Source organism: Oncorhynchus keta, chromosome 9, assembly GCF_023373465.1.
Source record: "Oncorhynchus keta strain PuntledgeMale-10-30-2019 chromosome 9, Oket_V2, whole genome shotgun sequence".
Classification (NCBI taxonomy): domain Eukaryota; kingdom Metazoa; phylum Chordata; class Actinopteri; order Salmoniformes; family Salmonidae; genus Oncorhynchus; species Oncorhynchus keta.
In genome coordinates, this window is record NC_068429.1 from 31586315 (window position 1) to 31654893 (window position 68579).

A 68579-nucleotide genomic window follows, 5' to 3' on the forward strand; every position below is an offset into this window, starting at 1 on the left:
CCTCAGTAGATTAGTGGGGTTCCGTGTGGTAGAGGGGATTAGTCCAAATCACACAACAACAACAAAAAAGTTGATGGTATAGAGTACAGTATATACATATGAGATGAGTAATGTAGGGTATGTCAACATTATATAAAGTGGCATTGTTTAAAGTGGCTAGTGATACATTTATTACATAACTTTTTCCATTATTAAAGTGGGTAGAGTTGAGTCAGTATGTTGTCAGCAGCCACTCAATGTTAGTGATGGCTGTTTAACAGTCTGATGGCCTTGAGATAAAAGCTATTTATCAGACTCTCGGTCCCCACTTTGATGCACCTGTACTGACCTCACCTTCTGGATGATAGCAGGGTGAACAGGCAGTGGCTCGGGTGGTTGTTGTCCTTGATGATCTTTTTGGCCTTCCTGGGACATCGGGTGGTGTTGGTGTCCTGGAGGGCAGGTATTTTGCCCCCTGATACAGCCCGACAGGATGCTCTCGATTGTGCATCTGTAAAAATTTGTGAGTGTTTTTGGTGACAAGCCAAATTTCTTCAGCCTCCTGAGGTTGAAGAGGCGCCTTCTTCATCACGCTGTCTGTGTGGGTGGACCATTTATGTTTGTCCATGATGTGTACGTCGCCGAGGAACTTAAAACTTTCCACCCTCTCAACTACTGTCCGTCGATGTGGATAGGGGGCTGCTCCCTCTGCTGTTTCCTAAAGTCATCGGTCATCTCCTTTGTTTTGTTGACATTGAGTGTGAGGTTATTTTCCTGACACCACACTCCGAGGGCCCTCACCTCCTCCCTGTAGGCCGTCTCGCCGTTGTTGGTAATCAAGCTTACCGCTGTAGTGTCGTCTGCAAATTTGGGTGAACAGGGAGTACAGGAGAGGGCTGAGAATGCACCCTTGTGGGGCCCCAGTGTTGAGGATCAGTGGGGTGGTGATGTTGTTACCTACCCTCACCACCTGAGGGCGGCCCGTCAGGAAGTCCAGGGCCCAGTTGCACAGGGCGGGGTCGAGACCTTGATTAGATTAGCCTTGTTAAAATCCCCAGCTTCAATAAATGCAGTCTCGGGATATGTGGTTTCCAGTTTACATAGAGTCGAATGAAGTTCTTTCTGGGCCGTCGATATGTCTGCTTGGGGGGGAATATACACGACTGTGATTATGATCGAAGAGAATCCTCTTGGTAGATAATGCGGTAGGCATTTGATTGTGAGGAATTCTAAGTCAGGTGAACAAAAGGACTTGAGTTACTGTATGTTGTTATGATCACATCACATCTCGTTAATCATAAGGCATAACCCCCGCCCTTCTTCTTACCAGAGAGATGCTTGTTTCTGCGTGAAGAAACCTGGTAGCTGTACCGACTCCGATAGCGTGTCTCGAGTGAGCCATGTTTCTGTGAAACAAAGAACGCTAGTCTCTGATGTCTCTCTGGAAGGCAACCCTTGCTCGGATTTCGTCTACCTTGTTGTCAAGAGACTGGACATTGCCGAATAGTATACTCGGGAGTCTACTGAGCCTGACCAGAAGACCGCTCTGTCTGCCCCTTCTGCGGCGCCGTTGTTTTGGGTCGCCGGCTGGGATCCGATCCATTGTCCTTGGGTGGTGGGCCAAACAGAGAATCCGCTTCGGGAAAGTCGTATTCCTGATCGTAATGTTGGTGAGTTGACGTTGCTCTTTTATCCAATAGTTCCTCCCGACTGTATGTAATAAATCCTACGATTTCCTGGGGTAACAAATAAATAACACATGAAAAATAGGAACGAGAAGCGAGGCGGCCATCTCTGTCGGCGCCGGAAGTATTCCTCTTATCTAGGTAGGTCAGGGCAGCGTGGAGTGCAATTGAGATTGCGTCGTCTATGGATCTGTTGGGGTGGTATGCAAATTGGAGTAGGTCTAGGGTTTCTAGGATCATCTCCTCTAGAAAACAGAGAAAAGCAAACCAACATGTTTGGTCAGCCCACTGTGCCTTGCCCAACCAAGGGCAAGTCAATGACACTCTCCATCTTTTTTTTATGGCCGTGTTTTCAGTTGCTGTTATAAGGAGTCATTCTTATCAGGGCGAGGAGACTGTGAATATATTGTAAAATGTTCCATATCTGATATCTAAAGAATGTCCATGTCTTTGGACTGGGGGGAAATTGAATCACGCACTGCACATAATGTTGGGCCATAAGAATAGTTTATTAAAATACTGTAGAATGGGGTGTAATAAAAAAAGGCCGTCTCAACACCACCTACGAACAATGTGTTTAAGTTTAAGCATAGCCCCTAATTTGAAAGCAGACATTCTTATGGTAATCTTTAAAACAACACTGTTGATGACTACAGAGGCACGCGAAACATTTGAATCAACATTTTATTAAAAGCAGAGGGGACATCTTCATGTCCTCAAATGGAACATAAATACAAAAAATATGTACATATGGCAGTGACAAATAGAAGCGTAGCGGATAGGTATGGACCAAGTTTATCCTCATAAGGTATGAGAAAATAGAGGAAATCAACTATTTTTGGAGAACAGTGGGGACCTTGTTACCCTCTTACTAAAGAGATGGAGATTAATCATTTGGACCACGACCCATCCTGGGTTAGGTTCACGACCCTTGAGGTACAAAGAAGAGCTACACGCTAATACTAATACGTTTACAAATGGAGTCCCAAAGAAGAAGAGCAACTAAAATGTCCATTGTGGAACATCAGTTAGGCAACATATATGTACAGTACGTTAAATCTTACTATAAGCCGTTTTTGTTTAGTTTCCTCAGTTTGCACCCGTCTTTGGTCTGCTGGGTCTGTAACAGAATAACTCTGATATCTACAACTGAATAAAATACACACAAGGCACTACATTTTTGTTGCAAATACACTAACCTTTAAAAAATGATCAGCAAAAAATAGGCAATGTACATACTGTACAGTTTAAGTATAGCTTGTCACTCAAATAATAAAAAGTGCTTAAAATCAATATACTTGCGCAGAAGATTACATCCTCAACCTTCCGCAGGAATTACAAATCATTTCCAATGGGGTACACAGGACAGTTGTAGTATACAAGTTTCACCACAATGGGGCAGTAAACCAGCAGAATATGAGACATCTGTTGAAGATGATTGGAAATTGAAGACCAACAGCTGTGGCATTTTAGCAGGAGTTCCCTGCAAAACAGGATTCTGTGTGCATAGGCTGTGCATCTACTCCCTTCCTGTCCTAAAAAGTCCCCTGATCCATCTACTCAAATTCTCCCTTGAATTTCTCCCTAAAATGTGCTTTTCTTGATTTTGTATACTATTATCCATAAAATGTATTTTCACTGTATCTTTTACTATTTTGATAAATTGATATATTGTTTTAAAACCTGTTTGGTTGTGCTCCAGATGACATTAACTCAATAATGAAGAGACCTTAACTAACCATGTTGTTGCCACCGAAAACTGTAGCCAATACTGTTTGCTACACCAATAATACCAGCAGCATTCATCGTCATCCTTCAAACCGAATATTATTGTATCATGCACTTTGAACCCACAGACCCCTGACACTTGGGAATACAATCTGAGTCAGAGAAAAACTGATTAAGGCAGTAAATGGGGTAAATATGAATATCTGTTATTTCTTGTTGGCGTCTCAATCCCTAGCGAACCACCCCAAACCATAATTCACATAAATGTATCATATATACATTCCATTTCATCATTATCGGATTTACACACATTTCAAACCTAAACAGATTCACAACAGCTGAAAGGGGGTCACATATTGCACATAGGGTTCGGATCTTGCATCACACATCAACCTAATTTACTTTCACCCCTTCACAGATCTCCTCAGGTGGTGGCCCATTTCTCCTCTTTCTCTCCACCTTCTATGAGGCAGACTCCCCGAGGGATGTGTGCTTGGGTCCCTAGCTGGAGTCTCCGGAGGGTGGTTCTTGGTCGGAGTCGGGCCCATCCTGTTCATCTGACGGGAGGTGGACCCGCTGCTCGTCCATGCGCTTGGCCTGTACCCTCTGGATCAGACTAAAGAAGTCCTCGTCAGGCACCGTGGGGGCCCGGGGCCCCCCTTCTGGTGGGGAACACCGTTGGTCATCGATCCTGGAGGACTGGAAGCAGACACAGAGAGTGAGAGAGAGGGAGAGACAGACATCTAAAATAGCAAGTCCTGCAGTTATGAATCATGCACAGCCTGAGATACAGTATGCACAAACATTTGAGTATTTGACCTAAATCATGCATTGATTGATGGTACCAGAGACTGACTCAACACAAACATTTGAGTTATTTGCGCAGATCTTAGGTTAAGATTCAACCCATAGAGATGCTGAGGCAGTGAGACATGGCCCTACCTGGCACTTCATGAGCATGTTGAAGAAGTCATCGCTTGGCTCCTGGGGGTCTGCATCGACACACAGGTGGCCCAGGTTGTTATGGGTGATCCTGAGGCCGGGTAAGTTGCTGACGCTGACCCGCTGGTCGTCCAGGCGACGGCTCTGGGAACTGACGATCAGGTCAAATAGCTCCTCTGTCTGGGGTGACGTGATGAGTGTAGGGTCTGAGAAGCACAAGAGGAAGAGAACTATATTGTACAGTCATTGACAGAAGATATTCTGGGGTTACGTGATGAGTGTAGGGTCTGAGAAGCACAAGAGGGGGATGACTATATTGTACTGTCATTGACAGAAGATATTCCAAGCCACACATTCCTGACTAGAGACCATTGCTTTGAGTGAATCATGCATTGACGTCAAATCAAGTCGCTGGAAGTAATGACGGTCCCAAGTAGTATTAGTGATGCTCTAGCTTTAGACGGCCATCACAGTCATTAACCTACCTAGCATTTCATTGAGAGAGACGGCCCCTCCGTTCTCACCATTTTCTCCATTCTCTTCATTCAGGTCGTCTAGGTGGCAGCGCTGATCATCCATGCGGCTGCTCTGGAACTTGCTGAGAAGGTCGAAGAAGCAGTCCTCATCGGAGGGGTCACGACCCAGCTTCTAACACAGAGGGACATTGTTGCTAAGTGATGTAACAGGCGCGCGCATACAGTGCATTTGGGAAAGTATTCAGACCTCTTGGCGTTTTCCCCATTTTGTTACGTTAGATGGATGCCAAGAGTGTGCAAAGCTGTCATCAAGGCCAAGGGTGGCTACTTTGAAGAATCTCAAATATAAAATATATTTAGATTTGTTTAACACTTTATTGGTTTCTATATGATTCCATACGTGTTATTTCATAGTTCTGATGTCTTCACTATTATTCTACAATGTTGGAAATAGTAAAAATAAATAAAATCCCTTGAAAGAGTAGGTGTGTCCAAACTTTTGACTGGTACTGTATATACATTTGCAAAAATTTCAGAAAACCTGTTTTTGCTTTGTCATTATGGGGTATTGTGTGCAAATCGATAAGGACCAAAATGAATGTAATCGATTATAGAATTAGGCTGTAACGTAACAAAATGTGGAAACCGGGAAGGGGTCTGAATACTTTCTGAATACACTGTATTTCCACATACACTGACCCACTTGTCTCTTGTATCCTGTTTATGTGGTTTCTGTTTGGCTTGTTTAACAGGATGCCTGGTTTGGGGCAGTTGGTGTTCCAGATAGAGGAGAACATTTGCTTTGCATATCAAGTACTATTGAACTGCTGATGTAATGACCATGCAGTATGTCCTGGTATTAGAGTGTCTAATGAGTCACATGGCCAAATAGATACACAGTCTGTCTGTTTGTCTCCATTGACTATTGGCTATTAGATTCTCCAATTGTTGCCCAATGCAATCAGTGGCAGTACAATTATTGGCTGTCTGCCATTATGGTGACCTGTACCATTATATATTGAGTTGCTGTTGTTTGCGTTGTTCTCAACCTTTTCATAGCACTTTGGACAAAAAATGGCTTCGATACTAACTGGAATAGCACATAACAGTGTTCTCACTATCTGACCAACTAGGATACCTTCAAAAATTGCTGTTTGGTCATCAAACATAGCACAACCTCTCAATATAGTATTGAGTTTGGGGCAACAGGTAGCCTAGTGGTTAGAGCATTGGACTTGTTACAAGATCAAATCCCCGAGCTGACAAGGTAAAAATCTGTTGTTCTGCCCCTGAACAAGGCCCACTGTTTCTAGGCTGTCATTGAAAAGAAGAATTTGTTCTTAACTGACTTGCCAAGTTAAATAAAGGTATAAAATATAGTACACATATAAAGCCTCCTCTGAGTATCAACATCCAGTACTGTGGCCATCTACAATATCAACATGATTCTCTGTATTGGTCAGTGTGTGATCCTGCCTCCATGTTGATGATAAATCCCTGGGCAGGTTAATGGCAGGCATCAAAGGCAGTGAGCCACAGGACATATCATGGATCAATAATGGCTGATGGTGTCCTTATCCTCCTCACCCTTTCCCCATCAAGCCCCCCAGGCACAAACACCATAATGTCCCAATCAACACCAAACATCATCTCCACAAAAATAGGACTGGATACACGTACTGTACAAGGCAATTTTGTCTGGAAGCAAATTGTATATATTTTTTAATTTACGTTGATAATTAAGAACCTTTAAGTCTCAACTCGGTACAGTGTGATTTGTACAAAGGCAGTGAATCAGTGAATAAGCTCACCAGAATCTGGTCAGAGGCTACAATGTTCAATAGTACGATACAACAGTGCTGTTGCTGTAGGCGGTCACATTTTCAGCAGAGACTTTTCTTGTGAAAACTTTGGACCAAAATTAGGCTACACTTCAAACGTTTGCTTTACTGGGCATCGTAAAATAATTCATTGCCACAAAATGTGTCTGCCTCTCTGGCAGAGCAAGGAACAGACATTTAGGCTAACAAAGTCAAACAATTAGAGAGACTAGTTCAAGCAACACCATCATCCATCAAATGATCATACAGATAAAGTGTACAGTGAAGTGTCTTACCACACAAGCACCTCTTTCCCTTTCTTCACTCTTTCTCTCTCCGAGCGCTCTCCTCTTTCCCTCACTCTCCATACGCCGGACTCACACTCCCCTGTCTTCCCCCCTTCCCTCACCACTCTCCTCCTTTCCACCCTTCCCTCTCGGTGCTCTCTTTCCCCCATCTGTCCCCACTGACGCCTGTCCTCCTCATTACGCCCTCCCCTCTTCCCCTTCTCCCATCTCTCATCGCTCCCCCCTCTCTCATTGATCCCCCCTCTCTCATCGTTCCCCTCTCTCATCACCCCCCCTCATCTATCCCTCTCTCCTAAATCCACCTCTCTCATCGCTCCCCCATCTCTCCCCTCTCATCGCTCCCCCTCTCTCCTCTTCCCCCTCTCTCCTATATCCCCCTCATTCATCGCTCCCCCTCTCTCTTCCTCTCATCGCTCCCCCTCTCTCATCGCTACACCCTTTTTCCTATATCCCCCTCTCTCCTATATCCCCCTCTCTCATTGCTCCACCCTATTTCCTATATCCCTCTCTCTCCAATATCCCCTCTCTCATCGCTCCCCCTCTCTTTCCTATATCCTCCTCTCTCCTATATCCCCCTCTCTCATCAGTCCCCCCTCTCTCATCGCTCCCCCTCTCTCCCATCTCCCCCTCTCTCTTTCTCTCTCTACCACTCATTCATTCCTTCATTCATTCATATAATTATATATCCATCTTCCCCCTCCCTCTTTCTCTTCTGCAGGACATCTTTGTCCCAGCTGCAGCTCTCTATCCCACTGTGGGAAAATAACTCATTATGAGGAGAGGGGGGTCCTCTGATGAAGGTTACATTGTCAGCCGAGGCAGGGGGATGGGCAGCGAGTGCCCACTAACAAATCACGGGAACAACAAACTCTGAGCACTGCCAAGAGACAGTTCCGGCAAGCACAATGGAACATCTCATTGGGTTCAATCAAGCCATCTATTTAATAATTGTATCTATAGCAGCAATAAATTAATATGGATCTCTCGTGAATACTATAAGTTCATTAAAATGCTATTCTGTGATCAATTCCCAAATTGACCAGCAAAAGAAGAAACATTCTGTGCGTCTTCCTGTGCCTCAGCTGAGCTCCATGTGATTGTAATTTTCTCCCCCTCCGAGCATAATGAGCTGTGACTTCCTGGATTATGTCTGTTCTCCTCTTGCCTCTCTGTCTGGATCTTTCCTCTGCCTATGTATTGTTCAATTACTCAATTATGGTGAAGGGGAGTGAGAGAGTAAGGTGGAAGGAGAGAGTGTGTGAGTTGGGAGAGAGAGAAAGGTGGAAGTGAGAGGGGAAAGGACTCTCCCTAAATTAAATCAGTGTTGCTAAGGAAACCAGAACTCAAAGTTGCACCGCTATCCTTAATAGACACACACACACAGGCACACAATGGTAACCATTGACATTTCACCACTTCCCAATGGCCGACCCCTTCCCCTCGCATTTTATGATCAGAGTGACTTATGACCTAGTGTGAACAAGTACCCTTTTTATTGTCAGTTCAATATATTATTGAGTGTAGTTCTCGAATACAGAGAGAGATAAGTAACAGAGGAAGTGCACCTTGTCTCCATACCATCCCACAATGGTACAACAGCTATTTTAGTCAGCCAATAAATAACAGGCATCGTTCACACAAGGGCTTCCTCGTTCTTTTCAACGGCAGTCCACTGATTACAACAATTAACAGCATCACAGAACCGAGATGCATGGTTGGCCGAGTCAGGCCCTGAATTACACAACCCCATTGGCTGAAGCTGGCCGATGACGTTCTAGGGATAAGGACAGCACAAAGGTGTATTGTTATGAACAATCTAGGGCAGTCAGAAAGGCCAGCAAGTTTACTTGGTGTTATTCCTGGAAGCGCCATCAGACATAGCACTCCTCTCTACCAGGAAGTAACCTGGAGACCTAGTCTGGCCATTAACCCTCATTAAATCACATCATGTTTCACCTACAGCACTTTCCCTTGCCACTATCATCATATGACGTAAATCTGGATGCAAGGACCCTACAGACTTCAGAAGCCTCTTCCTGACCAACAGCATTGGCTCGCTAACCACATTTATGCCGTTTTAGCTGTCAGGTTAGCTTTCATTGATTGCTTAAAAGGCTGCCGATCCTTAAATGCAGAGGGGAAACTGAAGCTGGAGTCAGTAGATAATGCCTTTCAGTAGAACACTTTCATATGAGGTGGAAAGTGTGAGATTTAATTAGGGCTTTAAGGAGAAACAAGATACTCAGAGGAGCAATCGCTACTGTTAGCTAAAGCTAACACAGTTCAAAGTCATTGTGTCTATTATAGTGCTACTCTACACATTGAAAACAATAATCTTTGTAATTGATGCCTTTTAGTGGAGCTGATGAGACAGGGATGAATTTGACTGATCTAAATCAACTTGACTAGTAAACACCAGGTGCATGTTATTGTTAAGCTGAGAGATACTCAGAAAGTGAAGTTATATGCCATCGAGAGGGCTGGTAGGCAATTTAAAAATAACGTTGTTTTTTTTAATCGACTCAAATTAAAATCAGTTGAGTGGATGGAAAATCATCTTTCATGGTTAACTGAGCTTTTCAGAGCATTAGTTGAAATTGAAAATTAAGACTCACTGGAGGCGGGACTTGGACAGTTATGTCATCGGTGTCCACAGGGGATTCCAACCATTGCCTGTCATTTGAGGACAGGCTGTCGGGGTAGCCCTTCCCTCTGCCTGGCTGAGACTGCTGACTCTTGGTTCTCCGGGATATACTGTCCACATCCTGGCTGTCTCCAATCTGCAGGGAAAGTAACGTATACCAATGGATTCTCATTTATTTTACATTTGTGTGCTGTCATTTTATAGAAACTTGAAATGTACCATGTAAGTTGTGTTACAGAAAACTGTCAGAGAAATGGTGTGAGAAAACGAAAATGGAATAAACAAAATGACTTTGTTTTACCTTATCTGACGAGTACTTCCACAGTTCGACACTGTCCATGCTGTTTCTCTTGGTGTATTTTGGTCTGGCTCCTAGAACAGAGAAGAGAGCAAAAGAGGACATTAAAGCAGATACCCTTTGTAAAGTTGTCAATGGAAGATTAAGTGTGCCCTTTAGTAATGTAATGAATGGAGGGCCATTATTGCCCTGAGTGGGGCTTTAAAGACAAACATCCTATCCACAATCCCACATCAGAGACACAGTAACTCATCAAGGCTAGGATTGTTACAGTGAATACAAATATTTGATCAATAATTATCAGTTCATGATTGAATCTGTGCAATCATCATAAACTATAAAAAAGCTGAAATACATGATCCCAGAAATGTTCCATACACACAAAAAGTTTATTTCTCTCAAATGTTGTGCACAAATTTGTTTACATCCCGGTTAGTGAGTATTTCTCCTTTGCCATGATAATCCATCCACCTGACAGGTGTGGCATATCAAAAAGCTGATTGAACAGCCTGATCAATGGCCTTTTATTATTGTCCTGTGGACAATTCTAAAATGTGATTCTAAAATGTGCAGTTTTGTCACACAACACAAAGCCCCAGAAGTTTTGATGGAGTGTGCAATTGGCATGCTGACTGCAGAATGTCCATCAAAGCTGTTGCCAGATAATTTAATGTTAATTGTTCTTCCACATGTCGCCTCCAACGTCATTTTGAATTTGGCAGTACGTCCAACCGGCCTTACAAAAGCAGACCACGTGTAACCACGCCAAACCAGGACCTCCCAGGGGGGCTGCTGAGGACAATTACTGTCTGTAATAAAGCCCTTTTGTGGGGAAAAACCAATTCTGATTGGCTGGGCCCTGGCTCCCCAGCAGGTTGGCCTATGCCCTCCCAGGCCCATCCATGGCTGCGCCCCTGCCCAGTCATGTAAAATCCATAGATTAGGGCCTAAAGAATTTATTTATATTGACTTACTTCCTTATATGAACTGTAACTCAATAAAATCATTGAAATTGTTGCATGTTGCGTTTATATTTTTGTTCAGTGTATCAACAGTTTACAAACCCCTTATAGATAGAGAGTTGAGTAACGTTCTGTTTTACTAATGACTCTAACATTGATGTATTACAGAAAGTTCTGTATGTTGACCATTCAAAACAATCAACACGGAGTGCATGGTTTCCCATGTGTGTGCTGTGGTCTTATGATGTGCAGTGAGGACGAGGTTCAGTCAGACAGCCAGGCAAACAAACTATGAATAAGGGGCCCTTTACGAGTCATGCGCCCATAGCAAATGTTGGGCCAGTGTGTGACCTGGGGGACCTTCACAGAGACCCAGAACAGCTCTGTGAGGGATGGGACTGCATGTCCATTTCTGCAGTCCACTTCTAAATGTAAATGTACTATCTGTGTAGATCTACATATGTAGGATCTTAATGTGATCACTCTTGTTGCAGAGAATTTTCCTACACTGCAGGAAATGCAGGTATGCTTAATAATTTACATAAATTCACTGATAACCTGCAGAAACACACCGTTATATTAACAGTATTGGACTTTTCATGCAGCCTACTTTTGTTTCAGCTAATAGCCTAACCAACGGTCAAGCAACGTTATGGACTAAACGTTCAATTCCTGTTGCTGCAGGATTATTTTGCCACTACAATACTGGTCAAAATAAGATCCTACATATGCATCTGTCAGTCATATGACACTTGAAAAGTAGAAAACGAAAACACTATGTATGTATTTGGATGTATCGTTAGCTTTAGCATTATTGGAATGAATTAACAACTACAGTTAGAAAGTTATGTTATTATTATTTGACCAATGGATTTGAACCATGTACAGTGGGGCAAAAATGTATTTAGTCAGCCACCAATTGTTCTCCCACTTAAGTTCTCCCACTTAAAAATATGAGAGAGTGGCCTGTAATTTTCATCATAGGTACACTTCAACTATGACAGACAAAATGAGGAAAAAGTTCCAGAAAATCACATTGTAGGATTTTTAATGAATTTATTTGCAAATTATGGTGGAAAATAAGTATTTGGTCAATAACAAAAGTTGATCTCAATACTTTGTTATATACCCTTTGTTGGCAATGACAGAGGTCAAACGTTTTCTGTAAGTCTTCACAAGGATTTCACACACTGTTACTGGTATTTTGGCCCATTCCTCCATGCAGATCTCCTCTAGAGCAGTGATGTTTTGGGGCTGTTGCTGGGCAACACAGACTTTCAACTTCCTCCAAAGAATTTCTATGGGGTTGAGATCTGGAGACTGGCTAGGCCACTCCAGGACCTTGAAGTGCTTCTTACGAAGCCACTTCTTCGTTGCCCGGGCGGTGTGTTTGGGATCATTGTCATGCTGAAAGACCCAGCCACGTTTCATCTTCAATACCCTTGCTGATGGAAGGAGATTTTCACTCAAAATCTCACGATACATGGACCCATTCATTCTTTCCTTTACACGGATCAGTCGTCATGGTCCCTTTGCAGAAAAACAACATTTACATTTACATTTAAGTCATTTAGCAGACGCTCTTATCCAGAGCGACTTACAAATTGGTGCATTCACCTTATGACATCCAGTGGAACAGCCACTTTACAATAGTGCATCTAAATCTTTTAAGGGGGGGGGGGGTGAGAAGGATTACTTTATCCTATCCTAGGTATTCCTTAAAGAGGTGGGGTTTCAGGTGTCTCTGGAAGGTGGTGATTGACTCCGCTGTCCTGGCGTCGTGAGGGAGTTTGTTCCACCATTGGGGGGCCAGAGCAGCGAACAGTTTTGACTGGGCTGAGCGGGAACTGTACTTCCTCAGTGGTAGGGAGGCGAGCAGGCCAGAGGTGGATGAACGCAGTGCCCTTGTTTGGGTGTAGGGCCTGATCAGAGCCTGGAGGTACTGAGGTGCCGTTCCCCTCACAGCTCCGTAGGCAAGCACCATGGTCTTGTAGCGGATGCAAGCTTCAACTGGAAGCCAGTGGAGAGAGCGGAGGAGCGGGGTGACGTGGAGAGAACTTGGGAAGGTTGAACACCAGACGGGCTGCGGCGTTCTGGATGAGTTGTAGGGGTTTAATGGCACAGGCAGGGAGCCCAGCCAACAGCGAGTTGCAGTAATCCAGACGGGAGATGACAAGTGCCTGGATTAGGACCTGCGCCGCTTCCTGTGTGAGGCAGGGTCGTACTCTACGGATGTTGTAGAGCATGAACCTACAGGAACGGGCCACCGCCTTGATGTTAGTTGAGAACGACAGGGTGTTGTCCAGGATCACGCCAAGGTTCTTAGCGCTCTGGGAGGAGGACACAATGGAGTTGTCAACCGTGATGGCGAGATCATGGAACGGGCAGTCCTTCCCCGGGAGGAAGAGCAGCTCCGTCTTGCCGAGGTTCAGCTTGAGGTGGTGATCCGTCATCCACACTGATATGTCTGCCAGACATGCAGAGATGCGATTCGCCACCTGGTCATCAGAAGGGGGAAAGGAGAAGATTAATTGTGTGTCGTCTGCATAGCAATGATAGGAGAGACCATGTGAGGTTATGACAGATCCAAGTGACTTGGTGTATAGTGAGAATAGGAGAGGGCCTAGAACAGAGCCCTGGGGGACACCAGTGGTGAGAGCGCATGGTGAGGAGACAGATTCTCGCCACGCCACCTGGTAGGAGCGACCTGTCAGGTAGGACGCAATCCAAGCGTGGGCCGCGCCGGAGATGCCCAACTCGGAGAGGGTGGAGAGGAGGATCTGATGGTTCACAGTATCGAAGGCAGCCGATAGGTCTAGAAGGATGAGAGCAGAGGAGAGAGAGTTAGCTTTAGCAGTGCGGAGCGCCTCCGTGATACAGAGAAGAGCAGTCTCAGTTGAATGACTAGTCTTGAAACCTGACTGATTTGGATCAAGAAGGTCATTCTGAGAGAGATAGCGGGAGAGCTGGCCAAGGACGGCACGTTCAAGAGTTTTGGAGAGAAAAGAAAGAAGGGATACTGGTCTGTAGTTGTTGACATCGGAGGGATCGAATGTGGGTTTTTTCAGAAGGGGTGCAACTCTCGCTCTCTTGAAGACGTAAGGGACGTAGCCAGCGGTCAGGTATGAGTTGATGAGCGAGGTGAGGTAAGGGAGAAGGTCTCCGGAAATGGTCTGGAGAAGAGAGGAGGGGATAGGGTCGAGCGGGCAGGTTGTTGGGCGGCCGGCCGTCACAAGACGCAAGATTTCATCTGGAGAGAGAGGGGAGAAAGAGGTCAGAGCACAGGGTAGGGCAGTGTGAGCAGAACCAGCGGTGTCGTTTGACTTAGCAAACGAGGATCGGATGTCGTCGACCTTCTTTTCAAAATGGTTGACTAAGTCATCTGCAGAGAGGGAGGAGGGGGGGGGGGAGGAGGATTCAGGAGGGAGGAGAAGGTGGCAAAGAGCTTCCTAGGGTTAGAGGCAGATGCTTGGAATTTAGAGTGGTAGAAAGTGGCTTTAGCAGCAGAGACAGAGGAGGAAAATGTAGAGAGGAGGGAGTGAAAGGATGCCAGGTCCGCAGGGAGGCGAGTTTTCCTCCATTTCCGCTTGCCCGGAGCCCTGTTCTGTGAGCTCGCAATGAGTCGTCGAGCCACGGAGCGGGAGGGGAGGACCGAGCCGGCCTGGAGGATAGGGGACATAGAGAGTCAAAGGATGCAGAAAGGGAGGAGAGGAGGGTTGAGGAGGCAGAATCAGGAGATAGGTTGGAGAAGGTTTGAGCAGAGGGAAGAGATGATAGGATGGAAGAGGAGAGAGTAGCGGGGAGAGAGAGCGAAGGTTGGGACGGCGCGATACCATCCGAGTAGGGGCAGTGTGGGAAGTGTTGGATGAGAGCGAGAGGGAAAAGGATACAAGGTAGTGGTCGGAGACTTGGAGGGGAGTTGCAATGAGGTTAGTGGAAGAACAGCATCTAGTAAAGATGAGGTCGAGCGTATTGCCTGCCTTGTGAGTAGGGGGAAGGTGAGAGGGTGAGGTCAAAAGAGGAGAGGAGTGGAAAGAAGGAGGCAGAGAGGAATGAGTCAAAGGTAGACGTGGGGAGGTTAAAGTCGCCCAGAACTGTGAGAGGTGAGCCGTCCTCAGGAAAGGAGCTTATCAAGGCATCAAGCTCATTGATGAACTCTCCGAGGGGACCTGGAGGGCGATAAATGATAAGGATGTTAAGCTTGAAAGGGCTGGTAACTGTGACAGCATGAAATTCAAAGGAGGCGATAGACAGATGGGTAAGGGAGAAAGAGAGAAAGACCACTTGGGAGAGATGAGGATCCCGGTGCCACCACCCCGCTGACCAGAAGCTCTCGGGGTTGCGAGAACACGTGGGCGGACGAAGAGAGAGCAGTAGGAGTAGCAGTGTTATCTGTGGTGATCCATGTTTCCGTCAGTGGCAAGAAGTCGAGGGACTGGAGGGAGGCATAGGCTGAGATGAACTCTGCCTTGTTGGCTGCAGATCGGCAGTTCCAGAGGCTACCGGAGACCTGGAACTCCACGTGGGTCGTGCGCGCTGGGACCACCAGATTAGGTGGCCGCGGCCACGCGAGCGTTTGTATGGTCTGTGCAGAGAGGAGAGAACAGGGATAGACAGACACATAGTTGACAGGCTACAGAAGAGGCTACGCTAATGCAAGGAGATTGAATGACAAGTGGACTACACGTCTCGAATGTTCAGAAAGTTAAGCTTACGTAGCAAGAATCTTATTGACTAAAATGATTAAAATGATACAGTACTGCTGAAGTAGGCTAGCTGGCAGTGGCTGCGTTGTTGACTTTGTAGGCTAGCTAGCAGTGGCTGCGTTGTTGACACTACACTAATCAAGTCATTCCGTTGAGTGTAATAGTTTCTACAGTGCTGCTATTCGGGGCTAGCTGGCTAGCTAGCAGTGTTGATTACGTTACGTTGCTTAAAGAACGACAATAGCTGGCTAGCTAACCTAGAAAATCGCTCTAGACTACACAATTATCTTTGATACACAGACGGCTATGTAGCTAGCTATGTAGCTAGCTACGATCAAACAAATCAAACCGTTGTGCTGTAATGAAATGAAATGAAAATGTACTACCTGTGGAGCGAAGCGGAATGCGACTGGGTTGTTGAGTGCGGAAGTTCTATTCAGTAGACGTTGGCTAGCTGTTGGCTAGCTAGCAGTGTCTCCTACGTTAAGGACGACAAATAGCTGGCTAGCTAACCTCGGTAAATTAAGATAATCACTCTAAGACTACACGCTCTAAACTACACAATTATCTTGGATACGAAGACAGCAAAGACAACTATGTAGCTAGCTAACAGTACACTAATCAAGTCGTTCAGTTGAGTGTAATAGTTTCTACAGTGCTGCTATTCGGTAGACGGTGGACGTTTGCTAGCTGGCTAGCTGCTGGGCAGATAGCAGTGTAGACTACGTTAGGACGACGAAATACGAAGTTGCAATAGAAGTGCTGACTGTTTCACTTTGTTGTCCTCTTTCTTTTCCTTTTTCTTCTGTCCTTCTTTTGTCCTTATTTTGTCTTCCTTTCTTCTGTTAACTAGATATGTTTTGTTGTTATTCTTTGTAAGCTAGCTAGCTTCTTCCAGGAGAGTCCCTAGCAACTGCTTAGCAACAAGTAAACAATTCTGCTAGCAATTTAGCTAGCTAAGATAACTGTACAATTTTATGAAAAATAGTTACTTTTCAAAAGCCTGTCTTTTTTGGTTTGTTCCTCCCCAAAGCATGATGTTTCCACCCCCATTCTTCACAGTAGGTATGGTGTCCTTTGGATGCAACTCAGCATTCTTTGTCCTCCGAACACGACGAGTTGAGTTTTTACCAAAAAGTTATATTTTGGTTTCATCTGACCATATGACATTTTCCCAATCTTCTTCTGGATCATCCAAATGCTCTCTAGCAAACTTCAGACGGGCCTGGACATGTACTGGCTTAAGCAAGGGGACACGTCTGGCACTGCAGGATTTGAGTCCCTGGCAGCGTAGTGTGTTACTGATGGTAGGCTTTGTTACTTTGGTCCCAGCTCTCTGCAGGTCATTCACTAGGTCCCCCCGTGTGGTTCTGGGATTTTTGCTCACCGTGATCATTTTGACCCCACGGGGTGAGATCTTGCGTGGAGCCCCAGATCGAGGGAGATTATCAGTGATCTTGTATGTCTTCCATTTCCTAATAATTGCTCCCACAGTTGATTTCTTCAAACCCCGCTGCTTACCTATTGCAGATTCAGTCTTCCCAGCCTGGTGCAGGTCTACAATTTTGTTTCTGGTGTCCTTTGACAGCTCTTTGGTCTTGGCCAAAGATAAATACTTATTTTCCACCATAATTTGCAAATAAATTCATTAAAAATCCTACAATGTGATTTTCAGGATTTTCTCATTTTGTCTGTCATAGTTGAAGTTTACCTATGATGAAGATTACAGGCCTCTCTCATCTTTTTAAGTGGGAGAACTTGCTCAATTGGTGGCTGACTAAATACTTTTTTGCCCCACTGTATCTGAGGCCTATTTTTTCAAAATGGGACGCAAATGCCTCTTTATTTACAGTGTGTTTATGTTATGTGCCTCAGAGAACCCACCTGTCTATTTATTTAGAGGGGAAAAATGTTTTTAGGTATCTACAAAGGTATGTGGGTTTCACACTGGATTTGGCCACCCCAAATCTATCTACACTCGTTCTCTTTGGCTGACACGTGTTCCAGTGTACTGACACACTGAAGAGCTGTCACAGACAGACATAAAATGAATGGACAGGACATATTTTATCATACATCACCTAACCAATAAGGCAGAATGCTACATTCCTGCATAGAGAAAAGAAAACACCAATAAATCACCAACACAATCTTAATCACCATCACCAGTCGGAGTGTCTGTTCTACTTGTTGTATTTCTATTCTGTGAGGTGGCAGTGCCAGGGCTGCCTGACCTCAGGTCCCACCTAACCACAGTCTATACAGTGTGGGCCTGCCGGTCCAAACAGACCCTCCCTGTTTTAAATAAACATCCAGCACGTCCTCTCCGTACACAGAAAAGGGCTGTGTCCACCTGACTCACCCTTTCCTCCTAAACCCGGACGCAATGGAAGATGCAATGGCCCAGAATGACCTCAAACATTGACCTGTCAAACATTGACCTGTTGATCAGTCTATCTTCATCAGACAATGTCTCACATGGCCCCTTTATCTTTCTCCTGTCATAGCCTTAGAACATTGTTGTAGGAAGACAGAGTATATTGCCTGGATATTGGTTTACAAGCTGTCACAATGACTTAAAGGGTTATTAAGATAAGGATAATACATGGAATTCCTCTTAACTCTCAGCACTGTGCATGTAGAATTGTAGAGAATGTACAACTGTACATAATTTGTACAACTGTACATGAATAATTAACACACATTGACAGATGAAGTGCATGTCTGTCTGGCAGAAACATTAAGAATACATTTTCCTTTACAAAGTACACATATCCATCGTCTGATCCCTGATTGATTGAATCCAACCTCAGAACAATAGAGCTAAAATGATGACTCTATAGAATACTTTTTACTTGTACAGAAATCCTTTTAGAGGGTCATACATAATGTATTCACTAAGACTATGGCCCTAGAGATGAATGATCAGCAGAGGAAGATTCTGTTGACAGAAGCACAGTGACACATCATCTATATCTAAGCCCGGGGCTCGGAGATATTTGCACAAGGACAAATGTATGTATTCTCTAGAGCTTATTCTGAGCTTTGCTAACATCACTCCACCTCTGACATATACTGTACATACATCTCCCTCAACCGATTGAATGGCATTTTACAAAAGCCTTTTAAAGTGTGCATTCAAACCTCTCAAGTTTTCTTTACAGATTCATGGCAACTAGAAAGTAAAGCTTCCAATTCCATGTACAGTATTTTGAAAGAATTAAAAGGCTATAATTAAGCCTCGACCTTGCTTACCTCATACTCCGGACTCAGAGAGCTATGGTACAGTTATTGTTGTCAATCCCATGAAATTTAAGTCAAATGTTGCTATAATTGTTATTAGTCTATAGTTGTATTCCATTTGCGGTGTCCAGTAAGTATCCTGGAGGAACTAATCACAGGTCGTGCCTCTCTCAACTCAAAGTTTGATGGAGAAGTGATATGTTCTCCTTCTGAACGAGTGTGAGAGCGAGTCTGTGCTCTGGGTTTTGCGTGGGGTGTGGTAAGGAGAAGAGAGAGAGAGAGAGAGAGAGAGAGAGAGAGAGAGAGAGAGAGAGAGAGAGAGAGATGGACAGTGCACGTGGACTAAGGCTGGTCAGAGACTAAACTTACTGTACAGGACTTTCCATATGTATTAATACTGTCATTACCCAGAACAAAAAGTGCAGACATGGGTCAAATTGGAAATCTACTCTTTATAAACAACAAAAGTAGATGAAATCATTTGGACTGTTAGTTCAGCATGTTATGATTTTGGCGCTCCAGGTAGAATTATCTAGAATTATAGAATCATCTTTACACTCCTCAAATCCCACACTGAACCACCAAGAGGACAAACACATCTAGACTCAAACCAGTGTCTACATGGGAAACTTCATCCCTTTCTGAAAACAACTCCAGTGGTCATAATTGATGTATTTAAGCAGAACCCTGTGGCAGAGAGGGGCACAGACCGCATGGTCGCGAGGGGCCTTGTGTGGTCCGGAGTTGGGTGCTTTGACTGTTACACCAGACTCTGGCACATGGTCATAATTTCCTTTCACACTGAAAATAAAAGTTCAAGGAAGAACCATAGAAAGAAATCTCCCTGTTACCTTGCACCTCGAACTCTGACCCACATGATGAAAGGTCACTCTCGTTGACCCCCAGAGCCTCCATCATCTGCTCCACATTCATCCTGGCAGTCAACTCGCCATTCCTGTCCCCAATCTGAGAGTAGGTTAAGCGAGAGAGAGACAGAGAGAGAGAGAGTGAGAGAGAGAGACACAGAGAGAAAGAGAGACACAGAGAGAGAGTGAAAGAGAGACACAGAGAGAGAGAGAGAGAGAGAGAGAGAGAGAGAGAGAGAGAGAGAGAGAGAGAGAGAGAGAGAGAGAGAGAGAGAGAGAGAGAGAGAGAGAGAGAGAGAGAGAGAGACATCATATGGGATTTCAGTTTTCAAAAAGCGACTACAAATATATTGGTGTTGAAAATAAACTGTCTTCACAGTAATATACCTCCTTATAAAAATTGTGTAGCTGCAGTGGTCACTAGTTACCTCTCTGGAAATGTCTAGGTATTTGCGGGCGTAGTGCAGGGCCTGGCGATGGTTCTGTAAAGACACATAGGCATTTCCCAGACTCCAGCAGGCACGGCCCTCACCAACCCTATCAACACAAGCACAGTTAGAGAAGGAACAAATCAAACACCATAATGATAAGCATTTTAAGTAAAGGTTTTAAAGTGTGTGTGCGTGTAAAGGCTCAGACACTCCAAGGATACAGACTGCTGAGAGGTACACATCTGCCCGGCAGTCAACTTTTTTTTGTTCACATAGCACAGATTCCCAACCGATCAGCCTAGTTAAAATACTCCAGACCACAGTGGCAATAGCTTAATTAAGCTACAGGTATGTTTGGCTTGTGCCTGCTGTAGATCAGAACTAGCAAGCTGCGCTAATGTTGTAGCCAGCTAGCTAGAATTTGTAGGAAGCCCTTGTCAATACTAGCCAGATGGCTACAACTGGAAAACTATCGTACCTACCAACATTATAATTACATCAGAATGCATTTAATATAATAACATATGCCATTTAGCAGATCATTTTTTCTAAAGTTACTTTTTCATATATTTTACATATATGTAGTCCCAGGAATCAAACCCAGTACCCTGGCATTAGAAGTGCCACACTCTACAAACTGAGCTACAAAGGACTTGTTTCTGAATGAAGCAGCTGCCTATTAGCTGCCGAGAGTCAGTGGAGTAGCTAGCTAGCTATGTTGTCCTAACTGTTCCGCTAACATTAGCTAGCAAGCGAGCTGTTACTGGCAGTATGGGAGAGTGGAGATTGATTTTTTTTCTTCATCATCTTGCTAGATAGCTAGCTTGATAAATCATTTAGTTTTGTGTGCATTGTGTTGCACTAACTCTCTTGCACACACACTGGACTCTACCCACACACTCACATACTTACACTGACTCCCCAACAGACACACACACTTTCACACTCACCACATATGATGCTGGCACTGTCTATTATCTATCCTGTTGCCTAGTCACTTTACCCCCACCGACAGTGCCTTCAGAAAGTATTCATACCACTTGACTCATTCCATATTTTGGTGTGTCACAGCTTAAATTCAATATTTATTAGATATATTTGTATTCTCATCCAACTACACACAACGCCCCATAATGACAAAGTGAAAAACATATTTGTATACATTTTTGAAAATATCTTGAAAATGAAATACAGAAATATCTAATTTATGTAATTCACACTCCTTTGCTATGACACTCCAAATTTCCTTTGACCATCGGTGCGATGTCACTACAACTTGATTGGATTCCACCTGTGGCCAATTCGGACATTATTTAGAAAGAAACACACCTGTCTATATAAGATCCCACAGTTAACAGTGCATGTTAGAGCAGAAACTATACCATGAAGTCAAAGGAACTGTCCTTAGATCGCCGAGATATAACTATGATGAGGCATATATCTGGGGAAAGGTATAACATGATTTCTAGAGTGTTGAACATTTCCAAGAGCACAATGGTTACCATCATTGGGAATCTGAAAAAATATGGAACTACCCAGACTCTGCCTAGGGTTGGTCATCTGGCCAAACTGAGCAACCAGGCAAGAACGACCTTGGTCTTGGAGGTGACCAAGAACCCAATGACCAGTCTGATAGAACTACAGAGTTCCTTGGCTGAGATGGGCGAACCTGCCAGAAGGACAACAGTCTCTACATCACTTCATCAATCTGGGATTTATGGGAGAGTGGCCAGACGGAAGCCACTCCTGAGAAAAAACACACATGACCGCATGCCTGAACTTTACAAAAAGGTATGTGAAAGACTCGGAGCATAAGGAAAAAGATTCTGTAGTCTGAGACAAACATTTTACTGTTTGGCCTGAATGTGAAGTGCTATGTTTGGAGAAAACCAGGCCCAGCTCATTACCTGTCTAACACCACCCCTACCGTGAAGCTTGGTGGTGGCAGCATCATGCTATAGAGGTGCTTTTCAACGGCAGGGCCTAGGACACTGGTAAGGATAGAGGGAACATGAATGTAGCTAAATACAGGAAGATCCTTGAACTTGCTTCAGAGTGCAAACAGTCTTAGACGGTGGGGTGACGATTTGCATTCCAACAGGACAATGACCTCAAGCATACAGCCAAAGCAACACTGGAATGGCTTCAGAACAAGAATGTGAAAGTCCTTGGGCTCTATTTTTAACAAACCTAACGCATTGGTAAATCTAAGCGCAGGCGGTAACACTATAGGTTCAGGGGTGTGGCAAATATTTTTGCTATTTTCACTATCACAATTATCGGCTCACTTGCTGGTGTGGGTGCGATAGTGCTGGGTTGTGATGAATAAACAAGTTGTGGGTATGTCGAGGCTTGGCCCCTTACTGGCCAATCAGAACCTGCTTCATGGAGAAATATGTGGTTGCTTCAGCTTGTATTTACGGTCTTATGTATTGCCTTGGAATCAACTCCAATTCCAATGTTAGGTCTACAATTTGTTATTTCATTTCTGTAAGCTATTTAACTATAAAAACAGACTATCTCATCTTTGCTAAATAGGTTAACTTGAATCTATTTGCAGTCCACATTGTTCTAAGTAATTGAATGACTTCAATAGCGTTCACACTGGGCTAGGCCTACTGTAAATTGCATTATGACTGAGCATGGACATGCCAAGCAATAAGGAAGATTAAATTCATTATTGATAAAGCCTAAAAAGATAATGAATAATTCTAAACAAAACTAAGCAACAACCTGTTTTAAATAGCCTATTTCACACTTACAGGCACCATCATTTCTCCCAGTGGGCATATTAAACAACGCAGACTAGAGAGGGTTTTACGCAAATCTAAAAACGGAACATGCATGGCTAAAATAATGTGGGCCTGCCTACAATGCATTGATAAAGGTGAGTGTCAGCTCACTGTTTCACTCCTCTCAAACTTGATACTTTAGTAAAGCTTTGTTGATTTTAAGATTTATTTCCAAGCGGTCTCAGGTGCCTAACCCTTTATCGACAGTCTTCATTCATTTAGAGGGGAGGCTATGCTGGATTTTAATCAAATAAAACTAAATTGGGGGGGTGAAGAGACATTTAATTTGTTTCTAAATACGAAGTATACAGGCACCAAAAGCATATTAGGCTACTCTTGTTCTATGGGCAGTGTGTGTCACAGCTGGATAGGCTGAGTTTCTGCTGTCAAAATTAATGCCATAACCAACCGATAAAACCAGTTTTTGGTTGGTCTTAAATGGCTCTATCAGCCATGCCTGAAATTAGCACTTTGGACATGACAAGGACACACCTCCAATTTTTCCACCCCGCCCATCTGAGCGCAAGGAGCTGATATAAAACAGATACATTTCCAAACCGGGCGTTAGGGCTGGAAAATGACAGTTAACCAGTTTTATTTTATTACGGAATTGCAAACTAACTGTGCATTTTGAAACTAGGGCGGCCTTAACGCCAGTCAAAAATAGAGCCTCTTGAGTGGCCCAGCCAAAGCCCGGACTTGAATCGCATTGAAAATCTGTGGAAAGACTGGAAGATTGCCCCCCAAAAAATATGGCAGAAATCCAGATGTGCAAAACAAATGCAGACATACCCAAGATGACTCAAAGCTGTTATCGCCACAAAAGGTGCTTCTCTACAAAGTATTCACTCAGGGGTGTGAATACTTATGTAAATTAAAGTTGTCTGTGTTTCCTTTCTAACACATTTTCAAAAAATGAGTCATTGGTCTTTTTTGTAGAGTCTACTTAATCCATTTTGAATACAGGCTGTAATAAAACAATGTAGAATATGTCAAGGGGTATGGATACTTTCTGAAGGCACTATATAAGTACAGTACATAGCTACCTCAATTACCTCGTACCCCTTTTCTACTCTATATATATATATATATATAACTAACGAGCAAATGCACATTATCAATCCTGACAAAAATCCCCAAGCACAAAACTCCTTATCTAGAAACTCCTAATTAAGGAACGGACCCTTTTTTTTCAATTTTCGCCTAAAATGACATGGCCATATCTAACTGCCTGTAGCTCAGGCCCTGAAGCAAGGATATGCATATTCTTGGTACCATTTGAACGGAAACACTGATGTTTGTGTAAATGCGACAGGAATGTAGGAGATTATAACACATTAGATCTGGTAAAAGATAATACAAAGAAAAAAACAACTGTATTTTTTATATTTTTATTGTACCATATTTGAAATGCAAGAGAAAGGCCATAATGTATTATTCCAGACCAGGTGCCATTTAGACTTTGGCCACTAGATGAAAGCAGTATATGTGCAAAGTTTTAGACTGATCCAATGAACCATTGTATTTCTGTTCAAAATGTTGAATCAAGACTTCCCAAATGTGCCTAATTTGTTCATTAATAACTTTTCATGTTCAAAACTGTGCACTCTCCTCAAACAATAGCATGGTATTATTTCACTGAAATAGCTACGGTAAATTGGATTATTATCCAGATTAACAATAATTTAAGCTTTCTGCCAATATCAGATATGTCTATGTCCTGGGAAATCCTCTTGTTACTTACGACCTCATGCTAATCACATTAGCCTACGTTATCTCAACCGTCCTGCAGGGGCCCCACCAATCCTGAAGACGATTTAAAGACATAAAGAGTTGCTCTAGAAAAAAGTGTTATGCAGCTTTTGTTTTTGGTCACAATTCTAATTACATGGTGAAATTTCCCTTCTTTTTTTTAATGACCTTGTCATTCCTGTCGGCTCCCCCATGTGGAGGTTTGTGCACTCTGATTGGATCAAAGTCAAGATGTTGTCCATTGATGAAGTGCGATTCTACTAGGAGTTTGTTGGTACCGGGTCGATACACAGTGGTTTGTCTTTGTTTTAGCAAGAGAAGGAACGGCCTTCTACTGTGCTAACTACCTATCGGCAGTCAGATTTCTCGGTGTGTGACTATTAAGTGAGTTGGCATACCTGTCCATGAGCTCCTGGGCTATGAGGAGGTGTTTGAGGTGGTAGTCTATGGCTCTCTCGTACTGTTGCATCAAAGTGTAGGTGTTCCCCAGGCTGTAACATGCCTGTGCCTCCATCACCTTGTCCTTCAACTGACGAGACAGCTGCAGAGTTTTCCTAGATGGAACAGGAAGACAGGGTGATTGAGAGGGAGAGAGGAAGAAGGAATGAGATTTATACATAGGGGAAGTAAGAGGGTGATGAATGGAGAAAGAGGTATTTAAAGGAAAACATTTGTTTGTTCCACACAAAATTCAAAGTATTTATTTAAAATGAAACCTTCTTATTATAAATTAATCTGACATTATATTGATCTTAAAACATTAATAGACTTTAATACATGCAGGTAATCAAGTACTTAACATGGCGTAGCGCTCTGAGATCCATTGGTTGATACACATCAAGTCCACTAGGTGTCAGCGTGTAGTCTTTGTTTACCTGTAGTACTCCGTGGCAGTGTTGAACTGTCCCAGGAAAATCAGAGCGTTGCCTAGGTTACTATAGGCTCTACGTTCAGCTGCTTTGTCACCAAACTCCTTGGCGATGGACAGCCTCTGAACAAAAGAAGGTTGATACATTTTCTTGAATGTATGTGTATATTGCTCACTTTGACCAGTCTTTACCCCATTGATGGAACAATAGCGTTGCAAAACGGATACTTTTACGTCTTGTAAGTACGTCATACACTTTACATTGAGCTCATTCAAACAGGCAAGTTGATGTGTTTTCATCCAGGTGCAAAATGGTCGAGCGTGAGAAGACCTTTTCTTACCATTATGTTACAGTATGTCACACACACAATAGTGTGTCTCTTTACTTGTACACATGATGGTGTTGACTACTGTCCCAGAGACATGTATATCACCTGTCTGTGGAATTTGATGGCCTCCACAAAATTTCCCAGCAAGTAGTGGGTGTTGCCTAGGTTACCAAAGGCCCTGCCCTGAGCAGCTCGGTCGCCCAGCTCTTTGACCAGACACAGATTCCTCCTGTAGGAGAGAGGAGGACTTGCGTTAAAGTATCGTGTACCAATTGTGTTTTACACAAATTATACAAAAGTCTCATTTTTGTTGTCTTGAACTAAAAATAATATTTTTTATGCTGTGGTTGCACAAAGTAAACAGTAGAGTACTTCAGTAGTTATGAAAGCTTTGATGTCGCAAACTGGCTTGTCAGTGTGTTGTCATTCAAGACCGAAGGCCTGAGCAAGCCTCTCAGTGTGTCCACAGGGGATCGTGTACTACAGTTTTGACTTAACTGTAAAGGCATTTCACTTTTATCCCACTCCTCCACAGACTGATTCAGGTAGTGTTCATTGCCTGCAGAGATTTTGAAGGAGCTAATAGCCCAGTGGGATATTTCAATCATATGCATGGTGTCTGTGCTGTGTGCATGGATGGGTGCATGCCTGCTTGTGTTCTTGCATGTAGACTACGTAGGTGTTCCTGTGCACATGTACAAGCATGTGTATACAGCTTAACACTCACTCATAGAAGCTAGTAGCCCTTTTCAGTGTATCTCTGACGACTGGTGGCAGGTCTCCAGGGTCCTGGGTACAGCCCCATAGCTGCTGCTTTCCTTTGGCATGGAACACATTCCCTATATTATACAGAGCCCTGGCCTCTCCCACCTGGTCAGACGCAAAGGGGAAAAGAAGGCAAATAGAGACATTGGAAGAGGGTATTAGGGTATTTTTCAACTGAAATAGCATGGACCACACTGAAATGTATTTTCAATACAATGCCCCGTTCCCCAAAATCTTATAAATGGTACTTAACAGTTGCAATCCTCCAATCCAGTGTTTGTGTGTGTGTGTGTGTGTGTGTGTGTGTGTGTGTGTGTGTGTGTGTGTGTGTGTGTGTGTGTGTGTGTGTGTGTGTGTGTGTGTGTGTGTGTGTGTGTGTGTGTGTGTGTGTGTGTGTGTGTGTGTGTGTGTGTGTGTGTGTGTGTGTGTGCTACCTTGTCCCCCTGCTCTTGAGAGATGTCCAGGTGTCTCTGACAGCACACTGTTGCCTCGTCGAAGCGCCCCAAAACCTTCAGTGTGTTTCCAAGGTTACCGCTGGCTTTTCCCTCCCCTATCCTGTCCCCTATTGTCCTGTAAATAGAGACCGTATCTCATTATCAGTCATGGTTTTGAAGTAATAATCACTGAATACATAGCCTGTCCCAGATCTGTTTGTGATGTCTTGCGAAATCCATTGCTCATTGTCAATACAATAACACACATGCTACTGCTTAGACTTAGCGCTTAGGTCATCAAATCCAACTGTTTAAGTGGTCCCTACCTTCTTAGGACAGGGTTCCAGTTGTCCTGCTGTTATTGTAATGTACTGTAACTCAGCACCAGCCCTCTGGGTTTGTAGTCGCCAGGCTACCAACTGCACAACTCTCCACAGGAGACGGACTTAGTCATCTGAGCTAAATACCAAGGGGGTCTCATCAAAATGAACACTATCAAAACCTGCATCTTTCTTCTAGGAGGGCATCAGGCATACAAGTCATACAAGTAATGGGAGGGGGGGGGGTCGATACAGTTCATTATCTGAATATTATTTGTGACATGTTTTGTTCTCTTTTTAAGTAGGGAGACAATTTGTTTTCAGCACTTTTTTTTATTTCCGTGACTGATCAAAACTTGTTTTCTCATGGCTTTCTCTTGTCCCTCTGCAGCAGACATATGGTAAGCAATATGTTTGAAATTGTTGAATTGCAATTAAATCTAATTATCGAATCATAATGCATATAGAATTGTGAGAATCGGAATGCATAACAGCACCAAAGTATCGGTCCCTGGAAATTCCCAGCCCTACCTTATATAGTATGCTTTATGAATTACTTTAGTCTAAATGACATATACATCCATTGCACTGTATAAAACATATTCATACCATAGGTTGAAATACTTTAACTACAATTTGAATCCATAATCAGACATGATGAGGTCTGGTATTCCATGGCCTCACCTGGCCAGAGTGAGGTCATGTCTGTGGTACTCCAGGGCCTTGCCGTATTCCTTCAGGTAAAAGTAGGCGTTGCCCAGTTGGCTGTAGATGGCACTGAGGGTCTTCAGGTCTTCTGTTCCCACCTGCACAGCCGCCTCGAAAAACGCTGTCCCCCCTTTAAAGTCCCCTGCCTTACACAGCCTCTCTCCCTCCAGGGCCAACTCCAGACATGAGGCCTCCATCCTGAACACACATGGACACACACACACGGACACACACACAGGGACAGAGAAAAAGAGAATGTCAGTATTACAGCATCAGGGTGCGAAACAGTGCGCCTATGAAGGTACCATGGCAATGGTGTCCGAAAACTGTCATTAACAATGAAAAGTTTATTCCTAAATGTCTCCATGGCAACAGTGTCTGAATCAATATCACTGTGTGGTTACCACAGCAACAGTGTCAGAAGAAACACTTGCCTTGACATAAGCACCTTGGAGATGTAGTCTTTTCAGCTCCTTGATCTCATCTCTATCTCTCCATAACACTACTGTTTAAAAGTCCAGTTTATATAGTGAAGATAAATGACACGTATTTTCTACCCTGCATTGAGAATCTTTGTCTCATCCTCCCAGAGCTGTCCAGCCCACACACTCTAGTTCAGTCTGGTTTAACCAGGCTAGTGTTGATGCGCTGCAGGTCTTAAATGCTGCATTTGGGAAAACACATCTCCACACTGACAATAAGGAAGGAGAAAGAATTCATATCACTACACACAAATCCTCAAGCCCAATGAACATGCTCTGTGGAGCATCTCCTTGCCTCCTCAAGCACTGTATTTTTGTCAGTGTTGTCCAAGCTAAATATTTTTCAGTATACTGTAGGGCCTCCAACGTATAGCCCAAGAGTACAATTATCAAGTCTCTGGGTTTAGGCAATAAAATAACTGTTCATTATAAATCTGAAGAGAATAGAGGGCTCATATGCCAGAAATAACTGCTGTAGAGCCAGGTTCCTCTCGCCTTCCAGAATGCCTTAGTTACCATGGTTACATAATACCATGCATGCCTAACCTCTTTCTGGACTTCACAACAGTTTCTGTCACTCAAAACTGTCCAAAATATTTGTAATATCAGCTAGCCTCATTCTTGAGACCATTCTAAGACCTTCCCCACAGTCATCTAAGAACCATTGATACGATGAAAGTAACCAGCCAATGTGGATTTGGTTATGTTATCGTTTGAAGCGCAAAAGATAATGCCACTTGTTCTTCAGCAAGCTCAGTGTAGAGTTCAGTGTAGATTAGCCCCACAGTGTAATCCATATGTATATATATGATTAGTAGCACATTATTTTACGGTACACTATTTCCCTGGTATTTACTTAGAAATTACTTAATATTACACAACAATTACTCCTTTATGCCAATTTCAAAGGGGTTGACAACAACAAAACATCTGAACATCCTTCTGTAGCTCAGTTGGTAGAGCATGGCGCTTGTAACGCCAGGGTAGTGGGTTCGATCCCCGGGACCACCCATACGTAGAATGTATGCACACATGACTGTAAGTCGCTTTGGATAAAAGCGTCTGCTAAATGGCATATATTATTATTATTATTATAAATACAGTAAGACTTATGACTCATGCAGCACCTGACACTAATTTGGGGCGGCAGGGTAGCCAAGTGGTTAGAGCGTTGGTCTAGTAACCGGAAGATTGCAAGTTCAAACCCCCGAGCTGACAAGGTACAAATCTGTCGTTCTGCCCCTGAATAGGCAGTTAACCCGCTGTTCCTAGGCCGTCATTGAAAATAAGAATTTGTTCTTAACTGATTTGCCTGGTTAAATAAAAAAATAAAAAAATAGAAAAATAGAAAAAAGATTTGTCCCAAATAGGTTGGAAATGGAATTACTTGAAATATGCAGCCTACCAATACCCTTGCAGTCAGCATCTAGGCTATATGTTGAGCAAATGCCTTAATAGTACAGTAAAATAAAGTGCTACATCTGAGCCTGCTGTTGGCAGAACTTCAACCAGTACCTGTGTTTCTGTTTGGTGCGGGTCTTCTCGACGTACACCCCCAGCTCCAGCCTTATGGGCATCAGCAGGGCCCGGGGTCTGAAGCCCCGGTGGACCAGCCTGCACACCGCACTCTGGGCCCCAGTGAGATGGCAAGAGTTAGATGACATGGGATACCAGGTCAGCTAAAGGCACTCCTCAGCTGCAGGGATGTGTGGCATGAGGTGGAACTTTAGGGTGGTGGTGAACTTGAATTCAAAATGTCATGTATGCTAATGTAATACACTCAAGTGTTCTGCTAGAGAATCCAGGAGAAAAACATAGCAATACTATGCTGCCACCAGGATACACATACACACAGTTTGGATTTCAGGCTTTGTATTACCCTGATAAGTCTATATGAACGCAGATGTCCGATTTGATTAATTACTCCATAGTTGAATACACCAACGTTGGCAACAGTGCATCCAAACCATTTGGACAGAATCCCATTGGAGATACTATGTACGCTTTAAAGCCCTGTTCCTCAGGTGTCCTCAAATGCTGCCCAAAGTACCACCAATGAATGTCTGAAGCTATTCGGGACAATGATAAGAATCCCCAAAACCCATTGAGATTAAGAACACAAACTTCTAACAAATCAACAAAGTTAGTCCTTCCAACACTGCAGATGTCTTCTATGGATATCCACAAATGTAAAACTCCCCAATTCCACAGAAGCACTATGAGGCAGGCTAACAGGGGAGTCAGTAAATGACTGTATAGTGTTGTCCTTCCTAAGTAGTATTGTGTGGTCCTTCTCTCAACCAGCACTGAGTACTGTAGTCAATCCCGCTGAGCCAAGCTGAGAGAAGGGGAAGTATCTTGGAGCGAGGATCCTGGGTGACTGCTGGTGACGACAGTGTGACACAAGCGTCTCTCAGCAGGACCGGTGCCCCGGTGTGAGAGAGAGCGAGAGAGAAAATAGAGAGAAAGGAAGGAAGAGAGAAATTAAACAAGTGAGCGATACAAATACGCAGGTTTACAAATCGGAGACAAATTGCAGTGAGTACACAATTGATTTTGATTCCATTAAATATGGAATATTTGGCATTATATTTTTGGCTGGTATATTTCTTGAATCAGGGTGCTTTTGATGTATAGAGTAAAGAGCCTGAGTTTTATATCATCAGTTCTCATTTGAGCGAAGCACAGGCCTCAGGAAGGGAAAATAGGACACATTGGCTGTTGGTCTTTGAGACGGTTTCCCATGGTTACTGGGTTGGACTAGTGTAGGGTAAGAAGGCTAAGAGGTTTTTGGCTTAGATGGATCCTTTAGCCCCCGGAGGGACAGATTTACTAAACCTTTGCATTAGATTGATATCTGCAGTGCCTGCTGCAGCCGGGCCAAACCAGATAAGGCAACTGCTGAACATAATCTGCTCAAAAATCCATTAATTCCTTCATTGTTATTATCAGAAATAGAAATATTACTGTTGAGAAACAAACATTATGAATTAAGTTTTCAATAAGCTACCCAGGAAAGAGTTGAAGTTAGCTCATATAAATTATATGTAGCCTCAGAAACAAAATTGATGAGATGAGTAATTTGCTCATCTTAGATCAAATGAATATATTAGCCATTTCTGATACTCACTTATACAGTACACTTGATGATACAGCAGAAGGAATACACGGATATAACATCTATAGAAAATACAGGAATATCTACGGGGGAGGTGTTAATTTACATATATATGTAAATGTGTGACGTGATATTTCGTATGTACAGTTGAAGTCGGAATTTTACATACACCTTAGTCAAATACATTTAAACTCAGTTTTTCACAATTCCTGACATTTAATTCTAGTAAAAAATTCCCTGTCTTAGGTCACCACTTTATTTTAGTAATGTGAAATGTCAGAATAATAGTAGAGAATGATTTATTTCAGCTTTTATTTCTTTCATCTCATTCCCAGTGGGTCAGAGGTTTACACGCATACATTCAATTAGTATTTGGTAGCATTGCCTTGAAATTGTTTAACTTGGGTTCAAATGTTTTGGGTAGCCTTCCACAAGCTTCCTACAATAAGTTGGGTGAATTGTGGCCCATTCCTCCTGACAGAGGTGATGTAACTGAGTCAGGTCTCCTTGCTCGCACACACTTTTTCAGTTCTGCCCACAAATGTTCTATAGGATTGAGGTCAAGGCTTTGTAATGGCCACTCCAATACCTTGACTTTGTTGTCCTTAAGACATTTTGCCACAACTTTGGAAGTATGCTTGGGGTCATTGTCCATTTGGATAACCCATTTGTGACCAAGCTTTAACTTCCTGACTGATGTCTTGAGATGTTGCTTCAATATATCCACATAATTTTCCCACCCATGATGCCATCTATCTTGTGAAGTGCACCAGTCCCTCCTGCAGCAAGGCACCCCCACAACATGATGCTGCCACCCCCATGCTTCACGGTTGGGATGGTGTTCTTCAGCTTGCAAGCCTCCCTTCTTTTCCTCCAAACAGAACAATGGTCATTATAGCCAAACAGTTCTATATGTGTTTCATCAGACCAGAGGACATTTCTCCAAAAAGTATGATCTTTGTCCCCATGTGCAGCGCAAACCGTAGTCTGGCTTTTTTATGGCGGTTTTGGAGCAGTGGCTTCTTCCTTGCTGAGTGGCCTTTCAGGTTATGTCGATTATAGGACTCGTTTTACTGTGGATATAGATACTTTTGTACCTGTTTCCTCCAGCATCTTCACAAGGTCCTTTGCTGTTGTTCTGGGATTGATTTGCACTTTTCGCATCAAAGTACTTTCATTTCTAGGAGACAGAATGCCTCTCCTTCCTGAGCGGTATGACGGCTGCGTGTTCCCATGGTGTTTATACTTGCATATTATTGTTTGTACAGATGAACGTGGTTCCTTCAGGCTTTTGGAAATTGCTCCCAAGGATGAACCAGACTTGTGGAGTTCTATAATTTGGTTGATTTCTTTTGATTTCCCCATGATGTCAAGCAAAGAGGCACTGAGTTTGAAGGTAGGCCTTGAAATACATCCACAGGTACACATCCAATTGACTCAAATGATGTCAATTAGCCTATCAGAAGGTTCTACAGCTTGACATGTCCTAACCGACTTGCCAAAACTATAGTTTGTTAAGAAAAGTTTGGAGTGGTTGAAAATGAGTTTTTTAATGACTCCAACCTAAGTATGTAAACTTCTGACTTCAACTGCCTTCGGAAAGTATTCAGACCCCTCAACTTTTTCCAGGTTTTTTTTACGTTACAGCCTTTTTCTAAAATTGATAAACTTGTTTTTCCCCCCTCAGTCTATACACACAGACCATAATGACATAGCAAACAAAACAAAAAACGTTTTAGCTAATTTATTAATTGAAATCACATTTACACAAGTATTCAGACCCTTTACTCAGTACTTTGTTGTAGCACCTTTTGGCAGTGATTACAGCCTCTACAAGTTTGGCACACCTGTATTGGGGAGTTAGTCACATTCTTCTCTGCAGATGATCTCATGCTCTGTCCGGTTGGATGGGGAGCGTTGCTTCACAGCTATTTTCAGGTCTCTCGAGATGTTCTACTGGGTTCAAGACCGGGCTCTGGCTGGGCCACTCAAAGACATTCAGAGACTTGTCCTGAAGCCACTCCTGTATTGTCACTCTACCATTGTCACTCTGCTACACTGATTGGTGGAGTGCTGCAGAGATGGTTGTCCTTATGGAAGGTTCTCCCATCTCCACAGAGGAACTCTAGAGCTCCGTCAGAGCGCAAAAATGTCCAAAAAAAACCAACAGTTTTTGCTCTGTCATTATTGGGTATTGTGTGTAAATTGATGAGGGGGAAATAAAGATTTAATACATTTTAGAATGAGGCTGTAACACAACAAAATGTGGGAAAGGTTAAGGCATCTGAATACTTTCCCCATGCAGTGTATACAGTACTTCCATTCATTTTTTAACTGGTACCATGCGACCTTCAGATGTTGTGTGAGGCCTGTGGGCATCCTAGAGCAATACAATCGTTATGTATGTGCTCGTGAGTCTCACCTTTGCACAGAGGGGTGTGTAGCCCATATTATTGTGTATCCCAAACTGTTCGGATGCTACAGACAGAAGTTGGCAGATCGGCTGTACCGCCCTCTGTCAAGTCCCAAGATGCTTGTATGGGTTATAGAGCAAAACGGAGAACATCGTGAGAGTCCCATCCAGTGGCATAAAGTACTTAAGTAAAAATACTTTATAGTACGACTTAAGTAGTTTTTTGGGGTTATCTCTTCTTTACTATTTATATTTGAGAACTTTTACTTTTACTCCCCTACATTACTGTACTTTTTACTTCCTCTGACACCCAAAAGTATTAGTTAAATTTCGAATGCTTAGCAGGACAGGAAAACGATCCAATTCACACACTTATCAAAAGAACATCCCTGGTCATCCCTACTGACTTTGATCTGGCAGACTCACTAAAGACATGTCTTGTTTGTAAATTATGTCTGAGTATTGGAGTGTGCTATCCATAAATAAATCAATAAAATGGTGCTGTAAAATTATTTTTACTTTGATACATAAGTATATTTAAAGCCAAATACTTTTAGACTTTTACTCAAGTAGTATTTTACTGGGTGAGTAACTTTTTTTACTTGAGTAATTTTCTATTAACGGATCTTTACTTTTACTCAAGTATGACAATTCTGTACTTTCTACACCACTGGTCTCATCTTTCAATAGAGAGGTCATAATAGTTTGTAGGCCAAACCCTCCGGACACTACAGACGATTTCGTGAGGAGCTAATTTTTTTATTATTTAAATATTTTTTTCAGGACGTCTCATTGTCAGACGAACACTGGTCTAGCTCTGTCACATTTCACCGCAGATGTGGAAGTGCGACATAGGCGGATGCGGTGGACGCAACCAATGCAAAAAAACCTGCATACCTGTAGCTTAAACGGACATATTTTTATAGGGATTTTATTTATATTATGGTAATAAAATGTCCACAGGGCCGCGGACATCGACCTTAGGGGGGCTTAAACCCTAAATTGGTAGCTATATCGTTGTTTGCGCTTTGCTGTGTGGCCTGTACTTATTCATTGAGGGGGAAAAACAAATCATCGATGAGTTAGGAGTGTTCAGCGGGAGCTAATACAAATATGCTAATTTAACACAGGCAATGTTTAGTTGAATATTTACCAAAGCATATGATATCCGAATTCTCATTCACACGGTGAGGTAACTGAAGGAGCCAGGGGCACATTCAGCAGGATGTAACGTTTTGTTAAATTCAGAGAAATATGCTATGTATCACAAATATGCCTCTCTGACATGTAGAATAGGGAATCCCGTCTGTTCTATTCATGCATTTCTATCTGCAACGGTCCACAAAGTTTGGCTACTGGACGCGGCCCGATTTGAAGCCAGGATAAACCTCTAAAGAGTGGAATCAAAAAGGGAGCCATGGTTACTCTGGGCCAAAGATGGATAGTACTCTAAAAGGAATAATACATTTTCTTTCCGTGACAGTTGGTCTTTGCATAGTAACACTAAGTCTCCATAATATCCCAGTAGAAAAGGCTGTCGTGGTTTTATTGAAGATTTGGGAATCTGTGTGCAAAAATGTGGAGTGGAATTATGGTTTAGTCTGGGAAAGGGATATTTGTTATTGTAGCATGCTTCTTGATGTTTTCTTTTTACCTTGGATGTTTTCATTAATTACTTTATAGTTGAGGACAATGAGGAAATTACAATGAGCGAGAGGGCGAGGTCTTTAATAAGCTTACACCACTGGATGTCAAATACTTCTAGACAAACAATAATTACACAGCATGTCATAAAACACCCTCATGCCGCTGAGCCACAAAGTAGTCGCATAAAAATGTGGTGTGTGACCACAGAGACTTCGTTTAGTCTTAAAAGTACAGTTATAAATTCAAACGAGGTCAAACGATTTCCTCTTTCCCAGAAACGATATGGATACTTGGATCATGTTTCTTGCATAAAGCTCCCAGATGTTGGCTGTGAACCTTTTAACGACATATGTAGAGTGCGCTTTCTCTTCTCTGAAGGGAAGTTATATTGGGAAAGTATATATTTCCAATTAAAAACGGGCACAAGCTTCATCTGTGTGGCCTGAACTCAAGACCCCAGCAGTAGTCAAACATTATAGTGCCAATACAAAACGGAAGATGTCGTTGTTCTGATTGCGTAATCAGGGTTATTTTTACATGACCTTTCCCTTGGAAAAGAGGCAAGAGGGTCATTGGGGACAGTTGAGTTGAACAAGTGACAGACAAAGTCCTAACTGGAGATGTGTGAGTAACATTGACCCGGCAGACAGACAAAGGTAGTAAAAAAACAAGAGAAATGCACTGACATAAATCTTACATTATTGGCATGTATTGGAGGGTTTTTAGACCTGGCTCCCATACTGTATTTTCCCTGTGGCTGTTCTAAGAATGTGTCTGTGTGGTAAAGTCTGCCATGCTCTCCTCTGATTACTGCTCAACTTGGTCTGTTTGGAGATCAGCATCCCAGCATGCTAGCTCAACACTCATCATGGCAGCCCCCGGGTTACACGTCATCGTTGGTCAGTTTACAGGAAGTGAGTTTTGTTAGTTCATCAGAGGTGGCTGTGTCATTGGTCGGTCACACTTATCAGACGAATGGGTGAACTTAAATGTATCTGTCTGAGAGAAGAAAAGGTTTTGGTAGAATTTGACTGTCTGAGTGGAGACATTAGCATGGTTGGGTAGGTTACTTTCTAAATGTAATCCATTACAGTTACTAGCTACCTGTCAAATTGTAATCAATACAGGGCCGGCACCAGAACAAATCAGATTGAAGGGCATTTGATTTTTGAAAGGGTGGCACTTTTTTTTTCATGTGCACCTGCACACATTTTTTAAAATGGGTTTTATATTGAAGACATGTAATTTAACTGTAAAAATGTATTACCTTTTAATGTGGCATGAACACAACCAGTCATGATGCACAAACCCGTAGCACGCGCTCCAGCAGGTATATTTCACTGGTCACCCCCAAAGCCAATTCCTCCTTTGGCCACCTTTCCTTCCAGTTCTCTGCTGCCAATGACTGGAACGAATTGCAAAAATCACTGAAGCTGGAGACTAAAATCTCCCTCACTAACTTTAAGCATCAGCTGTCAGAGCAGCTCACAGACCACTGTACCTGTACATAGCCCATCCAACTACCTCATTTCCATACTGTTATTTATTTATTTTGCTACTTTGCACCCCAGTATCTCTACTTGCATATTCATCTTCTGCACATCTATCACTCCAGTGTTTTAATTGCGAAATTGTAATTATTTTTGCCACAATGGCCTATTTATTGCCTTTACCTCCCTTATCCTACCTCATTAGCACACTGTATATAAGACTTATTCTATTGTTTTATTGACTCTGTTTGGTTATTCCATGTGTAACTGTTTGTCGCACTGCTTTGCTTTATCTTGGCCATGTCGCAGTTGTAAATCAGAAGTTGTTTTCAACTGGCCTACCTGGTTAAATAAAGGTGAAAAATGTAAGAAAATCATTGCTGAAAGACCTTTGCACGTGAAAGACATTTTTTGTCATTGCCTTGTGGTCACTTGTGTTAGGCTTATAGCTATTTTGTTGAATATTCTTTGTCCAAATTCAATTAAACTACATTCATTTTGAATGTGATGTGTGCCATATCTGCTTTTATTGAAAAATGAATACTTAACTCTGAAGTCATGAAAATCGACTATTTTCTTCGCACCCCCACGTATTGGTCAAGCCCCCCTTGGCCCCGCGAGAGAGAGAATCCTGGCGCCGTGTCTGCATATGAAATGGGGAATTTACTAACATAACAAAAAAATTAAAGGGCAAACAATTCACACGATGAATGCGCAAGAACTGGCGAGAGACAGGAGAGCTGAGCGCATGCATTCTGGTGAGCGATGGTCTATTTCTTCACAACACACCCCTCCACTTCTTTTTGTCCCAACAATTTAAATTATACTCAAGCGAAACAGTACCCCTCTGTCTTACTATATATAGCCCATATATCTGATGCCGTCTGGCCAAAAAGAGTATGACATGCCATAATGTTTTTGTTCAGACAGCATCAGATACTGTACATGGGTTACACATACTGAGACAGGGGCGCTGTTCTGCTCGCTCGGAAGCTTTACCTGAGATTGACGCGTCTTTGTCACGGAGCCATCTCGGTCAAATAATTAAATAATATTTTATTTGGACAGGTAAGGAGGTATGGTAGGGTGGACAAGGCCCCCTAAAGCCCGCCCATAACGCCAGCCCTGAATCAGTAACATAACTTTTGGATTACACACATTCATTATAGTAATCTGATTTACTTTCAGTTACTTTGATTACTTTCCCCTTAGAGGCATTAGAAGACAAGTGATCCATCAAATTTATTTAATTTGTCATCAGTGGTCCCTGACTTGTGATCAGACTCGCTCAGGTGGAACAAACTTAACTTCAATGCTGAATTGAATGTTATTGAGAAAACAACCATTTGTAAATATTTTCCTTTCTGAATTTAAAAGTAATCCAAGAAATAATAATCTACTTTTTCGAAAATATTTGTAATCTGATTACAATATACTATGTAATCTGTTACTCCCCAACTCTGCAAATTAGTCTGTACTCAGTTTAGGGTGAAAAAGTGAGAGATCAGTCCCAAATGGTAAAACATTTGATGACTTGTGGTGGAATGCCCATCCACCAAGATCTCTGATTTCAAAGCTAATATGTAATTTAGACCAGAAAATACACCACTAATAAAATCAGACTAACATTCTCTGCCTTAATATTTGGCACAAACTGATATCAATGTCAATGTAATAGTAATGCGTCTCATTTTATTCGATAAACATATAGATCTGTACCACAGACTTGTGGCTTTCTGACAAAGCTTTCCAATTTTCCAGTTTCTCCCATCCACCATAATGACAAGGCCAGCAATTATTGGACTATGGTGAGTTTCCTCTGGTTCTGATAAAGGTTACTACTATATTGATCGGGGCTCGGTCTGAGACCTGAACACAGTTTTTTGCCTTCAGTTTCAGTTGAAATAGCTCTATAACCACCCACGTTAATCAAATCTGAGTGTGGGCATGAGTGTCAAGGTGACACAGTTCAGATCTGTCCTGTTACATTTGGCAAGGCCAGAGTATGTGTCGTGATGCTGGCTGAATGTGTATATGATTCTGGGTACTATGATACTGTTCTCTTGGCTGTGTCCTTGTTTGGCTCAGGAGCGCTGTGCTCAGAGTACTAATCCGACCATAATTACAGCGAGGCAAGGCTGGTTGTCAGGGGAAACCAAAGAAACTCTCCAGGAATGTTTTTTCTCCTCAGTAAGTGTCCCTTTCAATTTTGGCTGATCCCTGTCTTCCCCTCCTTCTCTCCTCTCTGTTTTTCCTTCTCTATCTTTCTCTTTCTCCTAGACACTCACACTATAATAGATGGTGTCAACAGATTTTACTGTCTGTGAAATTGGGAGAAAGTTTGAAGGAATGTAACCAAAAAAATGTATATTAATATCACATTAATACCACATTCAATGCCTCATAAAATAAACTGATTTAACAGCGATGGCCCACTTTACTTGAGGAGAAAGGTTTGGTTTATGCCATTTTAAGGACCTCAAAAGATCTCAGTATGCATGTGAGCAGGTTATTCTTGATACACAGGTAGCTGTGTTCACCTCTACAAGAAGCATGAACACACAACCACAAACAGGGTGTGCAACTTCAGGTCATGATGAGGCCTTCATATTACAATGTCATAGAGTTTTCCTGAATCCTTTTATTTATTGCTCGTATAGTCTAGCTACATCAATTGAATGCAATAGATAATGGAATAACTTGTCATTGACTACTTTGACAGAGGAAAACCTATTGGTCACGGACAGATGGAGTGCCAGACACTTTCAGCTCTGTACAGGAACACCGACATTAGCTCTGGGACTAATGGATAGTCATCTACTGGGTTAGGAAACAGAGAGGGTCTGAAGCACCTCCTCAGAGCTGAACCTCTCCATACTCCAGCATTGTTGTCTGCACTGCCCACAAAGCCATGAATGGATTGTTGTGTATCAAACACAGACAGATGAAAGAGACTTTATTTAGCTTGTGATGAAAAAAATGCCCCAGACAATGCCCTGCTGTTGACTAATCTGTGTTTTTTCCCCTTTACTCACGACAGAAACACACACGTGGACGCACACACACACACGGAGTACCATATAGGGTTGTTCCATTTCATTTCAATCATTTTTTTGACCACAACCCTTTTTGATTTGAACCAAACTTTCCAAACATACTGTATTAGCCCATTGAAGAAGTGGTCAGCAAGATACATTATGAACTTGAATGCCAAAATGTTTAGGAGATACGGTAGGTGTGCTCAAAGCTTATTTCGCACACGCTAACATGAGACATCCATGTCTTCATCACTGGAAAAGATACACGGTTGAGTTTTATCATTTGAAAGTTTATAAACAGGATAGTCAGATTATTTAATATTAATCATTTTTTGACCTTTTAATGTCCTCAAATGTCATCTTAGAATATAAATTCCCATGTATCTATATTTCAATAGGAGTCATATGGAAGATTGACAGTATAATTTAAAACAACTGATATTCTATTTCAAGTCAGTATTATCTGATGTGTGGACCTCCGACCATCTTTGTGCTACCATTTAAGTTCAAATTTCGATTTTATTCCCATTTGAGTAAACTTATCAGCGAAAACATGACACCCACCCTGTATTCAAGAGCATGTTGTGTCTCAACCAAGGACGGGCACAACCCAAAGAGCTGAGATGATGTAAAATAGGGTCTGAACCACAACATATGCAAACATGAAAAAAACTGAGTTTACATGTCTTTAGATCATTTACGGCAAAGGTGAAAATGATGACACATTTTTTGTTGTTGAAGATATTATACAATGGCTTTTAAATTATTATATCAAACAATGGTTTATTTTCTCCAGTGATGAAGACCGATGTCTCATGGCAGGGTGGTGAATGCAAAATGGGTGAACTTTGAGCACCTCTGTCTCCTGAAAGGTTGGGCAAATATGTCGAAAGTTTTGTTCAAATCAAAAAGAGTTGCAGTTAAAAACTGAATTCAAATGGAACAAACCTAAACACACGTTGTGCATATTTACATACAACAGAAAAATGGGTGGTGTGTGTGTGTGTGTGTGTAACATATTTGGATAGTCCATCTGTAGACACAATACAAACTATCTACTAATCCTCATCTAAACCCTAACCCTTATTCCAAACTTAACCTTAGTAAGCAGTTGCTTATCAACAGATAGTACTGCATGACCATCTGCAGATGGAAAATACGGATTATCCAAATAAAGTGACCGAAAAACACAGGGTTAACCTGTGTATGTGTGTTTGAGGGTAGCGTGATGACCTTGCAGGCCCTGTGAATGTTCATTCACAACAGTCATTAACATTGCCAGCAGACATTTTTTTTATTTTTTTTTAAAGCTAATGAATCCAACATGGTCTTACTGCTGATTCAGACAATCCACACACGCTTTGTGTATCTCTTACTAGTGTAGGACATTCAAATCTAGAATAAAACTGACACACCATTATTTTCACTGTCATACTTTCTATACAGTCTACTTAAACTGTCCATAATGTTTAACCTTAAAGAAGTGTGAAACCAATTGATATAGTGCAGTCAGTAGTAGAGCACAGGAAGGGAACAGACAGAGGAGACAGAGAAAGGCATGGCTGTGCAAAGACACGGGAAGATTCATACACCCCTAGACAGACTGTTGCATATACAAATCCACCTACCACAGATACCAACTTAACTGAGCAGCTGTGTGCTCTGCTTGTTTGTGTGTGTCAAATATTGAGCCCAATCTCAGCTGAGACACTCCACTCAGAATCCCACGTTCTTCATGGCCCCTTCCAGTCTGCTCATTCACTTAAGATCCCACAGAGCAACATCAAGATCAAAGTCTGGGAGAGGAAAGGCTAAGCTATCCAGGACCAAGGCCAGGAATGAGGCTTTGGCTGGAGCCTACTTCCAGGGAGCTGTGGCTAGGCTAGCTCCCCTGTCTTGCCCTCCTCAGGCAGCCAGGCAGAGAGCCGGCAGCCCTTGTGTCTCTCAGCCCTGCTGCTCCCTCATCTCTCCCCGTCTTTCCACTCTCCTCCTCCCCACTAACAGGGTCTGTCAACCTTCCAGGCGTCCCACACCACACTAACCCCCCCCGCAGCTCGGGTCCTACCTCGTGTGGAGCCTCTTGCTGGCCAGATCCTGGTCCACACCGTTAGCAGACTGAGCCATGGGCAGTGTCCTCCAGTAGCTAGCCCTTCACAAATATTTATTCAAGCTGCTCAATACCTCTTTCACTGTGCTGCTACTACCTCTTTCCTAGCAGCTCTCTCTGCCTCTCTCCCTCCCTCACTCGCTCTCAGCACAGCAATGGCAGATGCTGAGGAAGTTAGGTATTGTGCAAATAAAGCCATATAAGGCAAGCCCCTCCTCCGCTGCTGATATCACAGAGTTGTGTGTGCGTACAAACAGGGCTGCTGACTAAAGGGTAAATTACAACTGTCTCTTGCAGTGTTCAGCCGGGCTGTATCACCGCCTGTTACGGCAACTGCACCACACACAATCGCAAGGCTCTCCAGAGAGTGGTGGGGTCTGCACAACGCATCACCAGTGGCAAAGTGCCTGCCCTCCAGGACACCTACAACACAGGAAGGCAAAAAAGATCAAGGACAATAACCACCCAAGCCACTGCCTGGTCACCCTGCTCCCATCCAGAAGGCGAGGTCAGTACAGATGCATCAAAGCTGGAACCAAGAGACTGAAAAACAGCAATCTCAAGGCCATCAGATTGTTAAACAGCCACCACTAGCACAGAGAGGCGGCTGCTTACCTACAGAATTGATATCACTGGCCACTTTAACAAATGGAACACTAGTCACTTTAATAATGCCACTTTAAGAATGTTTACATATCTCGCATTACTCATCTCATATGTACAGTATATAATGTATACTGTATCATTCACTATCTATTGCATCTTAGCCGATCTGTCACTGCTCATCCTCATATTTTATACTTAAATATTATTATTCCTTTACTAGATTGTGTGTATTAGGTTTTGTTGTGGAATTGTTAGATATTGCCTGTTATATACTGTCGGATCTAGAAGCATAAGAATTTCGTTACACTCGCAACAACATCTGCTAACCATATGTACTGTATGTGACCAATAAAATTTGATTGGACATAGGTCGCACACACAGACAGGCTCTTTTTCTCACACTTCTCTTTGTTCTTTTCTTCTGTCTTACTGTATTCTGGTCTCTTTTCAAAGCACATAGGTAGACCTGTTTTTTCCCACAGGGTCCTTTTCCCCAACTGACTTACCTCTAAGCTCCTCCAACTTCCATTTCTCACCATCTTTCACATGTTACATTTAACCGTTTCCACCAGATCATATAAAACAATTCCAGGTTATTTTTTGTTTAATTAACTCTTGAGAAACATGGCAGTGATGGTATCAATAGTAATCTTCTCCTTTCCCCCTTCTGATGACCAGGTGGCGAATCGCATCTCTGCATGTCTGCCAGACATATCAGTGTGGATGACGGATCACCACCTCAAGCTGAACCTCGGCAAGACGGAGCTGCTCTTCCTCCCGGGGAAGGACTGCCCGTTCCATGATCTCGCCATCACGGTTGACAACTCCATTGTGTCCTCCTCCCAGAGCGCTAAGAACCTTGGCGTGATCCTGGACAACACCCTGTCGTTCTCAACTAACATCAAGGCGGTGGCCCGTTCCTGTAGGTTCATGCTCTACAGCATCCGCAGAGTACGACCCTGCCTCACACAGGAAGCGGCGCAGGTCCTAATCCAGGCACTTGTCATCTCCCGTCTGGATTACTGCAACTCGCTGTTGGCTGGGCTCCCTGCCTGTGCCATTAAACCCCTACAACTCATCCAGAACGCCGCAGCCCGTCTGGTGTTCAACCTTCCCAAGTTCTCTCACGTCACCCCGCTCCTCCGCTCTCTCCACTGGCTTCCAGTTGAAGCTCGCATCCGCTACAAGACCATGGTGCTTGCCTACGGAGCTGTGAGGGGAACGGCACCTCAGTACCTCCAGGCTCTGATCAGGCCCTACACCCAAACAAGGGCACTGCGTTCATCCACCTCTCGCCTGCTCGCCTCCCTACCACTGAGGAAGTACAGTTCCCGCTCAGCCCAGTCAAAACTGTTCGCTGCTCTGGCTCCCCAATGGTGGAACACACTCCCTCACGACGCCAGGACAGCGGAGTCAATCACCACCTTCCGGAGACACCTGAAACCCCACCTCTTTAAGGAATATCTAGGATAGGATAAAGTAATCCTTCTCACCCCCCTTAAAAGATTTAGATGCACTATTGTAAAGTGGCTGTTCCACTGGATGTCATAAGGTGAATGCACCAATTTGTAAGTCGCTCTGGATAAGAGCGTCTGCTAAATGACTTAAATGTAAATGTAATAGATAAGCTAGGCTCGGTCTGTGTTTATGGCAGGGTGATAACAAGTATGCTTTATGGCAGCCCCCTAAATGCATGTCTCATTTTAGATTGATTAAATAAGATCTTTAGCAATTTAAGCAGTGATTACAATATTGGATATTGCAAATGCTAATTACAAACATAACAGCTGTACAGTTAGTATATGAAGCTATAGGTCTAGGTTCCAATGTGTGACACCTCCGCTACTTCCCTGAGGAGACAATCCTCTACAGCTGCTATTCCCAAACTGAAGGTACGCGCAATGCCATCAGGGGTACGCCAAATGAAAATGTGATTCGCATTTTCAAAGTTCATTTATATTTTCGAACGAGGCTATACATTTACAGAGTAGCCTCGTTTCACTGCCAAAAATGTAATCAAACCATTGAGTGTTCAGCGAAAATAACAACACGATGTCAAATACAGGTAGCCTAATCAAATAATTAACATCCAATCACATGAACCATTACTATCTCACAGGAATCCACTAACGGTCCGTATGTAGCCAAACGTAGCTGCTGCTTATTCCGTTTCCGCTAAAATTGATAAATGGTTAAAAGAGACATACCAGCTCTACTGCTAGTACTGCGTTTACCAGCTAGTACTGCATTTACGAGTTTCTCACACGCCTGAATCTACATGACAGGGACTCTCCGCAACTGTATTCAATGAGCGGGACATAATTGAAGGTATGATTAAGAAGTTGGAGCTCTTCTCTGTCTGCATTAACAAGGACAACACACAGGTCTTTTTCCATCATTGTATGATTTTTTTGTGGGCAATTTTTTATTTAATTAGGCAAGTCAGGAACAAATTCTTATTTACAATGACAGCCTACCAGGGAACAGTGGGTTGTTCAGGGGCAGAACAACCGCTTTTTACCTTGTCAGCTCGGGGATTCGATCCAGCAACCTGTCAGCCCAACGCTCTAACCACTAGGCTACCTGCCGCCCCAAAAGATCTCCAGCTTACGGAACAATGTCAAATGTGATAAAGCAAAGAACCTGAGTGAGCTGGGTGCGCAATTACTTGAAATTGGTACTCTCCCGAAACGGATGACACAAACAACTGGATTCGTTATCCCTTTCATGCCCTGCCTCCAGTATACTCATCAATATCTGAACAAGAGAGCCTCATCAAAATTGCAACAAGCGGTTCTGTGAAAACTGAATTTAACTTCTCGAGGGTAGGGGGCAGCATTTGGAATTTTGGATGAAAAGCATGCCCAAATTAAACTGCCTTCTACTCAGGCCCAGAAGATAGGATATGCATATCATTAGTAAATTGGATAGAAAACACTCTAAAGTTTCCAAAACTGTTAAAATAATGTCTGTGAGTATAACTGAACTGATTTGGCAGGTGAAAACCTAAGAACTCGATTCAGGAAGTATGACTTTTTTGTTGTAGTTTTACTTACAGTATCCATTGGCTTAGGACTCAAATTGCAGACCCTATGCCTTCCACTAGATGTCAACAGTCTTTAGAAATTGTTTTAGGCTTGTATTCTGAAAATTGAGGGAGTAAGAGCAGTCTGAATGAGTGGACACTGCCGTGTCCAAGCTTTTTCATGCGCACGACCGAGAGAGTGCCTTTCTTGTTTAGCTTTTATATTGACGACGTTATTGTCCGGTTTAAATATTATCGATTATTTAGGCTAAAAACAACCCGAGGATTGAATATAAACATTGTTTGACATGTTTCTATGAACTTTACGGATACAATTTGGATTTTTTGTCAGCCTGTTGTGACTGAGTTTGAGCCTGTGGATTACTGAAGAAAACGTGCAAACAAAACAGAGGTTTTTGGAGATAAAGAGACTTTATCGAAAAAAATGAATATTTATTGAATAAATTAATGTCTTCTGAGTGCAAACATGAAGATCAACAAAGGTAAGTGATTCATTTTATCTCTATTTCTGACTTGTGTAACTCTTCTACTTGGCTGGTTACTGTTTGTAAGGATTTCTCTGCTGGGCTATGTTCTCAAATAATTGTAAGGTATGCTTTCGCCGTAAAGCATTTTTTAAATCTGACACCGTGGTTGGATTCACAAGAAGTTAGGTTTAAAGATTATGTAAAATAGTTGTATATTTTCTGAATTTTTCTAATTAGTATTTCTGTATTTGAAATTGGTGCTCTGCAATCTCACTGGATGTTGGCCAGGTGGGACGCTAGCGTCCCACATACCCTAGAGAGGTTTTGATCAGAAGCCACTGCCAGATTTCTGGAAAGGGCTGCGCTCACAGTATTTTTGCCTTGACAAATCGTGCTGTTAAGACACTGATGCCCTTTGCAACCACGTACCTATGTGAGAGTGGATTCTCAGCCCTCATTAGCATGACCTAAATACAGGCACAGACTGTGTGTGGAAAATGATTTAAAACTGAGACTCTCGCCAGTACAACCAAACATTACAGAGTTCTGTGCATCCTTTCAAGCACCATTAACCTGTAGTGAATTATTCACAATTATTTATATGTAAGATGGCTAAATAAAGAGCAAAATTGTTGATTATTATATTATTATTTGTGCCCTGGTCCTATATGAGCTCTTTGTCACTTCCCCCGAGCCGGGTTGTGACAAACTCACACTCATTCTTATGTTTAAGAAATGTATGGTATAGTGTGTGTGGCAGGCTTACAATGATGGCAAAAAACAACATTTGAGAGTGCGCTGACCCTGGTGGTAGAGGGGATACGCAGCTGGAAGTTGAATGTTTGAAGGGGTATGGGACTATTAAAAAGTTTGGGAACCACTGTTCTACAGAACCCCTGCCCAGCCTTGTCTCTTGCTACACTGTACTGCTACCTGGTCTCTCTGAATAAACACTATCAAACATGTCAGAACTTTGCATATGGAAAACTGAATAAACTGAAAACAGATTAACTAACGAGCATGTGCATGTTTGCATGTGTTTGAGAACAGACTTAAATTTGTGTATTTTTCTCTGAGAATTTCAAACAATATCACACCAAACGTACGTTTGCCATGTTCTCAGAATATAAGATATTAATGTTCTAGACAAGTTTTATGAGAAGTTGCAAGAATATTACTGTGTCTATTTCTGTGGGTTAGTAGAATATTCCATCAACGCCACAAAAAACATACACAGAACATGGTTGCCATGTTCTCAGAGTATAAGATATGAATGTTCTAGACACGTTTCTTTTTTTCTTTCTTTTTTAAATCTAACAATACAAAACACACACACGCACACACACATACGGCAGCATACAAATACACACAAACATCAACGACATCACACCTACCCAGACCCACATGCTCACACCCCCATCTCCAGCGCCCGCATCACTCTCATGGCCTCAAACTCCACCATTTTGTTTCTCTCCATTGATTAAGCCTACATTTTCGTGAACAGAAATGTTACTTACTTATGTTCCAACATTCCCTCCATCTTGTGCCAATATCAGTTTATTTTTAAGTGTTGGTTCAAAAAGTTTCTATTTTTTTCGAACAGATTGTCAGTTGGATCGGCTCTCTGCAAGGTTTTCATTATCTCTTACCTGTCGTATGAATCTCCTTTTCTGACTTAAGTAGGATTGCCTCAAGATTGTTCTGATGTCCAAAAGATTTCAAATCAACATTTTGTGATATGAAACTTTTAAGTTGCATGTATTTGAAAATAGTTCGTCCAAAATGGCTTTTTATTTCTATCATGGAAATAAATGTATTTCCTATTACCAAGTAATTTACGGTTTCCATGCCTTTCATTTTGAATGTGGACCAATTTTATTGGTGAATTCTGGATATTTCATAGGACGTTGCAAGAATATTCCTGTGTACAATCAGAACATTTTACTATCAATGTCACATCAAACATACAGTGGGGCAAAAAAGTATTTAGTCAGCCACCAATTGTGCAAGTTCTCCCACTTAAAAAGATGAGAGAGGCCTGTAATTTTCATCATAGGTACACTTCAACTATGACAGACAAAATGAGAAATAAAATCCAGAAAATCACATTGTAGCATTTTTAATGAATTTATTTGCAAATTATGGTGGAAAATAAGTATTTGGTCAATAATAAAAGTTTATCTCAATACTTTGTTATATACCCTTTGTTGGCAATGACAGAGATCAAATGTTTTCTGTAAGTCTTCACGAGGTTTTCACACACTTGCTGGTATTTTGGCCCATTCCTCCATGCAGATCTCCTCTAGAGCAGTGATGTTTTGGGGCTGTTGTGGGCAACACGGATTTTCAACTCCCAAAGATTTTCTATGGGGTTGAGATCTGGAGACTGGCTAGGCCACTCCAGGACCTTGAAATGCTGCTTACGAAGCCACTCCTTCCTTGCCCGGGTGGTGTGTTTGGGATCATTGTCATGCTGAAAGACCCAGCCACGTTTCATCTTCAATGCCCTTGCTGATGGAAGGAGGTTTTCACTCAAAATCTCACGATACATGGCCCCATTCATTATTTCCTTTACACGGATCAGTTGTCCTGGTCCCTTTGCAGAAAAACAGCCCCAAAGCATGATGTTTCCACCCCCATGCTTCACAGTAGGTATTGTGTTCTTTGGATGCAACTTGGCATTCTTTGTCCTCCAAACACGACGAGTTGAGTTTTAACCAAAAAGTTATATTTTGGTTTCATCTGACCATATGGCATTCTCCCAATCTTCTGGGTCATCCAAATGCTCTCTAGCAAACTTCAGACTGCCTTGGACATGTACTGGCTTAAGCAGGGGGACACGTCTGGCACTGCAGGATTTGAGTCCCTGGCGGTGTAGTGTGTTACTGATGGTAGGTCTGTGAGAGCCAGAAATCTTGCTTGTTTTTAGGTGACCAAATACATATTTTCCACCATAATTTGCAAATAAATTAATAAAAAATCCTACAATGTGATTTTAATGATTTTTTTTTCTCGTTTTGTCTGCCATAGTTGAAGTGTACCTATGATGAAAATTACAGGCCTCGCTCATATTTTTAAGTGGGAGAACTTGCACAATTGGTGGCTGACTAAATAATTTTTTGCCCCACTGTACATGTTCTCAGAATATAAAATCTTAGAGTTCTAGACACATTTTATGGAAAGAGGGGGAGGTTTATGTCTCTTCATCAACAACAAGTGGAATCTATGTGGAAAATACATTTGATTTGAAAAAGTCAACTGTTTTGAGGGTGAAACTTCAACCAAGGGATTATGTCATTGTAACCAATTTTCAACAAAGACAGACCTTGTATAAAATGTTGCATTTTTTCCTTTTGAACAACGTCAGATCATCAACGTTATATCAAATAAAATAAAATCTAATTTATTTATATAGCCCTTCATACATCAGCTGATATCTCAAACTGCTGTACAGAAACCCAGCCTAAAACCCCAAACAGCAAGCAATGCAGGTGTAGAAGCACGGTGGCTAGGAAAAACTCCCTAGAAAGGCCAAAACCTAGGAAGAAACCTAGAGAGGAACCAGGCTATGTGGGGTGGCCAGTCCTCTTCTGGCTGTGCCGGGTGGAGATTATAACAGAACATGGCCAAGATGTTCAAATGTTCATAAATGACCAGCATGGTCGAATAATAGTAAGGCAGAACAGTTGAAACTGGAGCAGCAGCATGGCCAGGTGGACTGGGGACAGCAAGAGTCATCATGTCAGGTAGTCCTGGGGCATGGTCCTAGGGCTCAGGTCAGTTGAAAGTGGAGCAGCAGCATGGTCAGGTGGACTGGGGACAGCAAGGAGTCATCATGTCAGGTAGTCCTGGGGCATGGTCCTAGGGCTCAGGTCCTCCGAGAGAGAGAAAGAAAGAAGGAGAGAATTAGAGAACGCACACCTAGATTCACACAGGACACCGAATAGGACAGGAGAAGTACTCCAGATATAACAAACTGACCCTAGCCCCCCGACACAAACTACTGCAGCATAAATACTGGAGTCTGAGACAGGAGGGGTCAGGAGACACTGTGGCCCCATCCGAGGACACCCCCGGACAGGGCCAAACAGGAAGGATATAACCCCACCCACTTTGCCAAAGCACAGCCCCCACACCACTAGAGGGATATCTTCAACCACCAACTTACCATCCTGAGACAAGGCTGAGTATAACCCACAAAGATCTCCGCCACGGCACAGCCCAAGTGTGGGGGGGGGGGCGCCAACCCAGACAGGATGACCACAACAGTGAATCAACCCACTCAGGTGACGCACCCCCCACAGGGACGGCATGAGAGAGCCCCAGTAAGCCAGTGACTCAGCCCCTGTAATAGGGTTAGAGGCAGAGAATCCCAGTGGAAAGAGGGGAACCGGCCAGGCAGAGACAGCAAGGGCGGTTCGTTGCTCCAGAGCCTTTCCGTTCACCTTCCCACTCCTGGGCCAGACTACACTCAGTCATATGACCCACTGAAGAGATGAGTCTTCAGTAAAGACTTAAAGGTTGAGACCGAGTTTGCTTCTCTGACATGTGTAGGCAAGCCGTTCCATAAAAATGGAGCTCTATAGGAGAAAGCCCTGCCTCCAGCTGTTTGCTTAGAAATTCTAGGGACAATTAGGAGGCCTGCGTTTTGTGACCGTAGCGTACGTGTAGGTATGTACGGCAGGACCAAATCAGAGAGATAGGTAGGAGCAAGCCCATGTAATGCTTTGTAGGTTAGCAGTAAAACCTTAAAATCAGCCCTTGCTTTGACAGGAAGCCAGTGTAGAGAGGCTAGCACTGGAGTAATATGATCAAATTTTTTGGTTCTAGTCAGGATTCTAGCAGCCGTATTTAGCACTAACTGAAGTTTATTTAGTGCTTTATCCGGGTAGCCGGAAAGTAGAGCATTGCAGTAGTCTAACCTAGAAGTCACAAAAGCATGGATTCATTTTTCTGCATCATTTTTGGACAGAAAGTTTCAGATTTTTGCAATATTATGGTCTTGATATGTTCTTCAAAAGAGAGATCAGGGTCCAGAGTAACGCCAAGGTCCTTCACAGTTTTATTTGAGACGACTGTACAACCATTAAGATTAATTGTCAGATTCAACAGAAGATCTCTTTGTTTCTTGGGACCTAGAACAAGCATCTCTGTTTTGTCCGAGTTTAATAGTGGAAAGTTTGCAGCCATCCACTTCCTTATGTCTGAAACACATGCTTCTAGCGAGGGCAATTTTGGGGCTTCACCATGTTTCATTGAAATGTACAGCTGTGTGTCATCCGCATAGCAGTGAAAGTTAACATTATGTTTTCAAATAACATCCCCAAGAGGTAAAATGTATAGTGAAAACAATAGTGGTCCTAAAACGGAACCTTGAGGAACACCGACATTTACAGTTGATTTGTCAGAGGACAAACCATTCACAGAGACAAACTGATATCTTTCCGACAGATAAGATCTAAACCAGGCCAGAACATGTCCGTGTAGACCAATTTGGGTTTCCAATCTCTCCAAAAGAATGTGGTGATCGATGGTATCAAAAGCAGCACTAAGGTCTAGGAGCACGAGGACAGATGCAGAGCCTCGGTCCGATGCCATTAAAATGTCATTTACCACCTTCACAAGTGCCATCTCAGTGCTATGATGGGGTCTAAAACCAGACTGAAGCATTTTGTATACATTGTTTGTCTTCAGGAAAGCAGTGAGTTGCTGCGCAACAGCCTTCTCTAAAATTTTTGAGAGGAATGGAAGATTCGATATAGGCCGATAGTTTTTATATTTTCTGGGTCAAGGTTTGGCTTTTTCAAGAGAGGCTTTATTACTGCCACTTTTAGTGAGTTTGGTACACATCCAGTGGATAGAGAGCCATTTATTATGTTCAACATAGGAGGGCCAAGCACAGGAAGCAGCTCTTTCAGTAGTTTAGTTGGAATAGGGTCCAGTATGCAGCTTGAAGGTTTAGAGGCCATGATTATTTTCATCATTGTGTCAAGAGATATAGTACCAAAACACTTGAGCGTCTCTCTTGATCCTAGGTCCTGGCAGAGTTGTGCAGACTCAGGACAACTGAGGTTTGGAGGAATACGCAGGTTTAAAGAGGAGTCCGTAATTTGCTTTCTAATAATCATAATCTTTTCCTCAAAGAAGTTCATGAATTTATCACTGCTAAAGTGAAAGTCATCCTCTCTTGGGGAATGCTGCTTTTTAGTTAGCTTTGCGACAGTATCAAAAAGGAATTTCGGATATCCACTTTCAAAAACAAAAATATAAGCTGGGCAGCACCTCCTAGTGAGCATTTGATCTGTAGCTATTAATTTGGTCTCCCATTCAGGGTTTTAACCAAGTCCTGCTTTTATATTTGTTACTGACTACTACTAATGTGCTGTCCTGAGAATGATTGAGAGACCTCTTAGTAAGCAAACATATTCATAGTTGCTATTGAAGACATTCCAAAGGGTGGGTTTAACAGGGAAAATGGAATGTAACCATACTTTATCACTCAAATATCCTCAATGATACTATTTAGGTCTATATAGCATTTGCAAAGTCATCAACAGCTAGTTGCAAAGTCATCAACAGCTATCAACAGTTTTTCCTCGTTTGCTTGAGCACATTTGTCCAAACAGATTGAACTTTTTCCAAAAAATGAATACACAGCCCCAAACTGAAACATGTTGGACAAAATTAGACATTTAATTTGCAAAATGCAAGACTTAAAACATTAAATACATGGCACAAACTCAACTACTTCCATTAAAACATATAACTTGTTATCTCATGAAATTATCGTTACACAATGGCCCAATAAATACTAACTTCAGCTATCAATATATCCTAACATGGTTAACCCTCTTTTAGACAGTACCGGCAAACGTTTGGACACACCTACTCATTCCAGGGTTTTTGTTTTTTGAACTATTTTTTTACATTGTAGAATAATAGTGAAGACATCAAAACTATGAAATAACGCATGAAATCATGTAGTAACCAAAAGTGTTAAAAATAAATATATTTCATGTGAGATTCTACAAAGTAGCCACCCTTTGCCTTGATGGCAGCTTTGCACACTCCTGGCATTCTCTCAACCAGCTTCATGAGGTAGTCACCTGGAATGCACCTCAGTTAACAGGTGTACCTTGTTAAAAGTTAATTTGTGTAATTTATTTTTTTCTTAATGTGATTGAGCCAAACAGTTGTGTTGTAAAAAGGTGGGGGGGTATACAGAAGATAGCCCCATTTGGTAAAAGAACAAGTCCATATTATGACAAGAACAGCTCAAATAAGCAAAGAGAAACGACAGTCCATTACTTTAAGACATGAAGGTCAGTCAATGCGGAAAATTGCACGTTTCTTCAAGTTCAGTCGCAAAAACCATCAAGCGCTCTGCTGAAACTGGCTCTCATGAGGACCGCCACAGGAAAGGAAGACCCAGAGGATAAGTTCATTAGAGTTACCAGCCTCAGAAATCGGCAATTAACTGCACCTCAGATTGCAGCCCAAATAAATGCTTCACAGAGTTCAAGTAACAAACACATCTCAACATCAACTGTTCAGAGGAGACTGTGTGAATCAGGCCTTCATGGTCGAATCTTGACTGCCACTGCACAAAAAAAATCAAGATTTGGTTGAGGGCCCACCACCTTACAACAAAACATTTTCTCACTTCTTAACAGCGGAGAGAAAATTTTACATTTTAAGGTTAGTTTCCTGCAATTCTACACATTTTACCATACAGCAGAGACAACATTTTCAGTTTAAACTAAAACAACAAAGATAATAGAGCAACATATTTTTAAACAAGATCATCTTTGAGAACAAACAATCCCTCAAATACAGACTAGACGGTCAGGGACTATCTAAAATCCCCACATGTTATGGCATGAGCCCCCTATTGATTTTGCTGTAATGTTTGAGTCATGTTTGAGTCACATTTAAGAACAATGCATTAGCCATGGCAAAATGTCTATAATAGAAGGAAATTTGCTTTAAAACTGACAATTTTCTCTTGGTCCCATGGCAAAATGTGTGGAATTGCCTGAAAAACTGTTTTGTAAACTGCAGTTTTTCTCATAGTCCCATGACGAAATCTGTATAATTGCAGAAACTAGCATTAAAACTGTAAAAAAAATGTATTTCCCCCATGACAAAATGTGTAGAATTTCACTTTAAATCAGCAACATTTTTCTTTCCAAACAGATTTAACTTTTTCCTATAAAACTGTGCCATTGGCCACCCCCGCTGCCATCCAGTTTACTACTATTATTATTATTATTTATCCTAATTGTAACGTACTGGGTGGAGTGAGTGAGAAGTCAGGCGCAGGAAGCAGAGAGTTCAGGGTAGTGCTATATGTAATGCACAAAACGGCAAACATAAGCCAACCCCACAAAACACAGGGCGCACAACAAAACAAATGCCCCAAACACGGGGACTTAAACTGTCCAGCAAAACCCACGAAATGGGAAACACGTAACCCACAGATTTGCACACAAGTTACACAAAACAATCCCGCACAAAGAGCAGGCGGGCCTAGTGGTAAATAAAGCCAGACTAATCAGCCTAAAACACAAACAGGTGAAACCAATAATGGGGAAAAAGGATCAGTGGCCGCTAGTAGGCCGGTGACGACGAGCGCCACCCGAACAGGAAGGGGAGCGACCTTCGGTAGGAGTCGTGACACTAATCCCTGCCTACATTTACACTATATACCTTAAATACTCCAGTTTTGTACAGTGAGTGTACACTCAGTCTATATTTACACTGTAAATACAGTGCCAGTCGTAATTGATTTTTTTTTTCTTCTGGCTCTAAACTCAAAAAGTTTGGAATTGAAATCAAACAATGACTATGAAGTAAAAGTGCAGACTGTCAGCAATATGGTATTTTAATCCATATTGGGTGAACTGTTTAGAAGTTACAACACTTTTTGTACACTACTTTAGGGCACCAAAGGTATTGGGACAAATTCACTTGTATGTGTATTAAAGTCTGCACTTGTTGTGTGGTATGTATTGACATGTATGTGTAACTGATAGATGTGCACACACACTATGTGTTGGATGCATTTGCTGTTTGTTTTGTTTTGTGCCAAATAGAAATGAACGGTACTGTAAATAATGTATTGTGCCACTTTTATTGTAAATAAGAATAGAATATGTTTATAAAAACTTCTACATTAATGTGGATGCTACCATGATTACGGATAATCTTAAATGAATTGTGAATAATTGAGTGAGAAAGTTACAAATATCACACCAAATATCATACCTGTGTTTTCTAATGATGAGAGGTTAGCATGTCCTACAAAATACTTTGTAGGTCAAACAGTTTGGATGCTACAGAAGAATTTGTGAGAAGACCAATTTTCGGGATGTCCCATGGTCTGAAAAACACCTCTTTAGATCTTTCACCGCAGATATGGGAATTGCTACACATCCAATGCAAAAAAACCGGATATTGCTAGTTTAAACTGTCAGATTTAAATGGGAATTTTTTTATTATTCTAATTAGATTTTCACAGGGCCGCGGAACTGAAATAGTTTTTCTTGAGCGTACTTTTTAACAGAGCAGAGATTTACTTCAAAGTGCATTCACCCTATGCTTATCCATATATAGTTGTTTGAGATCTACACAAGTGCCTAGGGAGAAGGGGTTAGGGTTTGCTTCTGGACAGGGCCTAACTACCTAATAAGCAAATGCCTTCAGGGATATCCCTTATTGGGACAGTGGTTAGGGCATTTGTTATTGGTGAAGGTGGCCTGGGTTTGAGACCCACTAGGGGAGTCACCATACCCTCATAATCTTAGCAATGCATGTCATTATTTGTCAACAGTTACAACACACTTATCTGATGTAATTAAAATGAGCTAGTTTCTCATTGAAAGATGGGAATCTGAAGGATTTCCCATTTAGCATAAATTATGACCACATTTCCGGTACCTCCTAAACTGTCAGAATTTGAGTTTTATTTCAAGATTTAAGTCATCTAAAACTCATTCCAGGCCTGCGAGGCAAAAAATCCTCTGGTTCATTCAACATGGAGCCTAATCTGCCTCATTTCCATTCTGAATGACACATGTAAACCCTCGAGCAGGAGGCTTCAGGAGGGTTGTATTTTAGAGGACTCATGGGCTAGCTAACAGCTACACTGCACAAAGCATCTGATTTTGGATCCTCTGTGAATGTCTGTGATTAGCTCTTTCATACTTGTGGTTGTCTTGTTGACAGATCTGAGATATACTGTCGTATGTGCTCTTCATTTTTTCTTCCCCAGAGAAACAGGTATTCGGTCCATAGTAAACCAGTTACATACATTTGGTGACAGGCCCCATTCCAGGTATTTAGCTGTTACTTCCTTGTGTTTATGAGAGTTACTTAGTGACAGTGCTTTGAAATGATGGGATAAGGATATAGAGGCCATTGTCTGAAATGCTGCTGTGGCACAAAATAAGCCCTTGAGACTTAGTGGGCTGAAATTGTGTGCATGTATGCATAATAACATTCATTATGGTTTGCTGACTTAGGCCTGTGTGGTAGGAAAAGCTGGTGCCCTCCTTTTAGGAAGTTATATAACAAATGCTGAATCCAATTAATTGAATCAAATGATACCACCACGGAGCAAATGATTTCTAAAGCTTCAATGCCACTTTTCCTCTCATTTCGCTCATCACTCAATTGTTAGTTTGGGGGGTGGGCTGTGTGTCTTAATGGTGGTGGGGGCATGGGAGCATCTTATTGGTAGATAACCCCTTCTTCCTTGTGTCAGAATGGGAGTTAGGGGTAAGCATTAGTGTGATATATCCCTGATCCCATGCCCCCCCCATTGACCCATGTGATGTTGACCTCTTCAGGTGGATGCTTGCATCATCACTCACTGCCACCATGCAGGGTCAAGGGTCAGGGCTCATGTGTCAATAGATCACTGTTACAGAGGATGGATTAGAGGTCAAGAGATTTTGGTTTTCTTGACGAGATGTTGTGTGGTATATACAGTGTGACTCATGCTTACAGTCTGAGCTGTTGTTGGGCAGAGGAATTTAAGTGACTTGCATAATATTCAACCAGGAGTTCCATCTCATTGTCGATACATCCTCCCTGTTTTCATCTCTCCCCATTCCTTCCCCCCTTCTCTTCTCCGGCTCCTACTTTTCATTCAGTTACTTCCATCGATCTCTGTTTACAATGGGCGAGTTACAAAGACATGGCATCATGAGTCCTGATCAGTTCATCAGCATACAGTGTTCAAACAAGCCTAAAGTCAGTTGTACTAAAACAGCAGTGGTGTAAAAATACTTTAAAGTACTACTTAAGTCATTTTTGGGGGGTATTTGTACTTTACTTTACTATTTATATTTTTTGACAACTTTTACTTTTACTCCACTACATTCCTAAAGAAAATAATGTACTTTCTACTCCATACATTTTTCCTGACACCCAAATGGTACTCATTACATTTTGAATGCTTAGCAGGACAGGAAAATTGTCTAATTCACTCACTGAAAGAGAAAATCTCTGCTCATCCCTACTGCATCTGATCTGGTGGACTCACTAAACACAAATGCTTTGTTTGTAAATTATGTTTGAGTGTCCCTGGCTATTCGTAACTTTAGAAAACAAGAAAATCATGCTGTCTGGTTTGCTTAATGCAACAAATTTGAAATGATTTATAAATGTACTTTTACTTTTGATGCTGAAGTATATTTTAAACTAAATATTTTTAGACTTTTTACTCAAGCAGGATTTTACTGGGTGACTTTCACTTTTACTTCAGTCATTTTCTATTAAGGTATCTTTACCTTTACTCAAGTATGACAATTGGGTACTTTGTCCACCACTGTAAAACAGACATTACACTACAATATGTACATATGGAATAATTCAGTGTAACAATCAAGCAATAAAGGGTGTAATACATTATACATTTTTCTTTTAGTTAGTATGGCCACTGCTAATTTTGGTGAGCTGAAACAATCTAATCTGAACAAATACTTGAGAATCTAGCCCACAAACAGACCAGGCATAAATGTTATTCCAATTACTTTTCTGGATTTATAAAACCTGTGTTACTATGTAATACCACAGGGAGGTGCCCAAGATCTATATCCTGATAGCAGAGCAGCACTAGTAGAACCAGGTTGTCAGGAACAAAGAGGAGAATCAAGTGTTATTTTGAAGTCTATGATTAAGTTTTCACTACTCATTCACATCTATTCAACAATGATATTTACAGTAGTGTGTATAGTCAGAATGTTCTCTAAGTTAATGTCAAAAATGTCCTCATACTTGAACGCAGGTAGGTTGATGCACTTGATTCTTGTTTACCGCTTCAAGACCCAGGGCTTCTGCAGTACTCTGACTTGCCATTGGAGAGCAGTGTTTTACCAATCGCAGAATGAGGATAAAAGTTTAGAAATGTATTTCGCTGTTCTCACATTCCACACAGTTCAAGGCCGTAACTTTAAAACTGAGTCAAATCCTCACAAACGCTATGAAGCTCAGTGTGACTTAATCTGTGTATTTGTATGATGTTGTTGAGTTATTCCTGACTAGCTCTTACATGTTTCTGATTATTAAAGAAACAGAATTAGAATCAAGCTCTGTCATATGTTCTTCTCTGCCTAATCTACTGCCACGATAAGCTTCACTTTGTCTTACCACTTTCCAGGAACACAGCTTTTCACTTAGAAATTGCTATACAAACCATCACACAGCCCAACCTACAAAGCAGTAGATCGCATGGGCAGAATAATTATAAATCTCATGCAGTTATGCATTTGCTGCATAGAGTAGGTTCACTTCCAAGCAACGCATATATTCTTCTACTAACTCTCCATTGTGCCCCCCCGCCAACACACACACACACACACACGTGCACTTGCATGCATGCAAGCCCACACACCCTATTCCAATTTGCTGTTGCATTACTGGTCCCAGTGAGACAGGGGCGTAAGGAGTCAGGCGTTGTGTGGCGCGTGTCTCCCACCCAATCCTACCTACCACAACAACACACGACACGCCACAGAAATAATGAATCTCTCTATAATCACAAATATTGTGATGCCTGTGAAGATGATCTTAACTTGATGATCCCAGTTCGCATATCACAAATTTACTGTAATACACATACTGGTTGAATTGATATTTTCTTTAATGCATTCTTAAGTCAGGGCCTTTTATAGAGGGATTTGATGTCACTTTGAGAAATCAACATGCACCACAATTGGCCTTCAAATGTTGTGTGCGTGCTGCCTATTGTTCTGGTTGCAGCGTCAGGTCTTGACACTGTAAGACCCTGCCTCACTCGTCCTCCCCAACCTCCCCCTCCCTCCCTCTTTATAACCCCCATGCTCTTATCATATAAGGAATTATTTACAGTGACTTATATATCATAATCCCCCCTTCCCAGCAGTCCATCTGTCAAAGTGGGCAATGAGGATGTAGGCTTCAGCAACTCTATTTAATGAGGTACAAATCTTCAGGAATACCATCAATGTAATAAAGTAATGGGGCCTGTTCTGATAATGCCCTCCATTTAAATAAAATTACCCCTCCCCCCAAATAAACAGGTCAGATACACAATATATGTCTGGAGCATAGGCTTAAGGATCATCCCTTATTGAGCCTGTCAAATGCAGGTCTTCCTTCAATTCTGTAATTTCATAAAGAGCATGTAGAAGAGGAACAGTATGTTTTGGGGTGGATTAAGTAGTCCTATGACCTCTCTTTGATTTAAGATCGTATACTGTATGAAAAATGAATCCGATATGAACGCATGAGACTAAGCATACTGTTATTGTTATCGCTCTAGGATTTCCCTATAAGCATTTGACTTAAATAATAATATATGCCATTTAGCAGATGTTTTTATCTGAAGTGACTTACAGTCAGGCGTGCATACATTTTATATATTTTTTTTTACAAATGGGTGGTCCCAGGAATCGAACCCACTATCCTGGTGTTACAAGAACCATGCTCTAGTCTAAACTATCATAGAGGTCATCCTTGTCATAGTGTAAGGAATCATTTGATTGCCATGATAGGCCTATATTTTATACAAGATTGCAAATGTTGCTATTCAAATAGTTATCTATATTTTGATATACTGTACTGTTTCCTCAATATTTCCAATTTGGAATGTTGGCTTCCACATTTTGCAAGCTAGAGAGAATTATTATTACATTTATTCAAATCAGAACTAGGCATACCCAATTAGCCAACAGTCATTTCAAATTCTATAGCATTTTTTATGTGGTCCTTTGTGCCGGACTATATTGCAATCTAAATATTGTATCATTTGTCAGTAACCATATTTGTTTTTGATCGTTTTACGTGTCTGCCAAGAATCATATTTTTCTTCTTGCAGTATTTTGACAGAATAGCAGCCTCCCAAAACATCTTGTCCTCTTAAAACTGCTTATAACACTCATTCTGTTCTTAATATAGAAAATATAGCATACATGTGTTAAATTGACTTATTTAGGTAAATTCAAGGATGGAGTGCAACATTACTTAAAAATTGGCCGAGATATTTACATTTGAAATAAGTATGCTGTTTAAATGACTGCCGCTGTCACGTTTGTCGTAATGATGAGACCAAGGCGCAGCGTGAGTAGAGTTCCACATAATTTTAATAAACCGAAACGCACTGAACAAAAACAAACAACCAAACGAAACGTGAAGCTACTGTTGTGCACTCAGGCAACTAAATGTAGACAAGATCCCACACCAGAAGGTGGGAAAAAGGGCTGCCTAAATATGATCCCCAATCAGAGACAACGATAAACAGCTGTCTCTGATTGGGAACCATATCAGGCCAACATAGAAATACACAACATAGAATGCCCACCCCAAATCACACCCTGACCTAACCAAATAGAGAAATGACCCCTCCGCTTCTGTGGAACCGGACCGTGGACCGTCGCCAGAGGCTCCAGACCGTGGACCGTCGCCAGAGGCTCCAGACCGTGGCCCGTCGCCGGAGGCTCCGGACTGGGGACCGTCGCCGGAGGCTCCGGACTGGGGACCGTCGCCAGAGGCTCCGGACTGGGGACCGTCCCTGGAGGTTCCGGACTGATGACACACCTCAGGGCGAGTGTGGAGAGGAGGCACAGGACGTACTGGACTGTGGAGGTGCACTGGAGGTCTAGAGCGCGGAGCTGGCACAACTCTTCCTGACTGGATGCTCACTCCAGCCCTGCAGGTGCGGGAAGCTAGCACAGGACACACTGGGCTGTGAAGGCGCACTGGAGATCTGATGCGTGAGACCGGTACAGGTCGCACCGGGCTGATGACACGCACCTCAGTACGCCCGCTCTGCAGTGCTCTCAACGCCTGCACCTCTCTCCGGAATCTTGTGTCGAGCTCCTCACTCGACTCCCTGACTGGCTCTGGTTCACTCCTTGGCTCTGCCGACTGCTCCATGTGCCCCCTCCCAAAATTCTCTTGGGGTTCCTGTGGCCTTACCCCCCTACATTGTTGCTGTCCTCTCATGCTCCTCGGCGACTCCCGCCAAGGAAGGCGATCCTGTCCTGCCAGGATTTCCTCCCAAGTCCAGGATCCCTTCCCATCCAGGATCTCTTCCCAAGTCCAGGATACTTCCTCGTCCTGGGCACGCTGCTTGGTCCTTTGTTGGTGGGATCTTCTGTCACGTCCGTCATTAGAATGAGGCCAAGGCGCAGCGTGGTATGCGTACATTCTCCTTTAATGAATGAACACCGAACAAACCAACAAAATGAACCGTGACACTATACAAAATAGGGCTGACAGGCAACTACACATAGTAAAGATCCCAAACACAAATGAGGAAATGGCTACCTAAATATGATCCCCAATCAGAGACAACGATAAACAGCTTCCTCTGATTGGGAACCATATCAAGCCACCATAGAAATACAAAAACACCCACCCAAGTCACTATCACACCCCAACCAACACAGAAAAAACAGCTTACTATGGTCAGGGCGTGACAGCCGCGGTGCCATAATCACAGGATTTTGATGATTGATTTCAAAACATAAAGTCTGTGGTCAATCAGGTAGCAATAATGAACACATTGAAAATGGACTTTGATACTCAGTTAATGCTATCGCCTATAATTAATTGACATCCCATAAGTAGTATTTACCTGTGGATACAAGTCATTGTGTGTGTCTTACAGTGTACAGTTATTTGATAGAGCTAAACACATTCTACACACAGATACAAAAAATATATGCATGTTTTTCTAAATTTCAATCAAAACATGACATTTGCCCAAATACGAACTTAAAAATCAGCTTTTTAGTACACTTTTTTTCTGAAAACATCAATTATATTAATTTGAAAGTGCCCGTCACTAGGACAAATGGATAATGCTCTTAAGACTGCACTTCTCCAGATACAGAAATCCTACATATACACCATTACATGCCATTTGCAAGAAAAAAACAAGACAATAGCAAAAAAAAAAGAATAGAGAAACAAACAATGAACTAAAAACAATATGGATTTGAGGGGAATTATACTAAGAGAACATCAAGCCGAGCTTTTTGAAATTCATCCCACTATGTTTGAGCTCCTATGCTGTATGTGCCCTCCCTGTCCCGTACATGAGAGGGCCGGCAGGCCATATCTTCAAATCCAAATGCTAAGCTGCCAGCGCCCTGACCAGCTTACCGAAGTGGGCGAAAAAGGCATTATGGGAAAGCTGAAGTAGACACAAGTCAAAGGCAAAATGGCCATTAGAGTAAGGAGATTGGCCCGGGCTGAGGCATTGTCTTGGGGATTACGTTGCAGAGCGGGAGTTTTAAGAGGTTTTACAGGAGGGCTCTGGTTGGATCCCTGAGATACATTGGAGAGCAATGACAACAATGCTGTGGATTTAAAGGGCTCATCCCACTCTCTCTTTCTTTCCCCCTCCCTCTTCCCCTTCCTCTTTTCCCAGCCTTGCTCCCAGAGCCAGGCTTTGGGAAGATTTGCTCATACTTTTTCATTATGCAAATTAGTTTTCCCTGTCATGGCACTGTTTAGGTTCGCCAAAGAGATCACTTTCCTGTTAGGGCGATGCAGCACGGAATACGTAGCCAGATACTAAGCTGGTGCATTACACTCTCTCACCCACTGCCCTGCTTTCAGCTCCTATTCCTGAACTGAGCTGATGCAGAGGCCCAGTAGTAAGCTGTCCATATGGGCTGATTATGGCAGGAGCCTGTCAATTTTGTGAAGGTTATTGTCCATGTAATTGGACAATAATAATGACCACCAGGTATTGCAGGGGTTGTGTGTCTTTGTTAAACTTTGTAGAAACTAGACATCATTGGGCAGATATAATGAACATCTAATAATGATATAATTAACATATCATTCATTCTAATGATCCCAGATTTTTTTAAAGAGATTCTGTGCTACTTTTGGATACTTTTTAGCCAGTAGTTCTGAAAGTAGAGATCACGAGCCTAAAGTGGTCACCGAAAATTGCGCACTACGTCACATATGTGCAGATATGTGCACCACGTCGTTGCTCTCTCTCTCTCGCTCTGCTGTGTGTAAACTTGCTAATTGTCACTCTAATGGCGAGGGGCTGAGTCTCATTGGCTGGAACTTGAATTGCTGCTGTGCTGGCCCACGTGGGGGAAAATTTAAGGAAAAAAAAAACAGTCGCTTTCAAACTAGGGATTTCATGGTTAATTCTGCTCATAGATGATTAATGTATGAACTAAAGATTGACACATCCAGCCCAAAGCGGGAGGATGAAAAAATACTTAGTAGTTACCAAAGATCCGGAGCATGTCTTTAATCCTGCACCTCACACCATTTATGTGAGTTTTTTTTAGGTGAAAATGTACTTGAAAAAAGTCATAGTACCTGTTAATGTACTCAGTAAAGATCATAATACAATTCAAGAAAATCATACTTCAATTCAAGAATAGCCTACTGATAACTATTAGTGACCCTTAGAGGATGCACATGTCAAGGCTCAAGAGAAGACCCAGATGCAGACAGTTTCGAAGTAACAACATTTTATTACAAAAACAGGGGGGCAGGTAAATGACAGGTCACGGGCAGGCAGAGGTCAGTAGTCCAGAGCAGAGTCTGAAAGGTACAGAACGGCAGGCAGGCTCAGGGTCAGGGCAGGCAGAGGTCAGTAATCCAGGGTGGTATGGCAAGGTACAGAAGGACAGGCAGGCTTAGGGCAGGCAGAATGATTGAAAGCTAGAAAACAGGAACTAAAGACAGACAGGAGCACGGGAAAATCCGCTGATAGGCTTGACAAAACAAAACAAACTGGCAACAGACCAACAGAGAACACAGGTATAAGTACACTGGGGATAATGGGGAAGATGGGTGACACCTGAAGGAGGGTGGAGACAAGCACAAAGACAGGTGAAACAGATCAGGGTGTGACACCACACTAACCTATTCTCTGATGTTAGGGTCAAGTGGGGTGAATTAATGTCTGCATGCAGTAGGAGAAAATGTAAAGAATTACACAAAATACTTGACATTTCCCTCATTATGAAGATGCCAAAAACACAATAGTTTTACAAGATACATGCTCCACTTAGAGGCAAGTCAATCAAACATGCCAGGCAGAATAGAACATCAAGTGACAACAACAATAACAAGGTAATGGAGACAGATGGTTTTGTTTTTGTCAAATAGACAGTTACCAAAATAAAAAAAGAAATACATTTGAGTTGCCCATTTTAAACCTAAAATCAGCTTATTCCCAATCTCATTTTGTCTTGTTTTCTTCTTACAGCCCTGTAACCTTTAGGAGTGACGGAAGAAAAGCCTCTGGCGTACAGCTAAGGGATTAAAGTAGAAAACCAAAACGTCCAAGGGCCCTCCTGGGGAAAAACAGCTTGTTTTTGGTGCATCTGAGAACACATTCTAGGACTAATGAAATAGGTGTCTTGAGGAGCTTACTGTCCCCCCTTGTTTTACACAATGATAAATGTGCAAAATCAGAGGCTGCTATTCTGTCAAAATACTGCAAGAAGAAAAATATGATTCTTGGCAGACACGTAAAACGATCAAAAACAAATATGGTTACTGACAAATGATACAATATTTAGATTGCAATATAGTCCGGCACAAAGGACCACATAAAAAATGCTATAGAATTTGAAATGACTGTTGGCTAATTGGGTATGCCTAGTTCTGATTTGAATAAATGTAATAATAATTCTCTCTAGCTTGCAAAATGTGGAAGCCAACATTCCAAATTGGAAATATTGAGGAAACAGTACAGTATATCAAAATATAGATAACTATTTGAATAGCAACATTTGCAATCTTGTATAAAATATAGGCCTATCATGGCAATCAAATGATTCCTTACACTATGACAAGGATGACCTCTATGATAGTTTTAACTAGAGCATGGTTCTTGTAACACCAGGATAGTGGGTTCGATTCCTGGGACCACCCATTTGTAAAATAAAATATATAAAATGTATGCACGCCTGACTGTAAGTCACTTCAGATAAAAACATCTGCTAAATGGAGCGAGACATGATGTCCCAGATGTGCTCAATTGGATTCAGGTCTGGGGAACGGGCGGGCCAGTCCATAACATCAATGCCTTCCTCTTGCAGGAACTGCTGACACACTCCAGCCACATGAGGTCTAGCATTGTCTTGCATTAGGAGGAAACCAGGGCTAGCATATGGTCTCACAAGGGGTCTGAGAATCTCATCTCGGTACCTAATAGCAGTCAGGCTACCTCTGGCGAGCACATGGAGGGATGTGCGGCCCCCCAAAGAAATGCCACCCCACACCATGACTGACCCACCACCAAACCGATCATGCTGGAGGATGTTGCATGCAGCAGAACGTTCTCCACGGCATCTCCAGACTGTCATGTTTGTCACGTGTGCTCAGTGTGAACCTGCTTTCATCTGTGAAGAGCACAGGGCGCCAGTGGCGAATTTGCCAATCTTGGTGTTCTCTGGCAAATGGAAAACGGCCTCCATGGTGTTGGGCTGTAAGCACAACCCCCACCTGTGGACGTCGGGCCCTCATACCTACCACCCTCATGGAGTCTGTTTCTGACCGTTTGAGCAGACACATGCACATTTGTGGCCTGCTGGAGGTCATTTTGCAGGGCTCTGGCAGTGCTCCTCCTGCTCCTCCTTGAACAAAGGCGGAGGTAGCGGTCCTGCTGCTGGGTTGTTGCCCTCCTATGGCCTCCTCCACGTCTCCTGATGTACTGGCCTGTCTCCTGGTAGCGCCTCCATGCTCTGGACACTACGATGACAGACACAGCAAACCTTCTTGCCACAGCTCGCATTGATGTGCCATCCTGGATGAGCTGCACTACCTGAGCCACTTGTGTGGGTTGTAGACTGCGTCTCATGCTACCACTAGAGTGAAAGCACCGCCAGCATTCAAAAGTGACCAAAACATCAGCCAGGAAGCATAGGAACAGAGAAGTGGTCTGTGGTCCCCACCTGCAGAACCACTCCTTTATTGGGGGTGTCTTGCTAATTGCCTATAATTTCCACCTGTTGTCTATTCCATTTGCACAACAGCATGTGTAATGTATTGTCAATCAGTGTTGCTTCCTAAGTGGAAGTGTGATTGACTTGGAGTTACATTGTCTTGTTTAAGTGTTCCCTTTATTTTTTTGAGCAGTGTATATTGGTCAAATACACATATTTAGCAGATGTTATTGCGGGTGTGACGAAATGCTGTGTGTTCCTAGCTCCAACAGTGCAGTAGTATTTAACAATTCACAACAATACACACACATCTAAAAGTATAATAATGGAATTAAGAAACATATAAATATTAGGATGATCAATGTCGGAGTGGCATTGACTAAAATACAGTAGAATACAGCCCGATAGGATGCTCTCGATGGTGCATCTGTAAAAGTTTGCGAGGGTCTTAAGGGCCAAGCTGAATTTCTTCAGCCTCCTGAGGTTGTAGAGCCACTGTTGTGCCTTCTTCACAACACTGCCTGTGTGGGTGGACCATTTCAGATTATCAGTGATGTGTACGCAGAGGAACTTAACTTTTCACCTTCTCCACTGCTGTCCCATCGATGTGGATAGGGGAGTGCTCCCTCTGCTGTCTCCTGAAGTCCATGCTTTGTTTCTTTTGACATTGATGGAGAGGTTATTTTCCTGGCACCACTCCGCCAGGGCCATCACCTCCTCCCTGCAGGCTGTCTCGTCATTGTTGGTCATCAGGCCCACTGTTGTGTCGTCTGCAAACTTGATTGAGTTGGAGATGTGCGTGGCCACACAGTAATGGGTGAACAGGGAGTACAGGAGGGGGCTGAACACGCACCCTTGTGGGGCCCCAGTTTTGAGGATCAGCGTAGTTGATGTGTTGTTTCCAACCTTCACCACCTGGGGGTGTCCCGTCAGGAAGTCCAGGACCCAGTTGCACAGGGCGGGGTTCAGACCCAGGGCCCCAAGGTTAATTGTGAGCTTGGAGGGTACTATGGTGTTGAAGGCTGAGCTGTAGTCAATGAACAGCATTCTTACATTCCTCTTGTCCAGATGGGATAGGGCAGTGTGCAATGCGATGGCGATTGCACCGTCTGTAGATCTATTGGGGCGGTATGCAAATTTAAGTGGGTCTAGGGTGTCAGGTAAGGTGGAGGTGATATGATCCTCTCAAAGCACTTCATGATGACAGAGGTGAGAGCTACAGGGCGATAGTCATTTAGTTCAGTTACCTTTGCTTTCTTGGGTACAGGAACAACGGTGGACAACTTGAAGCATGTAGGGAACAGAAGAATGGCAGCCTTGCAAGGGTTAACACACTTAAATGTCTTACTAACGTCGGCCACAGAGAACAAGAGCCCACAGTCCTTGGGAGCGGTCGCGTCAGTGGCACTGTGGTATCCTCAAAACGGGTGAAGGGGTTTAGATAGCCTACTGTAATAAACAAATGAAAATGCCATTGTAATCTTTGATATAGATTTTTTCTAATGTTTTTTTAATTTTTTTTATTTCACCTTTATTTAACCAGGTAGGCTAGTTGAGAACAGGTTCTCATTTGCAACTGCGACCTGGCCAAGATAAAGCATAGCAGTGTGAACAAACAACACAGAGTTACACATGGAGTAAACAATTAACAAGTCAATAACACAGAGAAAAAGGGGAGTCTATATA

The 68579-nt window shown here is 42.5% G+C and overlaps 1 protein-coding gene and 1 long non-coding RNA gene across 7 annotated transcripts; both read right to left on the reverse strand.

The window, feature by feature from the left end:
• Positions 1-2154: 2154 nt before the first annotated feature.
• Positions 2155-42493, reverse strand: LOC118387547 (G-protein-signaling modulator 1-like). 6 transcript variants are annotated; one of them, XM_052525666.1, is made up of 14 exons: positions 42310-42493; positions 28033-28254; positions 27029-27164; positions 26557-26699; positions 25935-26058; positions 25508-25623; positions 25031-25186; positions 20086-20194; positions 19643-19757; positions 9884-9954; positions 9554-9718; positions 4820-4982; positions 4335-4540; positions 2155-4091 (listed from the first exon to the last, which is right to left on the reverse strand). In XM_052525666.1, the coding sequence occupies exons 1-14, from the start codon at positions 42366-42368 to the stop codon at positions 3894-3896; spliced, it is 1983 nt and encodes a 660-aa protein (XP_052381626.1). In that variant the 5' UTR covers positions 42369-42493; the 3' UTR covers positions 2155-3893. The 6 variants fall into 6 exon arrangements, with proteins under 6 accessions (XP_052381626.1, XP_052381627.1, XP_052381625.1 ...); XM_052525667.1 differs by lacking the exon at positions 42310-42493 and adding an exon at positions 41873-42236; XM_052525665.1 differs by lacking the exon at positions 42310-42493 and adding an exon at positions 30054-30978 and having other exon boundaries at positions 4859-4979.
• Positions 42494-53190: 10697 nt separating this feature from the next.
• Positions 53191-55132, reverse strand: LOC127931838 (uncharacterized). The gene is made up of 3 exons (XR_008143230.1): positions 54763-55132; positions 54467-54557; positions 53191-54070 (listed from the first exon to the last, which is right to left on the reverse strand). It is a non-coding gene; the product is annotated as an uncharacterized LOC127931838 (long non-coding RNA).
• Between the last annotated feature and the right edge of the window lie 13447 nt (positions 55133-68579).

What these genes read in the sequence shown, in the direction of transcription:
- LOC118387547 (XM_052525662.1), bottom strand. Translation starts at nt 30,202, where the DNA reads ATGTCATCTAACTCTTGCCATCTCACTGGGGCCCAGAGTGCGGTGTGC. An exon ending in CATGACCTCACTCTGGCCAG is followed by an intron (nt 27,165 to 28,032) that starts GTGAGGCCATGG and finishes CTCTATTTACAG; the next exon opens with GACAATAGGGGACAGGATAG. An exon ending in CTGTCCAAGTCCCGCCTCCA is followed by an intron (nt 4,983 to 9,553) that starts GTGAGTCTTAAT and finishes CCTCTGTGTTAG; the next exon opens with AAGCTGGGTCGTGACCCCTC.